The following is a 72,089-nucleotide window of genomic DNA, read 5'->3' as shown; positions in this document are numbered from 1 at the left end:
CGACTTTGATACGTCCTCGATCTTGAATGATGTATTGAGGAAGAAGATGTTTTGAATGTTATCTCCATTGCTTCCTCAATCTTGGATGAATGCGAGGAAGAAGATATGCTTGAACCTTTGCTTTGCTCTTTGCTTGAATCCTTTGCTTGGATTGACTGATTCTCTTGACAACCAAAAATACACCATTGAATTAATTGAAATCTACCCTGCCCCTGGTTGAAATCAAGGTTTATTTGAAAAAGTAGAAACAAACTCCAACTCCTGGTTCGAGGGGGTGATGAGGGATTAATATCCTTATATCTCCACTATTTAGGATTCGAAATAATGCCTGTACATCGTCGGTTCAGTCTTGATGTTGGACTTAGTTATTTGTATTCGTCATTCTCCCTTAAGTTTGTTAATAATCCTAAATTTGAGATTGAAAATAGAAGTGCGCGAATGAAGCGAATGAATTGATTCCAAAACCTGCATGGTCATCCCATTAGAATTGCTAATCCGAAGGTACAACTTTTATCCTGAGTAACACTTAGCGATCGTAGGGGTTAAAATTCTGAGCATGACAAAACCTATTGATCCTAGGGACAATATCCTTTGCAAATCCGTTGACCTTGTTTTGCTCCTTAGCTCTTATAATTGTAGAAGTAAAGGGTAACCTCAAATTTTCCTTGGGCACGTCAAACTTGTCGGGAATAAATTGTTAGGGGTGGGTTTTCGTCGTATCAGAACTTCATGAGTTTCCTTTGACTGAACCTCTTTTGCTTTTTCTAAGGATAGTATCACACCGTTTGCAACCTTCAGCGTTTGTAAATTGATATAGGAAATTTATGACCCTTTTGCCCCTTGGTGGGAGTTAACACATGTCGCCTTCTCTCCATCGTTAATATGCATCTCCGTTTGGGGTGTTGCCCCAGTTGGACTGACCCTTGCACCCTAAGTTATCGCAGAGCATCTCTGTAAGTTTTGCTATGTTCTAAGATGGACCCCTTTATGACTAGATACCCCTTGAGTGTATCTATGAGGGAACTTCTTTGTTGAACTAATCCTTGCTCGACGATAACCTTTGTTGTATTTATAATCCTGTTATGACAAGGCATGGACATGCGGCTGGCATGATGAAAGACATCCTCTTTTTTCTTTGTAAGGCCAAGCTCATTTATCGTCCTTTCTCCATAGTTTATGATCCTTTTTGGTCTTCTCCGTGGGTATCGAGAAATCGGCTAGCACGGTAAGTGTGGATGCGGGTGAAGATGCAAATGTAAATGTATAAATGCATGAAGATGCGAATGCATGCGTATGCAAAAGACTCCTTTTTTTTTGCGTACACTATGACTCCTTATATGCAATGCAGACGTGTGACATATAATCCTAGGGATAGTCTTAGAGGTGACATTAGACCCTAGTGAAATCCTTGCAAGATAGATGTTAGGACACGCCAGAGGAAATCCCTTAGATTTAGGAGTACGCATAAGGTGGAAGCTGGTGATCGTTCAAGACAGTCACCAAATCTCATGGCCATCGAGAGGCTGTTCGACGTGTACCAATGAAGTTGTCCCTCGTGGGAAGGTTCTCTATGCGGAACACAACCTATCTAAGGACGATATCGGATGAAGAGGAATCCCTACAGGCTAGGGATGAAAGATGGACAGATGGAAATCCAAACCCTACAAGTTAAAGGGTGTGCGGGAATAAGCACAGGATGACCGTTCAAGACAGTCACTGGATCTCATGGCCATCGTAAGGCCAATCGACGTATGCTAACGAAGATGTCCTTCGTACAAAGGATGCAATTTTAGAAATAGAATCTCTACAGGCTAGGGAATGCATAGACGTAAGCACGGGGTGACCGTTTAAGACAGTCACTAGATCTCATGGCCATCGTGAAAACCGCATCATCTTGCTTTTACTATTTCCTTCATTACATATTGGAGATAAGAAATCATGTGAAAGTAAGGTAGCATTTTTTTAAGTACAAACAATAAAGCATATCAACTGAGTATTTTTAAGACAGAAACAATGAAAATATCCCCTAAGCAGGATCATTATCTTAATGTCTGACTACTTGCCCAATATCAAAGTTTGGAAATAACTAAAAATCAGGATCGAGTGTGAGTGTGTGTAATTACTGCATATATTTTGTGTCATTTCACATATCCACCGTAGATTATCTTTACACCCATTTTGGACGGAAAGTTATAATAAGACTCGTAGGCGATGTAATTCCCCTCTGGTCTTAAATATAATTCTCACGCTTAGGTTTAACAACAATTTATATCCCAAAAAAGCAATGAAATAACACATATTCAAATAAATAAACATTTAATTGAATTGCAGTAAATAAATAAATTGCAGTGAATAAATAAGATTGCAAATAAATAAATAAATAAATAAAATTTAAATATTTATAAAAAACCATAAACCCTAAAATGGTGAATTAGCCAAACCCTAAAAATTTCGCCAAAACCCTAAAAATTAACCAAAACCTAAACCCTGTCAAAACTTATAGGAGTATAATAATTCACCATTAGTTATCCCCAGCAGAGTCGCCAGCTGTAGCAACCTGCCCTAAAAATAAAGACTTTTAGAGTCGCCACCTATTCTACCAGGGCGAATAGGAAACCCTACGAAGTTAAGAAATCTGGGTAAGATTATTATAATCAGGTCAAGGGAAGGTGTTAGGCACCCTTAACCCTTTCCTAAGGTTTGTATCTAAGGTAAAGGCTTATGGCTAAAATATTCAGGTTAATAACTAAAGAAGTGAAAAGGGTGAACGGCAAGATTCGAACCTAATGAGAATTTTGGGGAAGGGGACTCGCCTTGTTGCCAAGTGCCTACGTATCTCCTTAGGGAGAATCAGAGTCAACGTAGTTCGGGGCACAGGGTTGTACGCCTTTGAATTTGATATGATATGGTTTGAAGGCTTTTTGAATGGTCTATCGTAGTTTTGAATTTGTGATTGCAAAGGAATTTTGAGTTGCCTGATCAAAGTGATGAAAATCCGTAGTTTGAATGAGTGTTTTAAGATTTGGGTGTACAACCCTGGTTTGATGTGCTTTCGTTAGGTGCGATGATCAATAGATTTGATCATTATAATTAACGAATTAGATAATGTATTGCTGGCCATTCTGACCGATAGATTCGGTCGTCACGAGCAGCCAGTGGCGAAGCCAGAAAAATTATATAGCCTGGGCAAAAATTTAAAGACCGCAAATTCAGTGTATATGATATAAATAGTGATCAATTAAAACAAAAAAATACCCGTAATATTTGTTATCTTTGAAATGAAAAGTAAAATGGGTGGCAAAATTCAAAACGATACATTCATAAACATTTGGTGAAATTATTACCGTTCGAAGAACATCTAAAACTTCATTATAGGAAATTATTTCAAGGGAACCAAACTTATATAATCCACATTAAAAAATATGATTAATTTCCAGATACTTCTCTGATATGTATCAGACACATATCGGAGTCAAATACATGTTAGACATGGATGCTTTGACAATTTTGGAGTAACCGTTCTTCACTACTCGATAACATGCTTTTTGAACTCATGGACTCTCTAAGGATTTTCATTGGAGGTGCTCTAATATGATGGTTGGTTTTTTTTTCTTTGTGTTTAGTTGGTTTTTTTTTATTATTTACAATAAGGTTGCGTGATTTTCACTTTGTTTATGGTTTTCAAGAATTTTAAAAGTGATGAAAACCGCATCATCTTGCTTTTACTATTTCCTTCATTACATATTGGAGATAAGAAATCATGTGAAAGTAAGGTAGCATTTTTTTAAGTACAAACAATAAAGCATATCAATTGAGTATTTTTAAGACAGAAACAATGAAAATATCCCCTAAGCAGGATCATTATCTTAATGTCTGACTAACTCGCCCAATATCAAAGTTTGGAAACAACTAAAAATCAGGATCGAGTGTGAGCGTGTGTAATTACTGCATATATTTTGTGTCATTTCACTAGTCCACCGTAGATTATCTTTACTCCCATTTTGGACGGAAAGTTATAAGTTTGGATTGAAGATCAAATTCAACAAGTTTGGATTGATTGAAGACATATTTGTTTCATCCAAAAATAGTTCTTTTAAAATTGTTGCGTGAAGATTGAGGAGGAGCTTCACCTTGAAAGTTACACGAAGATAAGTCGAGACGTGTAAGACTTTTAAATCCACCAAAGTGAGCATCTAAATTGGAGTTAAAGAAATCATTGTGAGAAAGGTTGAGTGATTGTAGGTGAGAAAGATGAAAAAGGGTAGTGTTAGGATAGATTTTACCTTGAAGGCTTTCACAACCAAGATTGAGACTAATCACATGACCAGAAACAATATCACAGGTGACACCAAGCCATGAACAATAATCTGTCTCGTCTTTACGTGTTGCTGTTTTCTGAGGTTGGTCATGACAAGTATAGTTTGTATATGTTGTGAATGAGGACTTGAATTGAAGCAAGGCATAGCTACCTTCAGAATGAAATAAAAGACTATAAGACAAAGAGAAGGATGGAAAATGGAAAATCAAAAAGAAAAGGTGCAAAGAGATAAGTAACAACCTCATGGAACATACTATCTTCAGAAACATCCTCACTCTTGGTCTGCTCCACGCCCTCAGTCTCCACCAAGCTAACCTTTGACAAGCTCTTGCCCAACACTCTTACAGACCTTCTTGTGCTGTAGGCATTCTGGCGTGGCCCTTGCGTGTAGAGATCTTCGAGCTTTCCGATTCTTTCACCGGCTTCCTTTGAGTTGTAGCTCTACCAGCTGTTCAATTGAACAGCCGGGGTACCAATATCACCACCTTCCTTCGGATTCGAATTTTCACCCAATCCCTTAACCTGTAATAATGTCAAATTTCAACGATTCATCGAATAGACTTACAAACCTAAAATCAAAGAAACAAAATTAAGAGTACACTGATATTTAAATGATGACTAATAGAAACCTAAAATCAAATCAACAAAATTAAACCCTAGAAATGAATCGAATAGATATAAAGAGAGTAAATAGATGAAAAACTAATTACCCGAGGAAGAATGGCGAGAGCGTCTGCCATGGCAACGCTGGTCATATTAGCCGGAATCTTGTTCCTCTTGCAAAGAGCTTGAAGCTCCTTTCTTGGGAGACCGTGAAACTCCATGAATGAGAATTGAGAACAAAATAAAACAATATGATTTGAGGTTTTTGAAGTGATTGCAGTCTGCGACGATTTAGACAATTAAGCGAAGAATAAGGTAAATTAATGAAGAGCCCGGGCAGCTGCCCGAGGTCGCCGGGCGCTGGCGTCGCCCCTGCGAGCAGCAAATAAAGTATTTTAATTTTGTGTTTAAATTTCATGTTTTACCATCACCTCTCATAACCAATAGATTTGGTTATTACACGATAATGAATTTCAATATTTATGTTTTTTTATTTTATCTCTCGCCAATGCGACTAATAGATTTAGTCGGATCGAGGAGAGAATTAGCCAAGAACCCATTAAATCAAAATTAATATTAATAAATAAATTAATTAGATTAAATTTATTTCTCGCCAATGCGACTAATAAGTATAGTCGGATCGAGGAGAAAATTAATTGAGGGTTAATGTTTTGCCAAATGGGCAGTGGGATTGGGCAAACCCTAATACGTCTTTCTAAAAGAGTTTTTTGTGATTCTTAGCAATTAAAATTGGATTAAACTAAATTAAATCGAGTAATCGAAATAATCGGAAAATAAATCCTAAAACTTAATATAACCCTAATCCTAATTTGATTATACTAACCCTAATTGAATAATTTAATCATATTAAACAATACTAATTAACATTTAATCTAATCATTTAAATAAATAAAAGAAGTAAATAACAAAAAATGTGGAAAAACCTGGCAATAATCCTATGCAGCACGCCTGAGGTTCCATGATGTGTGCCTTCCTGCTGGTACGTCCGATCCAGGATCTGTGATGATCCAGTGGCTGAATGGAGAGGGCATATGGTGGTCTCATGTTGGCTGAGTGCACAGGATCTTGAAACAAGCAGTTCATAAAAAATAGTGTAGGAACCTGGGGATCGAACTAAACGCGCACTTTGTTTTATATGCACCATCGTTAAATAATATATGAAAAAGAGAAAGATATGAATTCAAACCAAAACCTTCGCGCCTCCACTGTTCATCATCATTGTCGTCTGGTCCTTCCCCTGCAGATTCCTACGATGCAAACAAGGCTGTATAAACATGTTACAAAACCATGAATCGACGCAAATTGACCCTCTGAACGCAACCATATCCTTGGCTTCGCCTAATTTTGTCTAATTCATGAAATCCCAATTCGAAGCTTCGAAACCCTTGCAATGGCGGATTTCGATACCTGCATCTAAAACACAATTAAACTATCCAGATAGAATCACACCATCAATACAAACACAAATATATAATTAATTCATGTCGAGAAGGCGTGTAAGCATGGAATCGAGTTCAAGAAATTTTTGCTCTTTTGTGAGCATATAATTCACGACTATGTGTAGGCTGAATAGAAGATGATGATTGGGTTAGCTTCCATAAACACCAAGGAATTGATTGGGATACTTAAAACGCCTTGAATCAACCTCCAACACTCAGAACAAAATTTGATTTTTTTTCTCTTTGCTTGAGTTTTTTTTACGGTTTTGGAGGCAGAGTCCCCTTCTTTTGGTCTGCAAGCCTTCCTTATGTATGGGAGGCCGAATTAGGTTAATAAACCTGCAAGAAATCCAATCTAATCTTGTTCTTTGATGGTAGAGGATTTGATTGAAAATTAGTTATCAAAATTTTCTAAATTGATTCAAATATGGCCTTTTTCTTCTCCAATCTCCTTGAACGAAAAATATATGATATTTATGTGATTGAATTTGATTGAAAAATAATGCCAAATCAAATCTCCCATATTTTCTCTAATTATCTTGATTTAAATTGTACTTTAAATGAATAAAAATTCATAAAAAATATAATAAAAAATCAATTAATCATGGGATTAGTTTTAGACACTCTTGGTGACCTCATAAGCAAGTTTGGATCATAAAAAAGTCAAGCCCATTTGTAAAGATATCCATTTTGAACCTTATTTCCTTCACATATTTCACCCAAAATTCACCAACTTTGACGAGGCATATCTCCCTCAATTTTTAAGATATGAGAGAGTTCTAGGACTTTTTGGAAACCTCAAGATGTCGTCTACAAGCCACTTTAGAACATATTTTTCATTTGGAGATTTTATCTTGAAGATATGCCTTTTGACAAAAAAACTGCTTTCGGTTGACCTTTGAAAAGGACCTATAATCTTTTGTACCATATCTCTCAAATGGTCCATTTCTGGCCTTGGCTTGTGAGAGGAAAAGTTGTAGAGGATTCAATTTCCTTCAAAAAAGGCTTTGAGTGAGAAATTTCTGACACTCCATGTGGAAGTTATGACCAGTCAAAGTTGAGTTGACTTTTCCTATAAAAAAACCCTTAATTTGAACCTTTTGACTTTGTTCATTTCTGAGTCTTTATTAACGGATCATGATCAACCTTTGATAAAATGATGAATATAGCTTCAAATACTTGATGCTTACCAAAAGTCAGGAGTTTTGACTGTACTTTGACCATAGTTGACTTTTAGGTCAAACTAGTCGACTGTGGGTCATCTGAGCCATTGAGTGAGCAATCTTTGGAATTGAAGCTTGACTTTTGACATGGAGATGCTTTGAGACATATGACACACCTTGAGATCCATTTGAGGCCTTAGAGATTCAAATTCTTTTGATGAAGTGCAAACCCTATTTGTGGAGATCCTAGGTTAGGAGGGGCTTTGTCTGATAAAACTATGAGCGCTCTTGGGCAATTGAGGAACCTTTGATTGAATATTAGAGGGCAAATTTTGGGGTATGACATCAAAAATTAAAAGTTTATAAATTAGGGTTTCATAGGAGAAAGTCAACTAAACTTTGACCGGCCATAACTTTCACATGGAACATCAGAAATTTCCCATCCAAAGCTCATTTTGAAGGAAATTGAATTCTCTACAATTTTGTCTCTCACAAGCCAAGGCTGAAAATGCTTTATTTGAGAGATATGGATCAAAACATTATAGGTCCTTTTTGAAAGTCAACCAAAAGCAGTTTTTTGTCAAAGCCCATATCATCAAGATGAAATCTTCAAATGAAAAAAAAGCTTCCAAAGTGGCTTGTAGAGGACATCTTGAGGTTTCCAAAAAGTCCTAGAATTCTTCCATATCTTAAAAATTGAGGGAGATATGCCTTGTCAAAGTTGGACAATTTCAAGGGGAAAAATGTGAAGGAAAAGGCTCCAAAATGTATTTCTTTGCAAATAGGCCCAATATTTTATGATCCAATCTTGCTATACAAGTCATCAAAGATATCTAATCAGAATGCCACGAATTATTGATGATTATTTGATTTTATATGAATTTTTATTCATTAAAAAAATCAATTTAATCAAATATTTTGGAAAGAAAATAGAAAAGGTTGGATTTATTTTGGTTTCAATCAAAATCAATCATCAAAATATGTGTTATTAGATGCCAAATTCGTGCAAGAGGAGAATTAAAGGCAAAAGATTGAAATTAGCCATAATTGGTAATTTTTAAATCAAATTTCCAATCAAAGATCCAAGAATTGATTCAAGGAGATTTTGTGAGTTTTTGTTGCCCTAATCTCATCACATATAAGGGCATAATCGTTCCAGATGCAAGGAGAGGACTGATAAGAGGATTGCAGTCAAGAAGAACTCATATTAAACTCAAAAGAATCCAAAAAAAAGAACAAACTCGGATTCAAGATTTCAGTGGGAATTCAAGCCAAGCATGAGATCTTAATCGATTCCTAGGAGTCTCTTGGAGGTATTGCAACGCGCAACATTGGCCAAGACGTTCAGAATTGCCGTCGCCACACCTCACGGTTTGCTAATTCTTTTCCGAGTTCAATTACATCATTATATGCATCTTAAACGAATTTCGAACGTATATTTGTGTTCATATTGATGATTGCATGATTTCTGGATAATTAATTTGATTTTGGTGATTGTTTGAAAGATTTGCCATGTTTAGGGTTTCAAATTCGTGATTTGGGACTGTGCAATTAGGGACCAAATTGACCAAAACCGACAGTCTCATCGTGTTCAGGGGGTAGATTTCATTCAATTTGGGTGTTTTATTGGAATTTATCTGGATGGTATAACGAATTTGGTTGTTACAGGGCTATGGCTACGCACATAAACTGTGGGTAGAAGTATGTTTTTTTTTTTTAGAAACATGAGGTTGAAGACGAGAGAAGCTGGGCGCGCAATTGTTGCAGTTTGAATTTTGTGATTCTTTATTTTTATATATTAATATTAAAGCGCTATATTTACATGAGACAAATGCAGCACAGATGGCCACAAGCGTGTGATGACAAGCAAACGAGCGAGGGTTCGAATCCCCTCCCAGCATATTATTTTTCCCAAATAAGCCAACTACAGATCCAGTGCGCGCTACTCACAAAAATCCATCATGCTCCCTCAACGTGAGCCATCAGATCGCACACGCCTCAGATCCAACGCTTACAAAAGGCGTAGTCCACCATGGACACTCAAGGATGCATAACACTGGATCCAAGCTAAGTTCCCTTGTATTTTATTATTTATTTATTTATTTAATTTAGTTTAACTATTTATTTTTATTACTATGTTTGTTTATTTTTACCCCAAATTCTTTTCTTTTTTCTTTGAAAATCCTTTTTATTACTTAATAAAAATTAAGTTTTTATTTTTATATTAGATAATTAAATTAAATTAGAATAGTTAGGTGATTAATTTAATTATTTAATTAGGTTAATATTTTTGTTAGTTGATTAAATTGATTATTAGGGTTAGACAATTAAATCCAAAACATATTTTTGTCGATTTAATTAATTAGGTTGAAAAACCAATAATTAATTAATCTAGTTTTTTATTTATTTTATTAACCATGGTTAACTTGTGCCCTAAATCAGGGTTTGCCAGGTTTGTCATTAGATCATTCATGCACTAAAAGTTCTTTTCTTTGTGCAAATTTTCAGGGTTACCCCAGGATTCATCAGACACGCGCCACACCAGATCGAAAAAGCTAAGTTTCTGATTTTATTTTTATTTATTCAATATCATTTTATTTTGCCTTTTTGATTAAAATAGGGTTGGCTTTAATCGCCAATGAATTTGTAGTGCACTCACCCTTTTGTTTATTCTTCCTTTGCCAATTTTCAGGGTTAACCAACCGATCAAAGCTCAAACCTTCGGTAACCCTAAACTCGTTCTTATTTTATTTTTCCGATATTATTACTTGTGTTAAACCTACTGCTTATTGGTTTATTTTATTGCTCTTTTCCCCTTCCCCATGGCTGATATTTTGTAACTGCTCCTGGGTTGTATTGTGTGGCCTTGAAGGAACTTAAAACTGTTATGCATTATAACTGCGTGGTTAGTAATTCTAGGGAGTGCAACCACGGACTGAATTTAGAATAACTAATTTACAAGATAATTATCTGAATTGGATCACGTGATTGTGCACCCACACACCTTTTATGGTAACCTCTTTTGTTGCCTGTTGCCTTTTCAGTGCAGAATAGTCAAGCCCCTCGGATACGAGGACGCCTCAGCAAATGTTGCCCTCAGTTCATTCTCATCACAAAAGATCATAAGTCCCAATGATGTTGCCTTCGGTTCGGTTATATGATCTCGTCCCTCGAGGTTGCCTACAAATGATGTGATAGCCCCTTTCGATTGCTGAGGTGTCCTCTTGGTTTCCTAACAATGACTATTCTTATCCTTCCCTTAGACTACCTGCCCTCTTCATGGCAGGGACAGTCTTATGGCGAACGATAACTGCGACGACCCTTCAACCTCCAAATAAAAGGACTTCCTACTCTCCTATGGTATGGATAGCCCTGAAAGGCTAAAAGAACCTTTTTAATAGGGGTAATTATCTCCTAATTGCTTGCTCTGGCTTAAATCTTTTTCTTACCCTTTTATCAAAAAGGCTACGCTTATTTACAAGCTAAAATCCTTATTCAAATCTTTTTCTTTTTTCACTACAAACATTTTCAAAACATATCAAAGTGAGCTAAGCAATTAAGAGCCCATGGAAAACCATGGATGCAAAGGGTGCCTTACACCTTCCCTTTGTATAAATTACCCCCCGAACTCAAAATTTCTTTAAAAAGGTTTTTTCTGTTCTTTTAGCCTTTCTTTAATTTGGATAAAATAAAAGTCGGTGGCGACTCTTGCTTACCGCGACATTTTCAATAAAGTCAGTTCACCGTATTACAGAACTAGAGACTCTGCTGGGGATGCTTTCGAATAAAAGAGGGGTTACCTTAAAAGTTTAGGATCACTTAAATGTTTTCTATTGTTTGCTTTGCTTGCTTTATTTTTCAGGGCTGTTTTGGGAATTAAATGAAGGACGAATCCTACACCCGAATTCAAGTACACCTAAGATAGGAAGTGGCATAGTCATGGAGACCTCCTTCATGTATGTGGAGGATTGGTCAATATGAGAGTTCACGCTTAAGTTAGGCCTCTATGGGTGTTTACATGCTTCTCTTGTATGAGGGAGGTTCGTGCGGATGTCTGTGGGTGAGTCGGAGCTTAAGGACCTTTAGTTACCGTTAACCCATCTTGGCTTTTAGGAACGTAGTGGAGGGACTACTCTTGATGTATGTTGAGAGCATAGTCGCTATCCGATACTACAGCTCAGATAGGTTCTTTCTCAAAGTATCATTGCATGGTATGTATGTATCATGTTCGAGGGTGCTTTAGGAGGGCTGACAATTCTGGGTAACTCGGTAGAACCCATTGCTGATATCATCCTTATCCCTAGAAGTACCTTTGGGGAAGGGTAGTCACCTAGTCATACTTCATGCAAGCCTTTAAACTTAAGGACTCTTGTATGACTTGTTTGTTATCTAACCCTTTGATTTCCTTGCAGGTTTTACTTGTAGGACTTATTTGTCCCTACTATCTTACGCTTTGCCTGATGCATTGCATTCGCATGACATCATAACATCATAACATCACATGATTAACTAACCCTTTCAAGGATCTTAGGAATTTAGGGCGCACAATTTCAAGTGCTCTTATCAAGGACTGAATCCCTATCAAGGGGCAAGAGGATTTATTTTCCTCTGGCCACATACCTTCCAATTCAGAGACTCAGTACCTAGCAAGGGGCAAGAGGATTTACTTTCCTCTGGCCATTTGTCTTCCAAATCAGGGACATGGTACCTATCAAGGGGCAAGAGGATTTATTTTCCTCTAGCCATATACTTTCAAATTCGGAGGTATCCCGAATCAGAGGCGATGACCCACTCGATACGGTGAGCTTGATTCTTAAAGAAAGACGTTCGAAGACAAAAGTCAAAATTCTTCAAACAAAGAAGCGATCAAACCATTTTCTAATGTTGCTAACTAAAATCCTAAAGATCCTTGAAAATATTGCATTTGCATTCATAACATCGCATAACAGGTTTCTTACAATAGGTCTCTCATCCTTCCTCGCTGTTTATTTCAGCATCATGAATCTCGAACAATCAGTTAAGGATCTCCAAGCTCAAAATGTTGAGTTCCAAGCCTTGATTCTGAGTTTAGCCAAGGGGCAAGAAGAGTTGAAAACCATGCTGACTAAAAAGAAGAATTAGAAGGGCAAGAAGACTCTGAGGAAAAGGCTCGGAGGTCCGATCTTGCAACTCAGGAAAGCCGAAGACTCTGGAGACAGTGACGAAGATGAGCAAGATGATGATGCTAGTATCAAAACTGATGCAAAAAGTAACCATGATTCTGCCAAGCCCTCTGAAGAAGAAGACTACTACCATGAGGATGAACAGCCTGATAACAAATACAAGTTGCTGGAAGAACGTATGAAAGCCATGGAAATTCAGAAGGTACCTGGGCTGGACTTTGAAGAGCTAGGACTTATCTCTGAAGTTGTTATCCCTCCCAAGTTCAAGACCCCTACCTTTGCCAAGTATGATGGAGTTTCCTACCCCAAGTTGCAATTGAAATCCTATGTAAGGAAGATTCAACCTCATACTACCGATAAGAAGCTAAGGATCCACTTTTTCCAAGAGAGCTTATATGGAACTCAACTCGAATGGTACTATCAACTGGAGGGTACCAACATCCATATATGGGAAGATTTGGCAACTGCTTTCTATATGCAATACCAATACAATTTTGACCTCGCGCCAACCCGCATGCAACTACAAAGCATGTCTATGGGTTCTAACGAAAGTTTCAAGGAGTATGCTCAAAAGTGGAGAGACCTGGATGGAAGAGTTCAACCTCCCTTAGCAGACAGAGAATTAGTAGATATGTTCATGAGTACACTGACTGGGCCTTTCTATAGTCATTTGCTGGTGCCCCTATTCAATCTGCTTGGACCTGAATGTACGAACGACACAAGTTCTAGACATGAGAGGTGAAAGTGGATTGAATACCCAAAAGTACCATCAAAATTTGCATTTCGTGGTAGCGCAAAGAGTGTTGAGTTATATCAAAGGTAGACCAGACAAGTTGCTAACCTTAGTTAGACTTTGAAAAGATTGCTATCCTTAGATAGACTTGAAAAGGATAGTGCTAACCGTAGTTAGACTTGAAGAAGAGGCGACACCACCGTAGCGTGACTCCGCAAGGAAGAACCATCCTTAGACGACTCAACCAAATTGCTAACCTTAGTTAGACTTTGAAAAGAAGACACAACCGTAGCGTGACTCCACAAGGAAGAACCATCCTTAGACGACTCAACCAAATTGCTAACCTTAGTTAGACTTTGAAAAGAAGACACAACCGTAGCGTGACTCCACAAGGAAGAACCATCCTTAGACGACTCAACCAAATTGCTAACCTTAGTTAGACTTTGAAAAGAAGACACAACCGTAGCGTGACTCCACACGGAAGAACCATCCTTAGACGACTCAACCAAATTGCTAACCTTAGTTAGACTTTGAAAAGAAGACACAACCGTAGCGTGACTCCACAAGGAAGAACCATCCTTAGACGACTCAACCAAATTGCTAACCTTAGTTAGACTTTGAAAAGAATTGCTAACCTTAGTTAGACTTTGAAAAAGATTGCTAACCTTAGTTAGACTTTGAAGAAGATTGCTAACCTTAGTTAGACTTTGAAGAAGATTGCTAACCTTAGTTAGACTTTGAAGAAGATTGCTAACCTTAGTTAGACTTTGAAGAAGATTGCTAACCTTAGTTAGACTTTGAAGAAGATTGCTAACCTTAGTTAGACTTTGAAGAAGATTGCTAACCTTAGTTAGGCTTTGAAAAAGATTGCTAACCTTAGTTAGACTTCAAAAAGAGACACAGCCGAAGGGTGACTCGATAAAGGATGAAACCAGCCGAAGGGGAATCCGATCCTAATTTGCTAACCTTAGTTAGACTTCAAAAAGAGACACAGCCGAAGGGTGACACGATAAAGGATGAAACCAGCCGAAGGGGAATCCGATCCTAATTTGCTAACCTTAGTTAGACTTCAAAAAGAGACACAGCCGAAGGGTGACTCGATAAAGGATGAAACCAGCCGAAGGGGAATCCGATCCTAATTTGCTAACCTCAGTTAGACTTCAAAAAGAGACACAGCCGAAGGGTGACTCGATAAAGGATGAAACCAGCCGAAGGGGAATCCGATCCTAATTTGCTAACCTCGGTTAGACTTGAACAAGGAGACGTAGCCGAAGGACGACTCCAAAAGGAAGAAACCAGCCGAAGGGGAATCTTACCAAATTGCTAACCTCAGTTAGACTTGAAAGAGAGACACAGCCGAAGGGTGACTCGAGATCTGAAAGAGTATGCCAATAATCATTGGACTTGGCTGAAGTATTGTTATTCATGAAACATAAGAACTACAAAGTCCCTTCAGGCCGAAAAGCGGGGTGTAATTCTACAAGAGTGACAATCATTCGAAATGCCACACACAAAGTATGAGTTATCTAAATGATTGAGCTCAGCAAACGGGAAATCACCAAAGAAATAATGATCTTTGTGAAGAAAGATTTCGTATCCAATCCACACTGGAGAGAGAAAGTGGGACTTCTTCTGGGAATATATTACTTTGTGCCTTCGGAGCACATAACAACTTGGCTTATGCATGTTTGAATTTTTCCATGGCGTAATGCTCCATATTCATGGAAATGCTACGCATTTTTGTAGATGTAATGTGAATGCAATGATTACTATATGCAGAGATAACGAGGGCCCTTTAGAGAATATTCCGCTGACTTGTCGATCGAACTTTGTCTCTGACCTCGGGAGAGGTAAACATCAGGGAGAATCCCCTTAGTGTTAAGAACTCTGTGGGGGTGCCAATAGACATTGGACTTTAACTTGCAGGATATACTTCTGATTATTGACTTGAAGAACTAACTTCTGACTTCTCACCACATGCCATTGCTTGGAGAATTTTCAGCTTGAGGAGATTCCCTCGATTCACCTTATTGGCGATGAGAAATATTGATGAGGAACCCTTGTTGGGAGGATTGGAACACTCCTAGGGGAAATAGACTTCTATGCTCGTGGAATGGAACAAACTCTCAGGAGAAATAAACTCCTGCACTCGGGGAGAGAATGAATTCTCAGGAGAAATAAACTCCTATGCTCGGGGAGTGACTTTTCTAGGAGAAATAAACTCCTATGCTTAGGAATGGAATTAAATCTCAGGAGAAATAAACTCCTATGCTTGGGGGGAGAGTAACTTTAGGCATCTTGCTGGGGAAAAGAATTATGATACTTCTCCTTTTTGTGATGGCCAACTGCACTTTACAAGTGAATGATGGTTCCCAAAAGATTGTGCCCCAGGCTGCCTGACTTACGAAGAGATTTGGTTTACAAAGACATTTGCCTCAAAAGGATCCTTACACCATAATTACTTGAGATAATTCTGCCTCAGCATATCCAAGCGTTTGAAATATTCTTTCTCTTGATCCACGGATCCTTGAAGAGATTTGTCGAATCTCGACGTAACTGCCCCAGATTGAGTGAATTTGAGAGATTCCTCGACGTCACTACTTCAGATTGATTGAAATCAAGAGAGAGATTCCTCGATTTGATTGACCCTGATTGGTCTAATTTGAGATGTCAAACCTCGATTTGCTTGCCCCAGATGGGATGAACTCACGAGAGAGATTCCTCGTCGTGACTGCCCCTGATTATGTACATCTTATCATGATCCTCAAGTCTACTTTCTTCGAAGTCAACCAAACTGTGGAAGCACCTTTATCATGCTCAATGGAGTCTTCAAACTCTTCCCCTCGGGGTACTTAATCGAAATGCATCTACTCCACCGAGTACTCAAACTTCTCCCCTCAGGGTAGTCAATCAAAGAAGGTATAAACTGATTATGCTCAATGGAGTCTTCAGGCAACATGCCCCTTGATATATTAGTCTCTGGAATGATTTCTTTTTACTCTACGGAGTTTTCAAGTCTCTTTTACTCTGACATGATCGATCTCTTTATGGATTCTCATCATAGAAATTTCCTTGATGTTTAAGCAAATGTTTTGTATGCAAAAGAATGTTAATTCTAAGAATGATAATTCTAATGCAAAGCCTGTGCTAGTCTTGAAGTTTAAAACTTTTTATGCAATGAGGTGGCCACCTCTTGTGATTGAAAGATAAAGTGAGCATACAATACCAACATAGACATATGTTACGCTTCATTGGGAGTCAGTTAAATGCTATCTCAATGGAGTGCGTCTTCGAAATAAACCCTACTTCAATTAGGACTTTTAAGGGTTGTAACTTGGCCTGGTTCACGGTTTTCAGAAACAAAGGATTTTTAAGGCTCAAAATTATTTGGTGCCCACCCCCTTCGTGATGTTCTCCACTCCTAAGTTCAATTAACTCAATATAAGTGCTCATCCCTCACAAGGAATTTTAAGATGGTTGAGGAATCAATGAGGTTTTTTCGGACATGGCAGTCGCTCACCTTTTATTCTTTTGATTTATTGTCACACGACTTTGTTCTTGCTTTATTTTCACCATCATTTTTTCTTTCTATTGCCATATTCTTTTCTTTATCCTTTTTCTTTTCTTTTCTTTTTTTGCAATATTTTTTTCTTTCTTGAACAAGTCGTGTGACCTCGCATTGTCTTTGATTCGTTGGAAGTGATTGCGACTGCCTCATTCCATGATTAATGAAGAATTACCATTGTGGCATCATCATCTTTTGTCCTCTTGGTAGGTGAAGGATAACCATTACGGTTTTGACTTTCCTCAACCTTTTGAAGGATAACCATTGTTGTATCCTTAGATGCGTATCATTTGTGAGTTTTGAACACTTGATCGAGTTAAATGAACATTACCCTGCCCCAGGGTTAAATTTAAGGGTTTTTTCTGAACAGAAAAGAAACTCCTACTTCAAGGCTCAAAGGGGTTAACGAGGGTCTATCTCCCTTATATCTCCGGTGTTTGGGGATTTGAAACAATGCCTGTACATCATCAGCAGGGTTTTATTCAAAAACACATAATTAGGTATTTTGCATTTTTTCATCATTCTCCCTCTGCTCGTTGCCTAAGCAAGAGATTAGTAAAAGTTGGTATCGTAATGCCAAAACACACTTTTTTTAGTGAAAACGAATGGATTACTTCAAGACAAACATAAACAATGCATTATGATTTTCATTCAGAAATTAACAAATTTTTACATGCTAGAAATGCTTAAACAAACAATGAAACGTTACAAATGAGAATGCAATAAAGAACTAAATGAATGCCCTTGTTGAGGAGACTTGACTCCGTCTGGACTTATTGCTCTTGAATGCTTTTTTCAGTTTTGATACCCCATTGAGACTTCAACTTGTGCATAGGACCTCTTGGAGTGGATTGTGGTTATTCCGAAATCAACGAGGACTTGAATTCTGCCTTTGAATGTCCTACCACCTTCAGTTGAATGGCTAGGTGCCCCAGCATGGTAGCCACTTAACATTATCATATGTTTCTTCCACACACTTTAGATTACTTCCCAAAAGAAGATTCCAACGAAGGCGTACAAGAGTGGTGAATTTTTGCCTTACTTTAGGGATTCGAGCAGTGCAAATGATGCAATACTCAAGATAGACAACGTCTTGCTTATCCCTCGATCGGGAGCCCCAAATATAGATGCTAGAACAGTAACCACCATCATGACTGAAAGAATATTGCATTATCATCAAACTCAAGAGAACTATCTGTGGTGACGAAGACCCAAAACACCAACTGAAATGCCAACAATCAGGGATATAACTGAGCACAAGGTATTGAAATTACATCGGTTCATTTCTCATATTCTTTCTTTCTTTATTGACGGCCAAAGGCCACTGAGAAGAAAATTCCGGGAAGAGATGACACATGATATTAAGCAAAAGCTTGAGAATGAGAAATGCCTCTACAAAACACTCTTGATTATCACATGGCAACATATTCTGAAGAATTCATAAGAATTTGTAGTGCTTTAAGGGATTCGAGCAATGCAAATGGTGCAATGCTCAAGATAAGAATACGTCTTGCTTATCCCTCGGTCGGGAGCCCCAAGCATCTTCCACATATGTATAAGAGATGAATACCACTTTTGCTTGCATGTCCAAACTATCCAGAGAGAAAATAAATGACCTTTGCAGCTATTGACATCAAGCACTAGGCACAATCCAACGATGTCTATATCAATGGAGTCATAATATTCTATGGCTTTCAACCTTGTCTTCAAGAGGTGGAGTCTTTTTGTTATTTTCAATACTCGGAAACTTGAAGACTTCAATGATGTGAACTCTCCTTACCAAGAATAGGAATCTCAACATTATTTCAAACAATTTTGATTCATAAGACAGTCTCATGAGTGAGATTAACATTTGCATCTAGCCTTTGAATAATCTCTCTCAACTCTTCTTGTCTAAGAGAAAAGGCTTGCATAACCTCCATACACTGATTCATGTTAATCCTCATTTCTGTCCTCATCTCATTTAAGTCCTCATGGAGTTGTTCCATCATTAACTTTTGAGCACGTAGCGGTGAGAAGTCAATTTGTTGTTGAAGTCAGAATTTGAATGGAAAGGGCCCTCATAAGCTTCTGAGAGAACTATGAAATGCATGATAATGAATGCATGTTTCATTTATGGAGAATCCTAAAGTCTTTTCACACTTTTGTTTCTTTTTTATTCTTTTTTTTTTTTGCATATAGTATCTTTTCTTTTTTTCTTTTCCATCTTTTCTGTTTTTCTACTTTTTTCTTTTCCTCTCTCTTTTCCCTTTTTTTTTTTTAAAATCAGACTTTAGGATCCCCCACAAATGAAGTGGATAAAGTAATGATGTTATGCAATGCAAAAGCATGGGATCAAGGGTCCACATAATCTGAATAACCATTGTACGATATTCTGAATAACTGATATAGGTCAGATGTCACGAGATCAAAGGTCCGACGCCTTTTTGAATACCAAGAGAACCAATAGTCACCAACATAACCTGAGTCACCAACGGTACCTGTCATGTATATCCCTCCCCACTCACAGGTGAATCTAGGTCAGGGTAGGTCAAAGTGGCAACCAGCGTTATCAGTCCTCCTGAGGTACCAATGTTGTTGCATCTACATGCCAACAATGATACCCCATTTGGACCTCGACTGGGCGTGGGTCTCATGATCGCACTAGACAAGACCTGACATCTCATCGGCGTCATGACTATCCACTCTATCCTAGGTATCCTATGTGTCACTCTGACCTGGGTATTGGGCCTTTTACCTCATAGAACATCCCACCCAACCTGCAAAACAGAACAGAAGACCCCAAGGAACACAGAATATAATCCATATGCATGATGTGCAAACAGAAATAAATATGATATGCAAGCAGAAAAATAAACATGCAAACATATATACAAGGTATAGATATAAAAACAAATAATCACCCAGTAAATAAACAAACAAACGCAGGCTAGGATCGACTCGCTAAGCATGGACCAGCACTGGTCTATCACATCCCCAGCAGAGTCGCCAGCTGTCGCTACCGCGAAAAATGGAATCAGAGTCGCCACTAATATATTTATCCCATCGAGGGAAAGGAATATCAGAAACCTAACTCAGAATAAGAACAAGGTTTTTCGACCAGAGAACAGGGCACGGGAGTCGGTTACGCAAGGGGAAGGTGTTAGCACCCCTCACGCCCATCGTACTCGATGGTATCCACCTATGTTTGTTTCTATCTAAAGGGTGTATCTATGTCTAAAACCTAAATGCGAATGCATGCAAAAGAAATACGGGGAAAAGAAGGAATTATTTACAAGTGTGTTCGCTTAGGCCCCGCGACCCAATGCCTACGTATCCTTTTCAGGAATCAGAACGACCGTAGTTCGGCTCCATAGTTTCCATTTGTTTTGTGTTTTTTAGTTGAACAGCGGTTAAGGTCACAATCCACGATGCTCGACCTTTGGAGACTTATACGCCTATTTTGGAAAGGACTTAACTTGTTCTTAGGTGCCTAACAAGGCAAAAGAAAATGAACTTTGGTTTGTGTCTTTTATTGTAATTCCATGATGACAAAACCCACTACAAGGCTTCGCATCGCTTCCTTACTTTGTTTTAAATCTGACCATTTATTAAGCATTTTGAGTATTTTTGGTTGGTGTTTTTTTTAAGGGAATTTATTTGTGATTCAGATCATACCAAGAAAAAGTCTTTTGAATATTTAGAGAATGCACATCGAGGTCTACACCACAATCGTTTCTCTAAATATTGGTTAAGAAATACCTTTTTTGAATATTTAGAGAATGCACATCGAGGCCTACGCCACAATCGTTTCTCTAAATAGCGGTTAAGAAATACACCGAGGCCTACGCCTCAATCATTTCTCTTCCGTTAAGTAGGAAAGAACATACATCGAGGCCTACGCCCCAATCATTTCTTTCCTACCACAAAAACAAAACGGTATGATCCTTATCGGTGATTATTAAGTTTTTTTAATGTTGAAAAAGAAAAAAGAAATGAAAGAGGGGCACTAACCTATTCTCTAATCTAATGTTATACACTAAATCCTATTTATCATCTAAGGGAAGTATATAAAGGATATCGACAAAATAGGCCAAAATTGTGGCAAAGAAACAAGTAACAAAATCACACAACAATTATATGAAAATAACATGGAAATGGTACGAAAGAAATAAAAGAAGTGATCCAAAAATTAGTACTAAAATTAGTCTAAAAAATATTACTATTTTTATGGCGTTTTTTTATGAAGGAGAAATCAATTAAAAGTCGAAATTAAACTAGACTAAAATCTCATTAAGAAGCTAATATTTTTTATTGCATTTTTATATGTCAACTATTACCTAAAAAGTCTAACAAAAATTATGATTATAACTAATGTTATTACCCAAACATCTAATGAGAAAATTATGATTTTTATATGCTTTTTATTATCTAAAAATCTAGTAAAAAAAAACTAAGTAAGGAGGCCTAAAATCTATCAACTAAGTGTGAGTCAGGGGGGTGTTAAACTGAAATTATGGTTGTGCAGTTAACAAGGCGCAGGGCCTAGAATGTTATGGCCCAAAGCTTGTTTTTTGTTCAGAATTTGTATTCACATCCCAGATTTTTGCACAAAAAATGTAGCATGGGCTTAAGGGGAGATGTGTTAACAGCAATTCGTGGCCCTGGGTGTTGAGCCAAATTTATTTTGATTCAACCCAAACTTCTCATCAGATTCTTAGTTAAGTATCTCCTAATCAGATTTATTATATCCTTAATAATCTATTTAGGCCAAACAATATCAGATTTAATTTAATTAATACAGATTAAATGCAATTAATAATTATAGGAATTAAAAGGGATTAGGGTTACTTGAGTTGTGACCATTCGTATTCACGTGAAAGGCTCTCTCTTCCCGTCTTCACGCACAACTAACGGCGCCAGAGAACTTTCTTCTCCGATTGCACTACCGGCCGCTGCGAAGCCCATAACGCCGCCACGAATTGGTTCAGCCTCACTTCCTCTGACCACACTTCGACTTCCTCCTTAGTAGTTCTTTCTTCTTTTTCACAATGAAACGGCGCGGCGGCCGGAGCACTCGCGCCTCAGCGACGATGGTGCAACGGCGGAGGACTTATCCTCTCTGTTTTGGTACTCCCGTCTCCATCTTTGATCTCGGTTCTCATACTCTCTCTGCCTTCGATTCACTCTCATATCTCCGATTCGATATCCGCCGTGGATGCCTTCCTGCCACCACGAACTCTCCCTCTCTGTTCTCTCGATCTCCTCTCCGATTCCGTTCTCAAATCTTGCTCTCACCTCTCCGATTCCATAACTCAAACTCCGGTCTCAATCTCGTCTCTCTCTAATTCGACATGGCTCCGACGACCTTTCAAGCTCGTTGGAGATGACGAGGAAATCCGATAAATTCCTCAAGAACTCAGGTGAGATTCACTGTTCATTCCTCTGCTCGTTTTCTTCTATCTTTTGATTTGTCTTCGTTTGCATTTTTGTTGGTGCAGTGTTGCTGAAACGAATCGATTATTGAGGTAGAGTGATCTTTGAAGATGAGGAATCAAGAAGCGATTATGGAGATGATGAAGAATTGGCTTTTTGGATTTTCTGCAGGTTGAATATTGGTGATTGAATGAATGAAGATAGATGAAGATTGGGGAAGAAGATTGAAATATTGGTGATGAAGGAGATTCAAGGTTGAACCATGGAGATTCTGAGATGAAGAAGATTGAATGGGAATTGAGAGTGAAGGATGAATGGAAGTGAAGAGTTCTGTTTATATAGAGTTTCAGGTTTGGTTTTCCTTTCTCATTCTCTTATGGTTCAGTTTCTGTTAGAGATTCTGTTAGAGTTCGTGATGAGTCAATGGAGGAAGGTTGGTGGTTTTCAGAGAGAGAGAATTGAAGATTCAAAGAGCATTCTTTTGATGAGAGAGCTTGATTCAGAGAGGATAAAGATAAAGTTGTTACAGGTGAATTCCCTCATCCTTGTTCTGTTACGATTTTCTTTGATATTCTCTTGCAAATCCTTCTTCTGCTGATTCTGTTATGTGAATTTGTTTTTTTTCTTTTTCAGGTGATTGAATGTAGATGATGAAGGTGATGAGTGGTGTTTGATTGTGATGAAGTTAGGGAGGTTCAGAGATGAAGAGAGAGTGGTGAGAAGTGGTAGATTGAAGATGTGAAAAATGGCCTCCGATTGAATGGAGGAGGAGCAGAATATATAGGTGAGTCTCTTCTTGGCTTTTCTTCTGAAATTCTGTTGTGGAGTGTAACTGATCTGAAAATTAGTTAGGATAGGTGGTTAGGCTGTAACTGAATCGGTTATGGGTTGGTTTAGTTAGTTAGGGTTAGTTACGGTAGTTTGTTAGAGAATGGTTTGAAAACTGAGTCAGTTATGGGGCTTAGAAGTTGGTTATTGAAGTTAGTTTAGAGCTGTTTTTGAGAAGATTGTATTGGAATTTGGATATGGTACGGTTATTGGGTTGCAGGATCTCAAAGCATGTTAGCTTGTATAGTGAACTGTATGGGTAAATGTGAATGATCGTTAGAAATTGGATTTTTGAATTGTTTCTGTTCTAATTGTTCAAGTTTCTAACAGATACTGGAATATTGTTTTCTTTCCTTTTTTGAATTTATGTATGAAATTTTGTTGGAACCATCCCTGGATATTTAGGCTTGCCACTGAGTTTGCATTAAGTCTTGATCCACTTTGTAACAACTGAAACTGTTTAATTCGCCTTTGATATCAATGTCGCATCGTATTATGCACAGACTATGAATTGTATGAAGAACTGTTGTTATCTGATGACTTGATCTCAAATGAATTGTGTTGTAATTTTGGGTTTGTTGGTCTGAATTCAGCAGGTGGTTCAGCTACGGTGTTTGATTCAATCATTCCTTCAACGAGAACCTTGAAGCCGGTGTTCACTTGGATCACATCTTCACGAAGAAACCATCATTGCTTGGTCATAGAGAACACTTGAAACAAGGAGTAATTAGGATGGGGTTTGGGATAGGAACAATAGGTTCTTCACGTTTTCTCTTGTTATAATTTTCCATATACAGCAGTAGTGGTGATGTAACGGGAACCTTGCATAAGCTCTTTCAGTATTGGAATCATCCATGTAATTTTTCCTTTTTTTTTTTTGTGTAAGAATGTAATAAATGCAAAAGTGCTTGCTTTGAGGATTTTTTTTTGAATGAATTTTTTGAATACAATTTTGGGATATTTGAATTATGAGTGAATGTATGAAGTTGAACCATGTTGACTTGAATGACATTTCCTTAGTATTTTGAATGAACATATGCATCTTGAGATCATGTCTTACGACTTTGAATCATGGTGAACTTGGACTTGATGAATGAAGTCGGTGAAAAACTCTGAATGATATTTCAATTCTCAATTGATCCTAAATTAAATCTCCAATACAATTCACGTTGTATTGCAACAAGCACACAATTGGGAGAAATGATAATTCCTTGATCATAGACAATTCACAACCTCATTTCTTGCACCATGTGTCTTAGCTTGAACCAACTGTCTTGAAAGCAATTTGAATAGTGGAATCAATCATATCATCAAATCAAATTCATCCTCACATCATTGTGAATCTAATTCAACCTCAATTCCTTAATTCAAACCAAACTACCAACAAATTGAACATATAGTGGTGCCTTGAATACAACGCTCTCTTTAAGCTCATAATTTTGTATCATGGTTCGTTCTCTTTGCAATCCACTCCACAAACCCCTTGACTCAATGATTACAAATGAAATATCCTGAGGAATCCTTTGGATGAAGACAAGACTTGAAGCATAGGAGACCATCTTAGCATGAAATCTAGTGAACCTTAGTGGAATTAACAAATTCAGACGCCGCGCCTAAAAACCATTATCCTCTTGGCCTTGATGAATCTTCATAGAGGAAAACCCCTGTGACTTCAGGAGAAAGAAATCCAAAATGAATGACCGTATAAAAACCCTGGCTTCCAAGATCCTTGATTCAATGCAAAGTTATTGATTAATGATGCATGATGTGTTAGATGACTTAAGTGAGAGATGCATATGAATGTAAAGCTTAAACCACTTAGAAATAAATATGTGGGCAAATTTTGGGGTGCAACAGCTGGGAAGTTCATCATCTGGATTCACTGAACTTATACTGACTGGGGAACGTGTCGAGAGTGGCATCCGAAGTGGTAAGATTCAAGTGGCTCCATCCTCAGGTGCTATAAGGTAGCATTTCAACGGGAAGTCAGAGACCAATGCTGTGTATGGGCAGAAAAGGAGAAACCATGACCAATCTATTGGGGCAGTTATGATCTCCACACCGACGCCTCGACAAGGTCGTCAAAACAAACAAGACACACCCAAGCGTCAATTCACAAAGATCAGTATGTCGCTAGCTCAAGCCTTACAACATATGCTAAAGGCAAATTTGGTTACCCTGAGGGATTCTCCTAAGAATCCTAACACCTCTGCTCCTAGCTACAAACCCAATGCGAGATGCGCATATCATTCTAATAGTCCTGGATATGACAAAGAGAATTGTTGGCCGTTGAAGAATAAGATCCAAGATATGATTGACGCAGGTGAAATTGAGTTCGACCCTCCTGCAACCCCTAACGTGATCACTGCTCCCATGCCTAATCACAACAAGACTGGTGATGCTGTTGATGGCTAGAAGGATGTCTTTCGAATCATTAGGTTTACTTTTATTTGCAAATTTTCTTTTCTGTTTGTTTAAATATTCGACTTATGATAGACATTATCTATTTCAATAATCATCATTAGTGCATTGCATATGTTTGTCTTGAATAAATTACTTCGCTTCCACTCATTTAAATCGTGTCTTTACCTTTTATTTATGTTGTGATATTCAACTCCTACTAAGTTGTAAGTCTTTTGAGGGAGGATGACGAAAACGATACTGCAACTTCATACAGTGTGCTTTTGAATAGACTATGCTGACGATGTACAGGCATTGTTTCAATTCCTAAACAGTGGAGATATAAGGATGTTAATCCCTAGTCAACCCCTTTGAGCCTAAGGAGTAGAAGTTTTCATTCTTGAACAATTTAAAGCCTTTGATCATAACCTGGGGCAGGGTATTTACTCAGTTAACTCAGTGATGCCAGTACGCTTTTACATAAATAATGATGGTTTCCCATAATCATTAAGACAGACAGTCAACATCTATCAAAAGAAAAAGCTATTAAGTCAAAACCTATGAAGGAGACTTATCAAAAATTGAAACATCCCGCTGACAGTAATCTCAAAATAAACAGTTCAGGCAAAAGTTAGGGATAACAAAGTCAAAAAGGAGGTTGCTAAAAATCTTCGACAAAAGAAAACATTTCAAAAGAGGTCACTATAAATCCTCGACGAAAAGAAAGTGTCACAACAAAGGATGACTACCTGTCCAAATTAAACCTCTGATACTTTAACTATCATCAAATATCAATGTTACAACTTCAAGCTTTGCTAAGGCTTAAACGCAGAGTTAACTGAGCATAGCATCGAAGAACATCACGAAGATTGGGATGAGTATAATTAAATTTTTGAGCCATTATCCTTTGTTTCTTAAACCGTGAACCAAGCCACGTTACAACCCTTGAAAGTCCTAACTGAAGCATGGTTAGTTCGAAAGCATACTGTCACCAAAAGGGTATCGTGACTCCTTAAGATTTGCCATAAATGTTGAGTTGATATCCTGTTTTTACAAACATCACATTTTTATAAACATCACGCTTTTACATCTCCTGCTTTAATGTTTTTCAAAAACTCAAGACAGACATATGCGTTGCATCTCATGAATTCATTATTAAACATATTCTGCTACATAATCTCGAATGTTAGCATCAGGAAGAATTTGCACATGGTACAACTAATGACTTAAAGTTATCCCGACAGACAAAATCACTTCAGAAGCTATGTATCTTATGTATACAAGGGGCATGACATGGTTTATCCAATCAACCTGGGGCAGTCAGGTCAAGATTTCGAGAATCTCTCAAAGAATGCCAATCAATCTGGGGCAATCAAGTCAAAATTCCAAGAATCTCTCAAGAATGCCAAACAATCAGGGGCATGCACCCAAGTGGGTCTGAAGCTACTTCCCGATCAATTAGGGGCATCATACTAAGTACTAGGGGCATGTCGCCTATAGTACACATCTCATAAGGTCCTCGCGAGGCGAATCTCTTCAAATTCTCTACTAGCAGGGGCAAAGTTGGGCAAAGCCTGTTTGACACTTCAACCAACACTCGTTGGTGTGTCCCAATCAATGCAAGTCCAGAAAGGACAGTTAATATAATACTGGGGGCAACACATCCATGCCTTCCCACAAAGCCGATTTAACAGGATCATATCCCCACAGAATAATCATTAAGAAGATACCTTTAAATGTTCTCGTCCCAACAAAAACTCAGTTCCTCAACGGAGTTTTACATCTTCGACACTGCCGATTCCCTGACTCTTTTCTCTTCTCCAAACAAGGTTATTCATCTCTCTTATCCCCAATCAGGGTACATCAAGATAAATCATTCAAATGACTCTCATCCCCAAGCAGAAGCCAAAAATCCCCAACTAAGTATCCTCGAGTTTTGTATTCTCAACAACAGTCAAGGATTTATTTTCCCCGCCAGACGCTGCTACAATCTTCTATCATTATTAACAAACATTTTGCATTCATACATCATATGCCTCATGGCACACACTTAACATATACACGCCTTATGGCATATACATACAATCTCATTAATTTCAAAAAAAAAACATCACAATACATGCATCACGACATCGCATAAAATTAATACTGCTTTTTTCAGTCTATTCCTACAAACCAAATGAATAGTATCTTCTAGATATAATGCAGAGATAATCAAGTCAACGATTTAATTCTGACACTCATTCAAGACAAAGATTTAGTTCTGACACTTAATTTTGGATATCTTCCAAAGATAGTTCAGAGATAATCAAGAACAAGATTTAATTCTGACACTTAGTTCCGAGTATTCTCCAGAGATAGTTCAGATATGATCAAGACAGAGATTTAATTCTGATACTTAGTTTCGGGTATTCTCTAGAGATAGTTCGGAAATGATCAAGACCAAGATTTAATTCTGATACTTAGTTCCGGGTATTCTCCAGAGATAGTTTAGAGATAATTAAGACCAAGATTTAATTTTGATACTTAGTTTCGGGTATTCTCCAGAGATAGTTCAGAGATGATCAAGACAGAGATTTAATTCTGATACTTAGTTCCGGGTATTCTCCAGAGATAGTTCATAAATGATCAAGACCAAGATTTAATTCTAATACTTAGTTCCGGGTATTCTCCAGAGATAGTTTAGAGATAATTAAGACCAAGATTTAATTCTGATACTTAGTTTCGGGTATTCTCCAGAGATGGTTCAGAGATAATTAAGACAGAGATTTAATTTTGATACTTATTTCCGGGTATGCTTCAAAGATAGTTCAAAGATAATCAAGACAATGATTTAGTTCTGACACTTAGTTTCGGGTATTCTCCATGAATAGCTCAGAGATAATCAAGAGACTTAGATCTAATTCAGTTACTACGAACGGTGCTGACACGATCGACCTTCAAAGATCTAATTCTATCATCACGAACGGTGTAGACATGATCATCTTCCCAAGATCTAATTCAGTTACTACGAACGGTGCTGACACGATCGACCTTCAAAGATCTAATTCTATCATCACGAACGGTGTAGACACGATCATCTTCCCAAGATCTAATTCAGGTACTACGAACGGTGCTGACACGACCGACCTTCAAAGATCTAATTCTATCATCACAAACGGTGTAGACACGATCATCCTTTCCAAAGTCTAAATCAGCTACTACGAACGGGGCTGACACAACTAACATTCAACAACTACTTCTTAACACTTCAAATTCAGATATAGTCTAACGTACGATTCATTCTGACTTTCAAACTTATCAAGATAGATGGAATCTTAAAGCCCACTTCATGTCCCAAATACTGGATGGTGTAACACCCTATTTTTATTAGATTTAATTAATTAGGATTATTTGATAATTGATAATTGTTTATGTGTTTTATTTAATTATTGTTTGCGCGATAATTATTTAATTGGGTGGCAATATGTTATTTAGCTAATTAATAAATGGTAGAATTTTATTTGAAATTAGTTAAATGGGCTTAGTTGAGTGAGAAAGAGTATTAGGTGGGTTAAGCCCAATGAGATAATGAGAGTTAGAAGAGAATTTTATGAGTTAACCTAAATTAGATAGAAAGATAGAAAGAAAAGTAGAGAAGAGAAAAGAGGCAAAAGAGTAGAAGAGAGAAGAGGAGAGGATTGTAGATTTCTTGAAGTTAGAAGGAGAAATTCAAGAGGTAAGGGTTTGAATACAAATTCTTGTAGAATCTATGATTGGGTAATGTTGTATGTGTTAAAACATGGGATTTCACTTTGAGTATTTTCATAATCCATGAGATTTGTGTTGTTTGATGTTGTTTATGCTTGGAATGGGTAGAAATAACATGTAATTCATGATTCTTTACTTGATTCTATGGGTGGGTTTTGATTTATAACATGTTGGATGAAAAGAATGTAAAAACCTAACTTTGGGATTTGGGTGAAATTCATGGATTTGCATAATTAATGAAACTTTGATGAATCTAAGGATACATATGGGTTATGTGTATGTTATGTATGTGAAATTCGTGTGCAAATGATGAACTGAACTGTGAATTGAGTGATGAAATGAAAAAGAGGGAACTGTGCTGAGTTTACACAGAAAATTCACTTCTGCGCTGTGTTCGCGACGCGAACGGAAGGTGGCGGCGCGAACTGAATGAATTCTGAAATGATTTGGTTCTACCTTGTACTTCGCGGCGCGCACATGTGGATGCGGCGCGAACTGAATGCATTTTTGAAATACATTGTTTCTGTCTGTTACTTTGCGGCGCGACCAAGGGTTGGCGGCGTGAGCTATATTCAAAAATATTTTCTTGTTTGTTTAAGACTTGACTTGCATACCTACTACTTCTATATGTTCAATACGTGTTATTAATTGATTAAATGACATGTGTGAGGTGTAATTGAATGTATTATGTAATGGAATGCTAAATGATAATTGTGTTGAGATTGGATTGAATTGCCTGTTGTGTAATGTTGTGCAAGGTTGGAAAGATGTGATTGTGTAGTTTAAGAGATAGAGAGATCGTCTTAAATGCATGAGTCTTGTTTTGTTGCACACGTACACAAGCATGAGTCTTTGAAAGTGGCAATGTTGGGTAATCTCGCGAAGGTTATTTACTTGTCCCAAACCTAACGAGTATGGGGTTTGAAAGCTTAACGAGTATGGGGCTTTGAGGTGGTTATCTAGTCTAGAGAGAATGACAATCGGCATGACCGGAAATGATAACGGAGGGATCCACATGCATATCGCATAGAGTCACACTTGAGTCGCACGTGTCGGTGTGAAATGTTGTTATGTGTGATTATGTGGTATGAATGTGTGGATGCGAATTTGATTGATATGCATGTATGTGGAATGATGAATCATTTTATATGAATTAGAGAATGTGATGAGGATGAGATATATGTGATTAATACATATTTGATGTGAAATGTGAAATATATATGTATGAGTGATATATGAGTATATATGTAAATTGTCAATATATGAGGTTGTGAATTAATTGTGATGATTAATTGTGTTGAACATGTTAACTTTATATTGGAGATAAATACATGTTTTGAGAAAAGTGAAGGATTGTGAAATGTATGCTTACTTATGTTGCATTTCCCATTATTATATTTTCTATTTAGAATTTGAATTCTCACCCTTCTGTTTGAATGTTACCCTTGGTTGGTAACGTGCAGGTTCAGAAGAGTAGTTGCTTGATTCGTGACTTAGCCGGAGAGCTCCGAGGTTTCGTTTTGGATTAGGTAGCGAGTCATATGCTCTAATCATGTAACACTTGGGGGGATTTTATTTAGACTTATGCTTATGTTTAGATATTGCTATTTCCTATGTTTTGTTGGATATTCGGATGTATTTGTTTGAGATCCCGGATATGTCGTTTGAGGCTATGTGGCCAAGATTGTGGATTTAAATGTTAATTCGAAATTGGTAGATGAATATAGTATGGGATATATTCATTGAAATTTTAATAGCAATTCAATTGTTTTTCCGCAAGCGTTTATGCATAATGTATGAAAGCATGAGATTTACATTGTGTTACAAATATGATCTTTGCATATTAAGAATGTTGGATGTTTTGTTTTAGGTTTTCATTGTGATTGAAAATAACATGTGACTCCCTTTTCCTTATGCATGATTACTCTGTGTGATTGAATGATATATTTGGGGTCAGAAAAGGGGTGTTACAGATGGCATCTCTAAGCCCATCCCCGATGGTACAAATTTCTAGGTACTCTGGTGTTCAATCCTCTTCCACCTTCAGATACCGACTGGCATACAAGCCACTCTATATCTTCAGGTTTAAGAAGATTAAACAGGGGCAGCTGTCATACCCCAAAATTTGCCCATCTCATTTCTCCTTTCAAGCTCATACAAAAAGCTCAAGACTCAAAGACACACTCTCCTAAACAATGGCTCAAGGAACTAGGGTATTGACTTCTCTAAAGAAAAATCAGTGAATCAAAGTCTCCAAAGGACTTCATATGGCCTATGATGTTTCAAACTATCTCCATGATAAAATTCAGGTTTTAATTCCAAGGATTGACCGCTCAAGTGCTCAGAAAGTCAACAGTCGACTAGTTTGACCTAAAAGTCAACTGTGGTCAAAGTACAGTCAAAATTCCTAATTTTTGTCAACAATCTTATTTTGAAGTATCATTCATCATTTGATAAAGGATTGATCATGATTCATCAAAGAAAAGATCAGAAATCAACAAATTCAAAAGTTTCTAAATTAGGGTTTCATAGGAGAAAGTCAACTGAACTTTGACCAGCCATAACTTTCACATGGAACATCAGAAATTTTCCATCCAAAGCTCATATGGAAGGAAATTGAATTCTATACAATTTTGTCTCTCACAAGCCAAGGCTGAAAATGCTTTATTTGAGAGATATGGATCAAAACATTATAGGTCCTTTTTGAAAGTCAACCAAAAGCATTTTTTTTGTCAAAGCCCATATCATCAAGATGAAATCTTCAAATGAAAAAAAGCTTCCAAAGTGGCTTGTAGAGGACATCTTGAGGTTTCCAAAAAGTCCTAGAACTCTTCCATATCTTAAAAATTGAGGGAGATATGCCTTGTCAAAGTTGGACAATTTCAAGGGGAAAAATGTGAAGGAAAAGGCTCCAAAATGGATTTCTTTGCAAAGAGGCCCAATATTTTATGATCCAATCTTGCTATACAAGTCATCAAAGATATCCAATCAGGATGCCACGAATTATTGATGATTATTTGATTTTATATTAATTTTTATTCATTAAAAAAATCAATTTAATCAAATATTTTGGAAAGAAAATAGAAAAGGTTGGATTTATTTTGGTTTCAATCAAAATCAATCACCAAAATATGTGTTATTAGATGCCAAATTCGTGCAAGAGGAGAATTAAAGACAAAAGATTGAAATTAGCCATAATTGGTAATTTTGAAATCAAATTTCCAATCAAAGATCCAAGGATTGATTCAAGGAGATTTTGTGAGTTTTTGTTGCCCTAATCTCATCACATATAAGGGCATAATCGTTCCAGATGCAAGGAGAGGATTGATATGAGGATTGCAGTCAAGAAGAACTCATACTAAACTCAAAAAAATCCAAAAAAAGAACACACTCGGATTCAAGATTTCAGTGGGAATTCAAGCCAAGCACAAGATCTTTATCGATTCCTAGGAGTCTCCTGGAGGTATTGCAACGCGCAACATTGGCCAAGACGTTCAGAATTGCCGTCGCCACACCTCACAGTATGCTAATTCTTTTCCGAGTTCAATTACATCATTATATGCATCTTAAACGAATTTCGAGCGTATATTTGTGTTCATATTGATGATTGCATGATTTCTAGATAATTAATTTGATTTTGGTGATTGTTTGAAAGATTTGCCATGTTTAGGGTTTCAAATTCGTGATTTGGGACTGTGCAATTAGGGACCAAATTGACCAAAACCGACAGTCTCATCGTGTTCAGGGGGTAGATTTCATTCAATTTGGGTGTTTTATTGGAATTTATCTGGATGGTATAACGAATTTGGTTGTTACAGGGCTATGGCTACGCACATAAACTGTGGGTAGAAGTCTGTTTTTTTTTTTCCAGAAACATGAGGTTGAAGACGAGAGAAGCTGGGCGCGCAATTGCTGCAGTTTGAATTTTGTGAATCTTTGTTTTTATATATTAATATTAAAGCGTTATATTTACATGAGACAAATGCATCACAGATGGCCACAGGCGTGTGATGACAAGCAAACGAGCGAGGGTTCGAATGCCCTCCCAGCATATTATTTTTCCCAAATAAGCCAACTACAGATCCAGTGCGCGCTACTCACAAAAATCCATCATGCTCCCTTAACGTGAGCCATCAGATCGCACACGCCTCAGATCCAACGCTTACAAAAGGCGTAGTCCACCATGGACACTCAAGGATGCATAACACTGGATCCAAGCTAAGTTCCCTTGTATTTTACTTTTTATTTATTTATTTAATTTAGTTTAACTATTTATTTTTATTACTACATTTGTTTATTTTTACCCCAAATTCTTTTCTTTTTTCTTTGAAAATCCGTTTTATTATTTAATAAAAATTAAGTTTTTATTTTTATATTAGATAATTAACTTAAATTAGAATAGTTAGGTGATTAATTTAATTATTTAATTAGGTTAATATTTTTGTTAATTGATTAAATTGATTATTAGGGTTAGAAAATTAAATCGAAAACATATTTTTGTCGATTTAATTAATTTGGTTGAAAAACCAATAATTAATTAATCTAGTTTTTTAATTTTTTTATTAACCATGGTTAACTTATGCACTAAATCAGGGTTTGCGAGGTTTGTCATTAGATCATTCATGCACTAAAAATTCTTTTCTTTGTGCAAATTTTCAGGGTTAGCCCAGGATTCTTCAGACACGCGCCACACCAGATCGAAAAAGCTAAGTTTCTCATTTTATTTGTATTTATTCAATATCATTTTATTTTGCCTTTTTGATTAAAATAGGGTTAGCTTTAATCGCCAATGAATTTGTAGTGCACTCACCCTTTTGTTTATTCTTCCTTTGCCAATTTTCAGGGTTAACCAACTGATCAAAGCTCAAACCTTCGGTAACCCTAAACTCGTTCTTAATTTATTTTTCCGATATTATTGCTTGTGTTAAACCTACCGCTTGTTAGTTTATTTTATTGCTCTCTCCCCCTTCCCCATGGCTGATATTTTGTAACTGCTCCTGGGTTGTATTGTGTGGCCTTGAAGGCACTTAAAATTGTTATGCATTATAACTGCGTGGTTAGTTATTTTAGGGAGTGCAACCTCGAACTGAATTTAGAATAACTAATTTACAAGATAATTATCTGAATTGAATCACGTGATTGTGCACCCACACACCTTTTATGGTAACCTCTTTTGTTGCCTGTTGCCTGTTGCCTGTTGCCTTGTTACCTTTTCAGTGCAGAATAGTCAAGTCCCTCGGATACGAGGACGCCTGAGCAAATGTTGCCCTCAGTTAATTCTCATCACAAAAGATCATAAGTCCCAATGATGTTGTCTTCGGTTCAGTTATATGATCTCGTCCCTCGAGGTTGCCTACAAATGATGTGATAGCCCCTTTCGATTGCTGAGGTGTCCTCTTGGTTGCCTAATAATGACTATTCTTATCCTTCCCTTAGACTACCTTCCCTCTTCATGGCAGGGACAGTCTTATGGCAAACGATAACTGCGAAGATCCTTCAACCTCCAAATAAAAGGACTTCCTACCCTCCTATGGTATGGATAGCCCTGAAAGGCTAAAAGAACCTTTTTAATAGGGGTAATTATCTCCTAATTGCTTGCTCTGGCTTAAATTTTTTCTTACCCTTTTATCAAAAAGGCTACGCTTATTTACAAGCTAAAATCCTTAATCAAATCTTTTTCTTTATTCACTGCAAACATTTTCAAAACATATCAAAGTGAGCTAAGCAATTAAGAGCCCATGGAAAACCATGGATGCAAAGGGTGCCTTACACCTTCCCTTTATATAAATTACCCCCCGAACTCAAAATTTCTTTAAAAAGGTTTTTTCTGTTCTTTTAGCCTTTCTTTAATTTGGATAAAATAAAAGTCGGTGGCGACTCTTGCTTACCGCGACATTTTCAATAAAGTCAGTTCACCGTATTACAGTCTCGTTTATGAAAAGAGTTTTTAAAAAGAAAAGCCCATAAAGCAAAGAGTTTGAATGAAATCGAGGTTGTTTTTTAAAGGGATGTTTAGTGAACATTTTGAGCATAGGTGTGCACCTAGCGCGTTGTTCACCCAAGGTATTCAATAGGAGCGAGCCCAATTGTCATTTGTTATCCACGTTGGTAAAAGAGGGTATTGACGGACTTTTAGTAAAGGATTGAGCATAGGTGTTCACCTAGCGCGTCTTCACCCAAGGTATTCAACAAGAGCAAGCCCCATTGTCACTTGTTGTCCTAATTGACGAAAATGATATTTGCGGATGTTTAGCAAAGTGTTTGAGCATAGGTGTTCATCTAGCGCGTCCTTTACCCAAGGTATTCAACAGGAGCGAGTCCCATTGTCACTTGTTGTCCAAGTTTAATTAATGTATTTTAGTTCAAAAGATCAAGGTATTCAAGAGGTGTTCACTTCTTGTCACTTGTTCTCTTGATTTGATTAATGTATTTTGACTCAAAAGATCAAGGTATTCAAGAGGTGTTCACTTCTTGTCACTTGTTCTCTTGATTTGATTAATGTATTTTAACTCAAAAGATCAAGGTATTCAAGAGGTGTTCACTTCTTGTCACTTGATCACTTCGATTTGATTAATGCATTTTAACTCAAAAGATCAAGGTATTCAAGAGGTGTTCACTTCTTGTCACTTGATCACTTCGATTTGACTAAGAAAGGTTTTAAAAAAAAGGTGTTAATCCAAAAGAATCGAGGTATTCAAGAGGTGTACACTTCTTGTCACTCGATCTTTCGGTATGGTTTAAAGAAAATTTTAAAAAAAGAAAATCGACGGTGGACCGAGAAATTATTTGAAACGACTTGGCATTGGACCAAGGTTTATTTATTTTTTGGATTGAAATTAATCTAATATTTATTGGTATTTTTAATAAAATCTAACAAACTTACATAATAAAATATTTTTTGTGTTTTTAATATAGAAATTTAAACTAACATATTTTTGGAGTTTTCAGTATAAAAGAAAAAATTTAATTAAAATAAAATCTAACTTATTTTTGTATTTTTAATATTAAAAACAAATACTTAAGGGAAACTATATAAAACTAAATAATCAGATAAAATGGGCTAGAAACAGTAAGTAAAAAGTGTGTGCGAATATTAAATTTGCTGGCCCATTGGATGTTGGCTCAAGAAATTATTTCTGAACTGAAATCAGCCTTATGAGGATGGTTTAACGCTGAAAGAGGGTGGTGGAACAACATGAAAACGTGATTGGGCTTGATTCAGCCCAAAGTAATACAAACAAAACTCTAGTGGGGATGTAGTTCGCAAATAGGGTGTGAAAGAAGAAAACTTCGCTGGGCTTAACTAACACGAAGCCCAAGATCCTACTAGAACAAAGTAAACCCTAATACTCAATGAAACCATCCGCCCCCAATTACCCTTTTTGTATCACGATTCTCTGCCTCTCTCAGAAATCTCACGGTTCTGTTTCTATGTTTTTCACACAAACTAAATCAATATTCCTCTGTTCTCACTCAAACGAATCAACTCTTCTCTCCTCAAACCACAACAGTCAATCACGAAAAACAAAAAAAAAACATATAGTAGCTAAACACAATGTTCCATAAGCAACATATTCAACAATTACTAAGCATGAAGAAAAAAAAAAGATTGAAGTTACCGTTGGAAGTATGATCGTCACGATTCTGACTTCCGTCACGGTTGCACGAGCGATGCCGTTGATGATGTGGTTCAAAAATGAAAGAGGCTTCGAATCGCGGTGCTGGGTTGAAGGTGTTGCTTGTTCCAACTTGCTGTAGATCCAAGGTGAGCGCAGGATGCACCTGTTGATCTTTGAAGGATCGCTGTGAGCAAGTTGCAGTTGTGTTGATCGAAGATTATGTCACTGTTGTGCTTTGACGATGCGTCGATGTTGTGTTGAATCGGAAGAGACATGATTTACGGTACTGCACAGAAACTAATTACTCTTGATGTTCAGTGTTTGTTGTTTGTTGAAGACGTGAAGCAGAGTGAGGGTTGTGAGGTTTGAAGTGTGAGATGTTTGGGTTAGAACAGGGTGAGGGACTGAAGGTGTTGTCGATGAGTGATGGTTTGTTTTTTTTGTGAGTGATTTCTTGGCAGAGTTTTGAGGGGTTCTGTATGTGATTATTGAATGAAGGTTTTGAGTTGAGGGGAGGGTGAGGTATGTGTTAAGTGAGTAGTGAGGGTGAATATGATGGCTGAAGAATGGTGAGATTTGAGTATGTGATGAAGGGCTACTGTTTGTGTGCAGGTTTGGACATGAATAAAAAATGGAGAAAGTTCTCAACCATTTTTTAACAGAGCTTCCTTGCAATTTTCTCCCCCCCCCCCCCCCCCACGTTTTCTTTGTGTCTCCCCCCTTGATGAATGAAAGATGAGAGGTTTAAATAGGGAGGTGATTAGGGTTTGGATGAGAATTTGAGATGAAAATTGGGAGAGCATTTGAACAATTGTAGTTGCTGATTTATGTTCTTTCTCTTATGCAGGTTTTGTGTATCCATTTGAGTATAAGGTTTTGGGCTGCATTTGCAGCAAGTTGGTGGTGCAAGAAGACAAGTTTGGACAGCAAGGTGGACCAGTAAGAATTTTGTTGTTTTGTGCAGATTTCAAAGAGATGATGGTGATGGGGAAAACGTGAAGGACCATACTCTATGCTTTTGTTTTTTCTTTAGACTTGTACTATATACAATATAATTTATTTTAAAGAAATGTATATTCTAAATTTCTATTATACTATTTGGACTAAATAATATCTATTTAATAATCAAAAATATAATAGTCTAATTATCAAATAAGGTCTTTATTTAATCAAATAATAAAAAGACAAATAGAATAATGGATGCAAAAACAAAATGAAGCAAATTCCTAATTAATCAAGAGAAAATGTCAACCTGTTCTCTTACAAAAAAAATCGAAAAAATGTTCATAAGATAAAAAATGCAATAGAATGTCAAATGGAATAAGAAAAAACTTTAATCAGATGAAGATGCTATGATATCACTAGAATAAAAAATGCAGTTAAAACTTGTGCTTGAAAGTTAACATGTGACTGATGCAATGGGAGGGGCAAAATCAGGGTACTACAGACACATAATGATTTCAGCTTTCGCCTTGTGACATCGAACTAAAAAACTGACAAGACTTTCACCAGGCCTTGGGTAAGTCTTCAGCAACTAGTTTTCTTGCCTCCAGTGTCCCTGCATTTTGCTTTGTTGGGCCCTTTCGTAATTAGCCTGGACCATTCGACTCAACATAATTGAACATCTTGGATACATCAGCATTCGCCCAACATTCTTCTCGTGGAACCTCTAGAGATACTCCTTCAAACTTTCATTTGCCCTTGGATTTCCATAGTGTCCTTTTTCCTTCTCCTTCGCCAGGCATTTTTCCAGTTCTTCAATCTCAGATAAAGGTTGTCCAACATTCACCATGTTGACTCCCGCTGGGGGAACTTCAGAAATCCTTATTTTCTGTAGCTTCAACCTGAGGTTTTCAGTGGCCTCACTAGTTTTCTCCATAAGACCATCAGTAGTCTTTGACTCAAACGAACCTTAAACTTCAGTATTGAAGATCATTTTGTTACTTAGGCTCTCAGTAGCCTGCTTTCCTGCCGAAACCATCTCTCACTCCGTGATATCAGCCTCAGACACATCCACCATGTTAATATCGATAGGTTCAGCATAGTTGGTGTTAGCGACATCGAGGGGGTCAGCATCAACCTTCATGTTGTTTTTTCCTTTGTCAGCGAACTTCAAACGACCATCCTTGATAGCATTTTGAATTAAATCCCTGAAAAGAAAACATTGTGAGGTTTTATGGCCCAAAAACCCATGATATTTACAAAAACCTCGTTTCTTCCGTTGCTCCAACGGAGGAATTTTAGAATTAGGAGGTACTATCATATGGCCATCTTTTACTAATAAATCGAAAATTTTGTCACACTTGGTGACGTCGAAAGTGTATGTTTTCTTTGGGAATTTGTCACTTTTGTCAGGTTCGACAGGGTTTTTTCCATTAGAGGGGGTGAGCAATTTACAAGAATATGGAGGTGCCTCTTTTAATTAAGCCAAATCTATTACGACTTCGTCAAAGCCATATGAATCATCTAAGGTTTCGACTTCGACGTCTTCAGCCTCAACATAGGCTACTCTCTCTTTCTTGTAATTCTTATTTGCCCTGGCCTTTTCAGCTTTCAGTCGTTCGACGTGTCGAACTCTATCTGCCAACTGTGCCATATCTCTCAAATATTGAGTATCTAACTTCTTTCGAATTAAATAGTCCAAACTGCCTGCAGCCATTTCGACCAATTCATGGTCTGGAACGACTGTGAAACATCTTGATTTTAATAAACGGAACCTATTCAAATAGTTATACATAGGTTATGTGAATTTCCTCTTAATGCTAGTCATTTCTTTCAAACTGATCTTGGTTTGTCCCATGTAAAACTGTTCATGGAACATTCTCTCAAGATGAGCCCAAGTATCTATGGAATTTGGAGGTAAGGTGGTGAACCACGTAAAAGCATTTTTTTGTTAATGAACTAGGGAAATATTTAATCCTTAAGTTCTCACTATTTGCTAAGTCACCTGCCTCTGTTAAATATCGGGCTATGTGTTCCACAATTGACTCACTAGTATCCCCTAAAAATTTCGTAAACTTGGGTACTTTGGTACCTCTAGGTAATTCGGTTTGCAAAATATAGTCTGCTGCAGGGGAAGTGTAGTTTGGACGTCGAAGTCCAGTATTAAGGCCATTATTAGCCATAATCCTTTCGATCAGGGTTGTTAAGTTATTTTCTATCGCCATATTGTCTCTTCTAACCCTGTGTATTACTTCATCTGCATTTTGCTCCCTATTAACCGTGACTACCCTAGGCTGTTCTCCAGGAACTTCCTGTTGAATAGTATTGGTTCTTCGGTTTTGATTTTCTAGATATATCACCTGATTTCTCTCAGCAGGTCTTTGCCTAGATGGTCGAACTGGATCTAGGACAGGTTCCAAGATTGGTTCGTCTGCCTAAATGGCAGCCTGGTTGTTTCTTCGTCTGGTAGACGTTTGAGGGGCCCCAAACAAATCTACTATGCCCCCCATTTGTGTGGATATTCGTTGATATGTCTCCACATTATCCTAGTTAGTCCTGGTAATATTTGTTATTAAGGGAGAAAAAATCGAACCCATTTCTCGAGCAAGTACACCCACTACGTCATGGTTGCTTGCATCCATCTCTTGCCTAAATGCTGCTTGGTTATTTGTGGTTAACGTAGGCATTTGGCCTGATGGGCCTGGATTTTGTACACTTCGACCGACTGAACCTACATTTGGCGAAAAGGTTGCCATACTAGGTTGTGTGCATGTAGGTCCAATTCCTTGCATTCCGGTCATATAGGATGCTGGCATTCCATAAGATTGTGAGTTCCAAGGCCTCCAACCTTCGAATCTTGTTGGTCTTGGGGTAAATGGTGGTGGCTGATTTGCAAAATTTGTCGAAAAATGTGGGATTTCTATTGTGCTTGTAAGGGGTGGTACCGTAGTCGAACTAAGTACTGGTATCGTCCCTGTTGACATCGATGTGGATTCGGGCATGGACTGGGAACTATTTACGGCCGTGGACCCTGTTGATGTGGGTATCGCTTGTGTTTCCGGCATGGAGGTCGAAACATTTGTTGTACTTGCGACTACTGTTCCTGATCCTTTCATACAAGGTTCTAATGTGTTTCACACCTAATAGTTAAAACAAAAACTTTAAATGACAACTTTTGACACTGTCCCACTGGGCATGCCAATTTGTTTACGGTGATTTCCGGTAAACAACCGCTAGTCTTCCAAATTATGAATATACTTTGGTTACTCGCAGGATCGACTAGATTGATCCTAGGACATGTGTCGAAAAGTCATCTTTTAAGATGATTTGGTTCATATTCTCTTGGTTTTTATTATTCTATAATGGGATGGTGTAAATTTATGAATAACTTGCTAAATAAACTAAGTAAATGTATGACGAAACATAAATTGGTTAGACAATAAACATAAATAAACTTCGACGAGAATGTAAAGGGAATGTAAATTCCTAGAATATAAAAACTTAACGAAAAAGTAAAGGAATGTAAAAGATACTTCGTTTCTATAATAGAAATACAAACATATGTAAGATGTTGGTGTTACACGTACATTTCTCAGCGAAAACTCTTTCTCTTAACACTTGATACTTGAGTGATTTGTGAGTAATTTGTACAAAATGAATACCCTGGATCCTGATACTAAGACCCTTATTTATACTAATTCGACCCTAACGGTCCTACACTAACGGAATGCCACGTTGCCCACATGCATGCACTTTGAATCCCTAGGGCGCCATCTGTCCTTGTTGATTTAAACATACCATTTCGAAATTCAAAACTTCCCGCTCGAACCTTATTTGATATGTGGCAACATGTTCTTCGTGAGAATGCATCAAAATACTTTAAGTTTCAGCACCCTTGTATATCGAAGACCACTCAAGGCCTCGAAGACCACCTATCTTGATTCAGCCTCGATTTTAGGAATCTTCATCACAAACAACATTCTCAAAAATAGACATCCAAAGCCATTCTCTCTTCAAAAACTTAAATCTTCGAAGAATATATATAGCGGTCGAAATCTCCAGCTAACAGGAGCAGAATAAACATATTTGCAAGAATTAAAACTATAGGGTGTAGCTATTGGTTTTGCCTTAGGTTTAGGAGGAGGTTTTTCCTTATGCACAAAACCATTAGAAACAAAATGAGAAGGTGGCACATTTGGGTTATCTTATTTTTCAAAATAAGATTCTTCATATAAATCATAACCAATGCCTTTGGTCTCGTTTCTACTAACGTCATAGATCATCGAAGCCCTAATGCTTCTACATAGGCTTTTGGGTAGAAATTTTTGGAAAGAGTTTTCATACTTCTTTATGACATCATCAGTACTCTCAGAAGCTTCTAGAGAAATTTCCTTAAGAAAAAAGTTTTCTTCATTTAGGATGGAGAATTCTTCCTTAAGCTCACTGTGTTCTTCAGAAACAGATTCATGGACCTTTTTCAGTTCCTTGAATTTGATCTGAATTTCCTGATGTTTTTCCAGAATTGAGATTATGCTTCTAATTAGATCTTCGCGACAGATCCTCCAATGCTGGCTATCAGTGCCACATTAGCCTGCTCTTCTTCGGAGTCATCTTTTGAAGAGTCGGAAGCATACCATGTTTTCATAAGCCCTTTCTTCTTGCTTTTGAAGAACTTCTTCTTTGGATTCTCCTTCTAGAGATTTAGGCATTCGCCCTTGTAATGGTCTGGCTCTTTGCACTCGTGGCAAGTAACATCTTTGTTTCTACCAGAATTTTTTAGTCCAGAAGTAGACTCAAAGCGACCACTTGTCCTTATTGCTCCTCTGAACTTATTGCCTTGCTTCCTCTTCCAGAGTTTGTTGACCTTTTTGGAAAGAAACAATAGCTCATCTTCATCTTCATCACAATCTTCTTCTGATTCTTCCTCCTCTTCAGCTTGAAGAGCTTTAGTCGTCTCAGACTTTCTGGCACACTTTAGAGCAACTGATTTACCTCTCTTTTGAGGTTCATCTTGTTCCAGCTCTATTTCATGACTTCTTGTTGGCAAGCTTCTGATAATCTTCTTCACGTGATTTGAAGTATAATGCCCTTTGTTCAGAACCTTTAGTCCTACAACTAGAGTTTGAAACCTTGAGAACATGTTCTCAATAATTTCATCATATTCCATCTCGAAGGCTTCATATTTTTGAATCAAGGCAAGCACCTTGGTTTCCTTTACTTGAGCATTACCCTTATGAGTCATTTTTAAAGAATCAAATATGGACTTACCAGAGTCTCTATTTGTTATCTTTTCATACCTAGTATAAGAAATCGCATTCAATAGAATGGTTATAGCTTTATGATGATTCTTATACTCTTTCTTTTGTTGGCAAATCATTCTTCTTCTTTAAATATTGTTTCCACTTGCATCAACAAGATGTTTGAAGTCATCAACTACCATATCCCATGGATCAACATCATAGCCTAGAAAGAAACTTTCTATTATGTCATTCCAGTAATCAAATCCTGATCCATCAAAGGTTGGAGGTTTAGCATTGTAATGATCTCTTTCATTGATAAATGGTGGTCGTGGTGGTGGAATGGCCATTGTGTTTTGTTGGAAAATTCTTGATATTTATCTAACACTGTTAAGTGTTTGATAAACAGTCAATACCGGAACTGAAGCTCTGATACCAATTGAAGGTGCGATAAACACAAAAAGAAGGGGGTTTGAATTGGGTTTCAAGGTATAAAATAAAATTCTTTCCAAGTCTAGAACAAAGAACACAAGAACAAAAATAAATGACACAATTGTTTTTATCCTGGTTCACTGTTAACTAAGTTAATCCAGTCCACCTGCTAAGGTGATTTTGCCTTCTCAACAAGGACTTAATCCACTATAGCCAAACTGACTAATACATTTGCGATTTTAATATATAATTTATCAATTTTTTATGCGCACCTAAAATATACTTTCGATTTTGAGCAATATTTTAAAAATTTCACGTGGTGCGCTAGAAAGGTGAAATAAGAATTCCCCGTAATATATTCATGCAAACTAGATTAATCCTAAGTACTCCCTCCGTCTCATAATAAGTGTCTCATTTGTATTTTTTTCTTGTCTCAAATTAATTGTCCATTTACAATTTCAATGCATCAATCATTATTACGTTTCCACTATTATACCCCTATTTATTAACTTTCACGTTATTCAACTACTATTAATAGGAATATTCTAGTAAATGATATTAACTTTTTTACTAAAACCAACACATCTAATATTTTTTTAAAAACCGCGCATTGTTCAAATAAGACATTTATTATGAGACGGGGGAGTATAGTAAATAAAGTGAAAAATTTTACAAAAAAAGAAAAACCGATCAAATCCCGGTGAAAAGAAAGAGAGAGAAAAAAACGCATAGTTGAATTGAGTTGAAGCTGAAAGTTAAACTCTGTTGTCGGAACACATTGTTGCGAAATTCGTCATCACCAAGTCGGAACAACCAGAAGAACACCTCACGTATCTTTCACTTCTTGTTTTGATCTTCATTCCCAATGCAAACTCCCGACGACATCCGCAACCTCCCAATCGACATCACCTTTTCCCGTCTCGGAGGTTTCATTCATCTTCATTTTCCGTTTTCAATTTCATTTTCAATTTTTCAATTTTGCTTTCTGATTTCGTATTCTTTATCATCTTTCAAGAATGGTTGGTCGATCGCAAGAGAGTACCTTCCGATTGGAGGAAGCGCGTCGCCGCAATCAGGGCTCGAATTTCCAACGAATTTTCATCCCTCCCTAAGGATTCTCATCCCCTTTTTCAAACCCTAGACCCTGAAGGTTAGTTTTTTCCTCTTTTTCACAATCAAATTTGATGGGGTTTTATGTAGAGTTGTGAAAAATAAGTATTTGGATAAACAGTAGTGTGTTAATTATTTGTAACAATAGCAGAGAGAATGCTGTTAAACTGTATTCCATCAAGTGTTAAAGTTGTTTTCTTTAAGGGATTCTGATCTATGTAGCACTGAAACGTCTGAAAAAAGGTCAGTAGGAGTAACTGTTTTTGTCCAAAATCGACATTGACACTTGTGATTACGTTTAATCTAGTCAATTTTACAAATTATTACTGGTGCCAACGTGGCAGTGGCAGTGTCGGTGTTGTGTTTTTGTTGTCCGTGCTTCATAGATTCTGAGAGCTTATTGATTATAAGAAATTTTGTTGGGTTAACTTGATTGCATAAGATAGGATTAAAAGTGGGATTGCTTTAAGTTTTTCAGGGATTGGTTATGTAGAGGCCAGACAGATATATGATATTCTTTTGAAGTCTAATACGGAAAGCAGGAATATATTTGGTCGCCTATCTGGTGCTGCGGTAAGATACTCATACCCCTTCTTAGTGATTCTGAAATTATGATTGATTATCATCATCATCATCATCATCGGCATCGTTATTATTTGGGTAGGGTGCATGGGAAGCAATTGTGCGATCTTTTGAGAAAGACCATGTTTTCCTTGGTGAGGCTGCTCTTATTATCACTCAAAATGTGAATTATGAAATGTAAGCAATGTGATCTTTTTGGTTTTCGTTATACATTCTGAAAAATATGACGTACTTGAGAGAGAGAGAGAGAGAGATCTGTTTCTTTTAATTTTATTAAAGTTTCTCACTGTGCTTTTTGTTTCTGTTATGAAGTCCTTATCAGAGGAAACAGGTGCAGAAGATTCAGCAGCAGCTGGCAGAACTTGATCGCAAGGAGACTGATATAAAAAGGAGTGCTGCACTCTCGGCAGCCAAATATGTTGAAGCTTGTCAGGAGCTTGGCCTACAGGTTTGGATTGTACAATGCAATTATTTTCTTTTAAATGGAGTTTGTGGTTGATTATGTTGTTTTGCAGGGGAAAAATGTCAGATTAGAACTTTTGGAGACAGCAAAATCACTTCCAACTACATTTAGCAGGATATTGGATGTTGTGAACAGTGACAACCTTTCACAGGCAATAGAATATTATTGCAATTTTGTTAGTGACGCTCACACTGAAAGAGATGTAAGTCAGAACTGTAAATATTGTTCAATTTATTGTTTTCATTTATGTCTAAGGATGTAAGTCAGAACTGTAGATTTTGCTTAGTTTATTGTTTTCATTTATGTCTAATGCATCATTCCTGCAACTCTCTTGAATTATCGCAATAGAAGGGTGGGCTTAGAGTTGACATGTTTTTTGAATACATTAATTAGGATTAGTATAATGATTGCAGAGATCTTCGGAAGCTGTACTCCAAAACTTGAGGAACATGCGTGAAAATCCTCCATCTTTAAATATTGCTGTTGACTCCGAGGTTGTTAATATTGTTGGTTTTCACTCAAGTGACAAGGAGACAAATCCTGCAGTAGGCATTGTGGAAGTTGCTGCTCCTGACATTGACTGGGATATTTCAGTGGAAAGTTCACAAATTGATTGGGATATCGGAACCGTAGAAGAAACCGAGGATTCCGGAAATGGCATGGGTCCATTTGAAATCATCAATGCCTCTGAGGCCATACAGACTTCTTCATCAACTGAGGATGTTGAGTCTGATCCAACAATTTCAAATGAAGAACTAGGCGCACATGCAGATATATGCTGGGATATTAGTGTTGAGTCTGCTCACGTTGATGTGATTGACAATGCGAATGCATCAAATGCCATACTGGACAATCAGACTTCTCTTCCAGATGCCTTGTCTCAGTTGACAGAGAGCAAGGAAGGAAGGAGCCAGCTTTTAGACACGGAGTACAGAAATAAGATTCTCGATGATCTATATGAGGTATATAATAGTTTTGCTTACCTCATACTCTGTCAAGCTCTTGGTTTCGCTCACATAATTTCAAATATTACCCATGGACAGACAGAAAGAAACATAATTCTTGAAGTTTTTGTTACCCATGTACAGACAGAAAGAAACAAAATTCTTGAACTTTTTGTTAAATCCATTTTGTTCTCTCTCTTGCTGATAAACAGATGCCTGCTCTCGATAAACTTATGAGTTAGATCCAATTTTTGTTATGTCCAGAATTTTTTGTATTGAATTTCTATGTCATCAGGTGAAATCCTTCTTAAATCAACGGTTAGCTGAGTTGAAGAACGAGGAAACTTTGTCGCTACAAAATCAAGTACAGGCGGTTTCTCCTTTTGTACTACAGCAGTATGCTGCTGATGCTATAGACACGATGCAAAGTGATATTTCTTTGGCAATTTCATTGCTGACAAATAGGAAGACAAGGGATTTGATTATGATTCTCAACTCCAAAAGGTATTACTTGATATTTTGTAACTAAGATTCCGTGCTTATAAGAAGCACATTAACTGAGAAGAATTCAGCTGTCAGACTTTATATATATTCTGTGTTTACAGACTATTTTGTGTCCAAATTTCAGATTTTTAGACAGACTAGTGAACTCTTTGGAGGAAAAGAAACATCATGAAGTCAAGTTGAAAGAGGGGCTGAAGGATTTGGCTACTAAGCGCATGGAACTACAAAATTCATTATCTTCATTGTGGCCAAAACAAGTGAGTTCTACTTGCGTTGCGTTTGCTTGTTTAATTTTAGTGGACAGCATTCAAGTGTTCTACTAATTTCATGTATCATTGTCTGATTTAAGTTGATGGAAAAATCCTAGCTTATCTTCCTGCCCTTCTTTGTTCCATTGATTTAAGACCCCCACCCCTTCCTTTTGTCTATTGCTCTTATTCTTAATTCTCTGCTACAAAACAGAGAAAAAGCTCTGTTTCATTCTATATGCATCTGTTGACATCTAATTGGAACATGCTATTTCCCCCCTTGCCCCCTTCACAGGCTTCTGTTTTTATACAAGAGACATACTAAATTTTGAGTGAATTGTAGGATGCTGCTGTGGCAAAAACAAAGGAGCTGAAAAAACTCTGTGAGAACACACTTTCATCCATGTTTGATGGAAGGCCGGTTAATATAATTGGAGAGATCAATACCATTCTGACCAGTGGTCTTGGAGCATGAAGATCTGGTTGAAGAAGTGAAGCTTCCTATGAAAATGGAGCTTTCAAGTGGATAATGACTAAAGTTTTAGTAACAGAATAGTGGGCTTTATGGTGTAAAGCCCTTTTCCTGCTTTTTGTTGTTCTTATTTTCACATTTCATGGTTTATTTTTTTGTTGACGTAGACATAACTTTTAGAATGCAAATGATCCATACTTATAATTCTTACCCGACTTGTTATAAATGAAGCAACTTGTGGTAATTTGTCATTAGAAACCGCGTCCTTATTGATCTTACATATCTTAGAAAAAGAGTAGTACGTTCTTTGAATATCTAAAATTTGGCATCATTCAAATAATATTTTTCTAAATAAAATACTAAAAGCATTCAAATAGTACTACGACGATAATGAGTTTAAAATATGATGTATCCGGTGAGTAACGTCCAAAAATGCTTCTTGATAAACTATGTTAGGTAACCTTAGTATTTCTCATGTTATTGGGAAATGAAACAAGACACTTAAAGTGAAGAGTGTCGTTACTTGTTATTCAGTATACAATACAAATTAGTGGGATATTTGTGCGTTCGCACGGGTACTGGTGTGTTGATACAAATTAGTGGGATATCTGTGCGTTCGCACGGGTACTGGTGTGTTAAACTAAATAGTTATCTAAAGTTAGTTAAATTATTTGTCATTATATCTGTATATGAAATATTGAAGTTAGAAATATAGTTATCTAAAGTTATATGAAATATTGAAGTTAGAAATATAGTTATCTAAAGTTAGTTAAATTATTTGTCATTATATCTGTATATGAAATATTGAAGTTAGAAATAGTAGAAATATAATATTTAAATAAAAAAGTGTATCTAGCTAAATAATAATTAGAATAACATATAATGTAATAGTATGTCCATTTGTTTAAAAGAATGAAATAGAAATAAAAATAATCTTTAACTTATGCATTTTATAAAAAAAATGGTAATTATAAATGAATATAAAAAATAGTAATACATATTAAATTTTTAAAATGACTAAAAATAAATAAATTATTCAGACTACAATTGAAACTGCATTTGAATATTATAAATAGGTTGATTTAAAAAAAAAAGAGAGAGACTCCATCTATCAATTGAAGTTATTTCAAAAGCTAAAAAGAAGTTTGACAATGTACATATGATAAAACAAATAATGTAGATAAAGATAATATAATATTTTAATAAAACATTTAGTTAAAGATAATATAATATTTTAATAAAATATTTATATAAAATAAAAGAAGGTAGAAATTTGTAACGTTAATTTAATTAAATGGTGTATTTTGTTAACCGAAAATATGTGGTAACTAATGAACGCAAGTATTGAAACTTGTAAATTATTCAAGTGCCACCAGATACTTTTCCCCACCAATTCAACTCATACTTCGCCGGCATCGAAAAAAGGTGTCGATTCATTTGCTCAACCATGGCAAAGAAAACCTTGCGCGAAGAACTTCAAGGCCCGGCCATGGAAGATCAATCTTCACGGTAAGTTTTATGCTATTATCTACCGTGTTGGTTTTTAAGCATTTCTTCTGTTCTTCCGACATCCCTTGTGTCGAGAAAGATTTAGGTTAAGTATATTTTGTGCATGGACCTATGTCATCCTTTAATAAGTAAAATGTCGACAGTTTAACGCGATTTATGTATTCGGGGGTATCAGAATCGTGGGTTGTTTTGAAGAAGTATGTATGTTTTAGGATGCATTTGAAGTAGATTTAAATGTTGATAACTTATTTAGCCCTTATGCATCCGAGTGTTTGAAGTTAGAAGAAATAATTAGGGTTTATTTGAAATTTTGTGGTTGCATGCCACCTCCCCATGGTGTTAGGTTTTTATCTATCAGGATGCCGTTCTCATGTGACGGGTTTTCTTATTGCAGACCGGATGGTCCTTCGCACGAAATAAAAAACAATTGCAAACACACACGTAGTGCAACTCTTAAAATGATGTTGGAGGAGTTAGCAAGTATTAAGAAAGAAAGCATAGAGGCCATGGACGAAATAGAGGTATCAAAGGTTAAAATAGTTTATGGGATTGAGAAATCCTTACCGTCAGGTAGGGGTGGGAATAGGCTGGGCCGAGCTAGGCTTTGCCAAGCCTGAGCCTGGCCTGCTATAATATTCAAAGCCTAAGCCTGGCCTGTAGCCTATCATAGGCTTATTTTTTGGCCTGAGCCTGGCCTTTTTGAAGCCTGATTGGCCTATTAGCCTACTTAAAAGCCTATTCATTTGAACATTTGTAAATAAGTCATTCAACTCGTCTTTATATAGACTAACAAATTAAAAGATCAATGAGATTAAATGTTTGTTTGCATTAGTTTATTTGAGTTTACCTAGTAGCATAAATTTTGTGATATTATTTGTTTGAGAGAACTTATCGAAACAACTAATTATGACATTGTTCATAAGATTCTTTTCATCTTATTTTCATAATTTCTTCTAAATAACTAAAATTTATTTTTATATTTTTAATTCAAAGTAAAAAATATAATATAATAATAATAAAATTATTCATATGTATTTAAATAGGCCGGCCTCTTAGGCTTAAAAGGCTTTTTATGTGGCCTAGCCTTTTTAGCTAAATAGGCTTATAAAAAAGCCTAGGCCTTTTCTATTTATCTAAAAAGCCTGGCCTGACCTAGGCCTATGTAGGCTGGGTCGTAGGCCCCTGTTAGTTGGCCTGGCCTATTCCCACCCCTACCGTCAAGAAATGCAACAGGTGTTATCATTGGTGAAGAATCTGTAGGACGTATTGCGAAAGATATCGTGAAAGGACATTCTCAACTCAATCTTGATGGTGCTGCAAGAAAAAGCTATCATGCATCTGTTTACATATCATCTTTTCAATCAGCTGCAAGCAGCAGATAATTCTGATTTGCTTTTTAGCAAAATGAACATGTAATTTTACATAAAAACATCGTTGAATATACTGCAAGTATGATAGTAAGATTTCTTTATTTGTTTGCTCTCTGTGAAGGAGTAAAAAACATAATAAGGACTTGGTAAAACGCAAGGGAAAGGCTGTAGGATTGGCAAACGGTGATTTATCTGAAATGAAAACGGAGAAAGCCAATGGGAAAGGTCCTTGTTATGGCATTGCTGCTGGAGTTGGACGGGAAACGCGTCATGAAATTGTTTACATATTAAGTGACACCGAAAGGTACGTCTCTTGTTAACCGGTGCAGATATGGGGATGTTATAATGTTAGAATGATGAATATTTGTGGCTTTTTCCCGATTTATTTCATGTTTTCTAGTTGAAGTTTCTTGTAATGATTGTAGAGTTTATAAGCAACATTTAAAATTTTGAGAGTTATTAATTCTTACAACAATCTGTTTGGTTTAGGGTTTATACTGTTTTTGGGTGCATTGACAAAGTTTCCAAGTAGGTTAATGTTAATGTTTTTTATTTGTTTAAGCAATAGTGGTGCCCAGACTGGAGAGGGAAGTTCGAGAAAAAGTGGTCTGCATGAGGTTACCAGGTTTGTCATGAATGACAGGTAATCCTTGGAGAAAGGAAAGAATAAAGTAGTGCAGAGAGAAGATGGGTTGAATGTTAAGACAAAAGGTGTTGTTATTGCTGAGGAAAGGAAAGGGAAATTGAAGAGAGTAGGTGGTTGCGAAGGTCATGTTGGATGCAGCGAGAAACAGAAGGATAAGACTGTTGGTTCTTGGAGCTTATTGTTGTTTTGTTATAAAGTCAGGGTGTATACTCCTATCATCGTCAATCAGGACGAAGAGTATTGGATTCGATAAGTCTTATATGAAAATAAGATCTGCAAAAATATGTTGGTATGAACCGTGATTACTTGATTATTTTTAACAGGAGAAGTCAGATTGTTATTTTAAAGAAGCTGATATTGTTTGATAACGTTTACAGAATTTTCCAGTCAATGTGATCGACAGTTGCCTTCGACAAAGAATTCCAAACATTGTTCTATATGATTGTGACAGAGGAGAACCCTATTATTGTGAGATTAAGAAGAGGCGCAAGAAAAAGGAAAATTTTTTGTATGGAGGGTGGTTTGATTATGCAAGGGAAGCCAATTTGAAGGAAGATGACAAACTGCATTTTGTCATCCGCTATCCACCAGTGGAGGAAAGTATGGTTTATGTGGAGCGTCGGGCTGCAACTCCAGGAGGGCAGTGAAGATTATTCGTGTTGTATTTTTTTTAGCCATTAGAGTACCTAATAGTTGCAACTGTGTTGTAACTTTGTCTCAGAACAATGATCATTTTCTTTCCAAACAATTGAGGATTTTATTGTGAATTTAAGTTGAATTTTTGGTTTTATTATGTTAGATGTGCAGACAATTGTAGTGGGTTTATTCATGTTTTATAAGTAACTTATTATGTTATAACAAATTCTGCTGTTTATTAATGGTATTATTCTTGTTTATTAAGATATAGTAATGACTTCATATTTGTAAGTGTTTTATGTCTGTTCTTTGGTATGTGTTTTACATACACATGCAAGAAACCAAATACCAAAGCCATTGACAAAGCTTATGTGTTTGACAGGAATTATGAAGTCACAAGTGTTTTTTGTTGTTGTGAATTTCATGTAAAATGAAAGAATTAGTTGAATGAAAGATGACAAAAATAGACCGTTAAATTAATAAAAGTAAATCACATAAAATCTTTGACAAAAAATATTTTGTATAGAAACGTTAATTGTCACAAACAAAAATGTAGTAAAGGAGTCAAAATTTTAAGTTGTAGTTGAATATGTAAAATGGTGGTTAAAAATTTCCTAAAATTTATATAATATATATAAGAATAGTGGTTTATATTGGATAGAAATATTGTGGAACATTTTATAAGTATTTATTAAAAGTGTAAAATAAAGTAAGTTTTATAAGAATGAAGTAGTAAAAAACTTAAAGAAAAGATATAAGGCCTAGTAATGAAAGAATAAAATCGGTCCATTTATGAACCCAGGCCCAAATAGATTTGAAACACTGATTAAACATAGATGGTATAAAAACTTAACATGCAATTAGGCTTTATTTTGGCACATAAATGCTTACACTTGAAAAGCTGCTTGTGGAAGAACAAAGAAAACGATAATGGCTGATATCGTAAGGGGGTTCAGTTTTTGCATGAAATATTTTGCTATGATATTTGTAATTTTTCTTCTTTTAATATTTTCCTAATATTTTTAGTTTGGTTTTTGCAGATTAAGGGGAGAAGTCGAAGACGATTCAACTCCGGTAGAAAGAAACTAAGGACTTAACAATGATTTGGACCGGGTAGATGCTGGCGTAAATGAAGAAGAGGAAGATGCTATCTTTGAAGGCAGTGTTGAGGTGGAAGTGCGTGGCGATGAAGTCATTAATGTTGAGAATCCATAGTATGCTGGATACGGAAATACGGAAGCAGACAATGAAGACAGGTAACTTCGGGAAGCCAAATATATATATATATATATATATATATATATATATATATATATATATATATATATATATATATATATATATAGGGAGCATATCAAGTAAGAGTATTTTTAAGTGAGAGATGAGAGAAAGAAATATTAACCATTGGATTCATCAAGAGAGATAAATTAATAGCCTCATTAATCTATTAACATTCTTTCTCTTAATAAATCTAATGGTTGAAATTTCTTCCTCTCATCTCTCATTTAAAAATGCTCTCACTTGATATATATATATATATATATATATATATATATATATATATATATATATATATATATATATATATATATATAGTTTTGTTATTGCAAAATGTATTAAACAGTTAATTTGATTAGAGTTTGATTTGTGTGAAAGCTCTATTTGATAATATAGTAAAGAGTTACGTAATATTTGAGTCTCTTGTCGTATATAATATGGATGCATTTGTTGATTTGAATGTAGCTCAGAAGATGATAGTTGTGTTGAGGAGGTTACAGATGAGGATTCAATAGTTTGTCCAATATACGTTGTTTGGAAAATGAAGATAACTTCAAAGATGATTAATAGGAAAAAACTTCTGGTAAGTCTTTAATTAGGGAGATTGTAAAGTATACATAGCATGATAGGGCAGCTGAATTAAATGTGCTGAAAGTAGTAATTGTTTATTGCAGAAAATTCCTCAAGAAGTTGTTGCAAAGTGTTTCCTAACTGGCCATAGGAGGATAAAGTTTTCTGATGCAGATAGTGGGGTGTCTTCTTTTTGCCAGCTTCACTATGTAAAAAGAAAGGACGTGGTTGAAAGGTTTGTTGGTCGTGGCTGGTTTGATTATGTTAGTGTTCTGGACTGGCCCAATTATCTCAATTGGACCATTCCACTCTTTGATCCAAGGCGTCCTGGCCCAAGGCATCCGGGAAAACACTAGACGCATCCGAGCACGCTGTAGCCTCGTGCTCGCTAACGACAAGCTCGCGTGCCACCCAGTCCAGCGCCTCGCAAAGAGGAGCCTTTTCCGCATGGGACAATCCTATAAATAGCACTCTAATCCTTGAGGGCAAGGTAATCTTTTCTTACCCAAGTTCTCTCACTTTGTTGTACCTTGTTATTCAAACACTTACTTTGGCATCAGAGTGCCTTGCAGGTATAACCACATTTTTTCCCCTTCAACCGTTCCGGATTTCAAGCCTTCACTGTTGCTGGCCATCTGATCTGCTCAGTAAGATCAATGGCGCCGTCTGTGGGAACCTTAGCTCCCCTGTTTCCTTTTCTTGCACTTCTTGATCCATTCTTGTCCTCTGCAAGAATTTAGAAACCAAAGCTATAATTCAACCATCACCTATGGCTAGCAACAACGAAGACTCCTATTCTCTGGATGCTATAACAATCAACAAGAACGACATCTCTGTCGTCATTCCCCCATCAAGAAATACCGTTCCACATCCTCGGGACGACCTCACAGCATCTCCGTCCCCGAAGGGTTTCCACGACGATACCGTCCATCACCTCGGAGATACCAGCGGCAAAGACAGCCACGAAGAGGTTCTGGGAAACCCTTTCTCTTCCAAGGGTCCAACTCCCCAAGACCAAACTATGGCCGCCGTTCTGGCTGCCCTTGCGCAGACGAACGCCCTTATCCAACAACAGAACGACAGGATCGGGGCACTCGAGCAGAAGCGCCGCTCAAAGACTCCCCCCGGTCGCAAAACTCGCCCCCATCACGAGGCAGTCCTCAAGAAACGCCCTCGTTCCCCTTCCCCTAAGGAAAAACGCGGGTCTTATTTCCAAGAAAGGGTCTGGCGACCACCGTTCCCGGCACCGTTCGCAATCTCCTCGACCAAAAAGAAGATCCAAGTCACCTACCGCAAGGCATGATGACAACCGTAGGCGACGTAGGCGAAGCCGCAATCGGTCCACCACGCCTTCCGCCAGCGACGAGGAGGAGGAGTGCCGGGGCCCTCTGTCCCACGCAATCTTGGAGGCGCCCCTACCGACCAGCCTTGAGAAGCCACCGCCACTAGGCACGTACGACGGGACAACTGACCCAGACGAACACATCGAGAACATCGACGCCCTCCTGGATTACAGAGGGGTGCCGGGCGCAATCAAGTGCCGGTTATTTCCGACCATTTTATGCAAAGGAGCCATGACGTGGTACAAGAGTCTACCCGATGAATCCATCACGTCATGGAAGGTGCTCGGAAAGCTTTTCTCCAGGAACTTCACGGCCTCTCGCAGACACCCCAAGTCAGAAGCCTCCCTAGAAGCCATCATTCACGAGAAAGACGAATCCCTCCGAGCCTACATAGAGAGGTTCAACAAAGAGGCCGTGCAAGTGTCCACGACTGCCCACATGAAGAAGTTCTTGCTCGAACGAGGTCTCCGACCATGTTCAGATTTCGCCAAAGCCGTTGGGATCGAGACGCCCGCCATTTTGAACGAATTCTTCCTCAAAGCCCAAGCATACATACAATACGAGGAAAACGAAGCTGCTCACGCAGTCCGTACCTTCAAGCAGGAAGAAAATACTAAAGGTGCCCGTCAAGAAGATTCTCGCCAGGGATCCGACAAGAAGAAAGAAGATAAAGCTTGGGATCATAAGGACTACAAAGCCCCAGCGGGAAAATTCTGGGAGTACACCCCGCTGAACGCATCCAAGGAGCGCATCTTGAACGAATGCGCGAACGCCGAATTTCAAACAGGCAAAGTCCATTTCCCAAAGTCCATGCCTGCACGGCCAAATGTCGACAAATAAAAGTTCTGCCGTTTCCACAAAGGCCACGGGCATAACATCGAAGACTGCATCCACCTAAAGGACGTGATAGAAATATTAATCCGAGAAGGACACCTGACGTAGTATGCAAAAAAGCACGAGGCCACCAAGGAAGCCAAACCGGTCGTCGAGGAGAAACCAGCAGAAGATACACCCGCCATGCAAGTGGCCATGAGTATCACCAGGCCGGAGGACTTTTACCTCCCCGACTGGGCTAGGGTATCGTCCACCCCTCTCCTCACAGCCCATGGGAATTCTTCCCTTCCGCCATGGTCATCTCCGGAGGAGGATTCCGCAAACTCACCATCGGATCCGTAAAACGGAAGTTCGACGAGCTAATTCAGCAAATTCGAGCAAAGCATCTACTCTTGACCTTGCCTTGGGCGGCTCATCCCCCATATCGTTCTACAGGGAAGAACTGCCGGGCGGAGCACCCAACACAACCATTCCCCTCATTATCCGGGCTCGAATGGCCAACTTTGACGTACACTGCATTTTGATCAATCAAGGGAGCTCGGTGGATATTATGTACTCCCATCTATTCAAAACATTGCAACTGAACGACAGCCACCTCACCCCCTACGTAGGCTCAGACCTACAAGGTTTCAATGGCACTGTGACGAAACCATGGGGATTCTTTGAGCTTATCGTTTCGGTTGGATCGGCAAAAAGCGCGAGAGCTGTCAAAGTCCAGTTCCTAGTCATTGTTTGCCCCTCGATCTACCAATGCATCTTGGGACGCCCGACGCTGGCCGAACTGATCGTCGTCCCCTTAACCGTGCATCTCAAACTCAAATACTACACAGCCAAAGGACAAGTCGCAACGCTCCACGGAGACATCAAAGCGGCCAGAAGGTGTTTCGAAGCCTCCGCCAAGGGCCTTAGCTCGATAAAAGCGGTTGTTCAGGCGGGTGCCGAGCCCAACAAATCTATGTCCCGCATCGACACCATCGACCTGGACAGCCGCTTCCGTAAACAATCCGAGGGGAAAACAGACGTGAAGACATTAGAAGAGGGTCTCCGACCAATCCCCAACGGGGATTTAGAGCTGATAACCCTCGATGATGACCCGACCAGAGGTGTCAAGATTGGGACAGACCTGCCCGAACTGGCCAGAAGGCAACTCCAGGCCTGCCTCAAGGAGAATGCCGACCTGTTCGCCTGGAGCGCAGCTGAGATGCCCGGCCTCGACCCGGAAGTAGCATGTCACCACTTGACGATCAATCCCGCATGCAAGGTCGTCGCCTAGAGGAGAAGAAAGCAGTATCCGGAGAAAACGGCTGCGGCCGAACTAGCTGTTAGGGACCTCTTAGAGGCTAAATTCACATCGGAAGCCAAGTACACTACTTGGCTCTCGAATGTTGTACTTGTAAAGAAATCTAATGGAAAATGGCGCATGTGCATTGACTATACCGATGTTAACAGGGCTTGCCCAAAAGACGCTTATCGTCTACCTAGCATAGATAAATTAGTTGATAATTCCGCGAGTTTTAAATTACTATCGTTTATGGACGCATATTCTGGGTACAACCAAATACCCATGTCTAAAACGGACAAAAAATACACGGGTTTCATGACTGAATCAGGCAACTATTACTATAACGTAATTCCCTTCGGCCTGAAAAACGCCAAAGCAACATACCAGCGAATGATGAACAAAGTGTTCCGGGCGGAAATCGGCGATATGCTCGAAGTCTATATGGACGATATGATCGTCCAATCCCAAGAGGAAACCGATCACTCCGTCCACCTCAAAAAAAGTCTTCGAGTAAGCCCGGAAGTGCAAAATGCGGTTTAATCCCAAAAAATGCACTTTCGGAGTCCGAGCGGGCAAATTCCTCGGCTTCTACCTAACAGAAAGAGGGATCGAAGCAAATTCGGACAAGTGCAGGGCCTTTTCAGATTTCCCAACACCGAACTCGAAGAAATCTATCCAATCCCTAAATGGCATGCTCACGTCGCTATCCAGGTTCGTAGCCAAATCAGCGCAGCATGCCCTCCCACTCTTCAAACTCCTGGGTAAGGAAACCTATTTCGAATGGACAGACGAATGCGAGCGCGCCCTCTCCCATATCAAGCAAGCCCTATGATGCCCACCTGTCCTCTCGAGGCCTGAGAACGGAGAAATCCTCTACCTCTACCTCGTCGTTGCCACCGAGGCTGTCAGCGCGACCCTCATCAGAGAAACCCCAGAGGGCCATAAGCCCGTCTATTTCACGAGCAAAGCGCTCTAAGGCCTCGAGGTTAGATACCAGCAGATCGAGAAAGTCGCACTCGCACTAATCACCGCGGCTATAAGACTGAGACACTATTTTTTAGCACACACCATAGTCGTGCGCATCGAACAACCCATAAAGCAGTTACTCGGATGCCCCGACATGGCTGGAAGGATGCTCCACTGGTCACTAAAACTCTCAGAATTCGACATAAAGTATGAAGGAAGAAAAGCCCTTAAAGCACAGGTCCTAGCGGACTTCGTAGCCAAAATGGCCTTCCCCGAAACAACGACCTGCAACGCTCGGAGATAGACTGTTAGAACAAGATTTGTTCTGATCAATATTCTTAGTTTTGATGATAACAAGGATATGAATTTTGTGTGAGATAATGTGGTACTCTAATACATTGCAAATTCCCTTTCAGGAAATATATAAAGAGTATGCACAAATCAGCGCTCAGAAGCTTTGTCTCAGAAGGTTCAGCATGCAACATCAGAACATGGTCTGGCAAGACATCAGAAGATGGTCAAGGCAGAATCAGAACATGGGTCTATGGAAGCATCGGAAGAACTTGAGATCAGAAGCAGAAGCACTGAAGTTCTCATGGTATCACGCTCAGAAGCATTTCAAGGTCAGAAGACAAGAAGATGCTATGCACCAAGCTGTTTGACTCTAATGATATTCAAACGTTGTATACACAAACATCAGATTAGAAGAAAGTACAGGTGGCAGGCTACGCTGACTGACAAAAGGAACGTTGGAAGCTATTAAAGGCAACGTCAGTAGACACAGCGTGAACAAGGCTCGAGGTAGTTGACAAAAGCGTGAAACATTAAATGCAATGCTGTACGGAATACGCAAAGCATTAAATGCTCCCAACGGTCATCTTCTCAAGTGCCTATAAATATGAAGTTCTGATGAGAAGCAAGGTTACCAATTCTTGACGATTTCTGTGAATATTAACTTGCTGAAACGCTGTTCAACTCAAAGCTCAGAAACTTCATCTTCATCAAAGCTCACTACATTGCTGTTGTAATATATTAGTGAGATTAAGCTTAAACGTTAAGAGAAATATCATTGTTGTGATTATAGCTTTTCAGAAGCATTTGTAATACTCTTAGAATTGATTACATTAATTTGTAAGTAACTAGAGTGATCAAGTGTTGATCAGGATACTCTAGGAAGTCTTAGCTTGTGTCTAAGCAGTTGTAATTAGAGTGATCACGTGGTGGTCATGATACTCTAAGAAAGTCTTAGCTTATGTCTAAGCATTTGTTCCTAGAGTGATCAGGTTGTGATCAGGATATTCTAGAAGACTTAGTCGTGGGCTAAGTGGAAAACCATTGTAATATGTTGCGATTAGTGGATTAAATCCTCAGATGAGGTAAATCACTCCGTGGGGTGGACTGGAGTAGTTTAGTTAACAACGAACCAGGATAAAAATAACTGTGCAAATTGTTTTTATCGTTCAAGTTTTTAAGACTACACTTATTCAAACCCCCCCCCCCTTTCTAAGTGTTTTTCTATCCTTCAATTGGCATCAGAGCGCCGGTTCTAAGGTGCAAGCACTTAACCGTGTTTAGAAAAGATTCAGGAAGAGAAAAACGCTTCAGTAAAAGATGGTTGGTGAAATTCCAACAAATACATCTGCATCTACATCTGGCTCTGCTGAGCAATACAACGGTAACAATACTTATACTAGACCACCAGTATTTGATGGTGAAAACTTTGAATACTGGAAAGATAAACTGGAAAGTTACTTTCTTGGTCTATATGGTGAATTATGGGATCTTCTGATGGATGGTTACAAACATCCAGTGAAAGCCAGTGGCGTAAGGCTTACAAGGCAAGAAATGGATGATGATCAGAAGAAGCTTTTCAAGAATCATCATAAATGTAGGACTGTTTTGCTGAATGCTATCTTTCATGCTGAGTATGAGAAGATATCTAACAGGGAAACTGCCCATGATATATATGAGTCATTGAAAATGACCCATGAGGGAAATGCTCAAGTCAAGGAGACTAAAGCTCTTGCTCTAATCCAGAAATATGAAGCCTTCAAGATGGAGGATGATGAAGATATTGAGAAGATGTTCTCAAGATTTCAAACTCTAGCTGCTGAAGCCGAAGGGGCCTCAAAAGGAGGTTGGAAGAAATCAAAAAAGGATGGGTCGAGGAACTGCACAACGACCTCTGGGCCTATCGCACCACCCCACATTCTACTACCGAGGAGACTCCCTTTCGGCTTACGTACGGAACAGAAGCCGTGATCCCCGTCGAGGTACACGTACCCACCAGGCGTGTCGAGGAATCCCTCGAGAGAGAGGGCAACCTTGAGGCCGTTAGGGAAGAGAAATCCGAACAGGAGCCGCTCTGCGTGAGGCTTCGCTCAAACAGAAAATTGCCCTACGACATGACGCAAAGGTCATCAGACGAGAATTCGAAATAGACAGTTTAGTACTTAAAAGAAACCACAAAGATTCCCGCGAGGGCAAACTGGCCACAAACTGGGAAGGCCCCTGTTGCGTCTAAGCAAAGACCGAAAACAGGGAATACTACTTAGAAAACTTAAAAGGAAAAAAACTCGCTCGACCTTGGAACGCTGAAAAACTCAAGCAGTATTACAGCTAAACACAGGTGCGGCCCGGGTACACGCCGAGCACCTCATAATGAAACAAAACGACAGAAGTCCGCTCTCTTAATGGAGCAGACTCCTTATCCTTCAGGGGGCACGAATACCGAGCATCCCTGTCGTAAGCAAATACCATGACGGCAGAACACCCCGCTCGCGAGGGGACCGTTCATGCCATGAGACTCAGAACTCAATACAACGAGGCCTAAGACTCAATCTCGCCAGGCACTTGCCCCCGGCCATCGACCATAGTTCCACACACTTGGCGATCAATACATCTGAATCGAGCAAACCTCCTAACTAATGAAAATACGAGAAAAAACTAGAAACAACTACAGTACTTTATTCATCATCCACGAAAGTTACAAAATACACGCATTAAACAAATGAAAAACACATCATTCTACCCGACGCGCAAACTCCTCCGAGTGAAGGTACTGATACCAGTCCTCATCCCACTCCGTCTCAGAACCGTCAGCATTGGTCACAACCCTCACACCTGAAAACTGAGCCTGCGCGTCCAGACTGAGAGCCCCCTGAGAGCGGGAAGCAGACCCGACAGAGACCTTCTTCTTCTTCTCCTTCACCTCCTTGACTCCACGAGAACATGAGGTTGTGAAAATCTTCTTCCCCTTTGCGCCACCCATTCCTGCGTAAAAATGAAGAAGGAGAGGCCCATAAGACCTCCTTTTATAGGAAAAAGGAAAGGGAACAGAAGCGTTTTGGAAACAGACAAAGCATTAAAAGGCATAACCCTTGGAAACCGGGGACACGCCACCCAAGGAGTCAAAACGCGTGCGAACAAACTTCGAGAAACGAATATAGCAAACAAAAACGTTAAAAATAATGTACGTTCAAATTAAAATTGAGCAGGCAGCCCAAAAATGTGCCCGACTAACGACCATTAAGGCCGAGCCGGTGAAATCCTTACAAACCAAAAACGGGGGGCATCCCCCCCGGTACATCACAACAAAATATCAAATGGCACGCAGGCCAAAAACTTAACACAATAAAACTTCAGACACCTTCTTCCATTTGGGTCTCCTCGGTCTCCTGGGTTGCTGGCTCTTCCCTGAAATTTGGAGAGACGATCTGGTCACCTTCCACACGATGATAAGGCCCGGTTCCCTCGGTCACCAAATCCACCCCAGGGTTCTTCAATTTAAGCTGGGCCACAGTGGAGTTGTAGGTGTCCTCGGCGACAGCAACACAGTCGCCTCCCAGGACTCGTATGTATTGAATCAAATCCGCTCGGGTCAAGAGGGTTTTCTCCTCCTTTGTCTCATCCTCAGCAGGAGCCTGAGATCGACAAAGAGAAGCCTCCTTCACCGAAGACGACAACATCACTCCATACAAAGTCCGGTAGAGCAAAGAATACTGCCCCGACACCTCAGTCAAAGCATCTTCCTTAACGCCCAGCCGAGCCCCCACGGCCGCCAGTTCCTCACCATGTTCCTTCAGCTCCTGATCCCGCTCCTCTAGGGCAGATGCCTTGCTCCTGACATCCTCCTCAAGCCTCCTCACGGCCTCCACAGACAAGGGCGCCGAACGGGCATACAGAGCAGCCAACTCGAGGACCTAACCACATCAGCAGCATTCTGCACCAAGAATCGCTGACGAACAGACGGATCCAGGCCCTCAATATGAAGAGACTCTGCCCGGGGGATAGTCAGAGAGGGCCCTCCTTTGAAAAACCGGGGCTGGAGAAAACAGGAAGGCAGTGTAAAGACATCACCAGCCTCCTCCTAAGTCAGATCCATTGCTTCAACCCTCTGCCGCTTATGACGGACCAAAGCGTCCGGATCTAGTTGCTGACGAAGATGAGAAGGATGAACCACCGCGGGCCTCAATGATTCCCCTTGATCGGAAGCCCATAGCGGAGATCCAACAACTGCGGGAGAAGAGGAGGAAGTGCCCGAACCAGTCGCCGGAGATCTCTGCACGGCAGCTAACCGAGGACCAACATTCTTTTTGACAACCGCTTTAGCTTTGCTCACATGTTTGAGCATCCTATCGAGGCGTGCCCGATCCATTGATTCTTAAAAAAAGGAAACAAACACGCAAGAGTCAGCCCGTCATAAACCATTATTATAAAGAGGGATTCAGACACAAAACAAAAAAGAAAAACAAAAGGGAAAGGGGGCAGATACCCAGATAAGCCACAACACCCTCATCAGTCCCACTGGCCAACAGTTCCTTTATACTAATAACACCCGGCTCCATAATGGGATCCCCGTTATCATCGACCACAGGCCTCCCCGATCGATCCAGCTTCGCGACCAGTGGGAGACCCTGCACAAATTTCTGGAGGATGGCATAATCAGCCCGAGCATCCTCGTCCAGATCCGATACCTTGGTAATGTACTGGTCGGTTCCATACACAAAATGGTCCCGCGACCAAAAGAACCTGAACTTCTGCCTCCGAGTAGTAACGGGCTCTCCTATGTCGTTAAGGACCGGGCGACCGTGCACATCCAAGGTTGGCACCCGGGCGAAGACACTGTCGCGGGCCTCCCGAGACTAGGGACGAATGAGATAGAAGTGCGGCTTATAATTTTTCAAAGAGTCCGAATAAGACTTGAAGATCTTCTAGGACTGTTTCAGGGACACCCACCCGAAACGACCATCAACTACCTTCCGTTGCGCACAGAAGATATAGAAGAACAATGGAATAGTCGTCGCTATCTTCAGATATGAGCAGGTTAGCTCAAATGCTCGGACGAACGCGATCGCGTTTGGATGGAGTTGCACGGGAGCCACCTCCAGGTGGTTAAAAATGGCCATCTGAAACTCCGTAAAAGGCACACGAAAGCTCATCTCCCTGAAGACCACCTCATACATCGGGATCAAATCAGGGGCATAGACATCACAAATACGGTCCTCCTCTGCAGGGATAAGCACGGACCACCCATTCTTGGTCGCATCCCCTGCAGGATCCACATAACCCCCAATCTCTAGGAAAATATCCGAACTATCCTCTACAAAAAAGCTCTCGATATCGAGCGCCTCCGGCAACACCCAAGACTCTAGAGGCACCCCCCGCTGAGCCGGGGGAGTCGCAGACGATGAGCCCGATGTAGAAGGGCATCCTGGATCGGCCATACTCACCTGAAAAACAGGGGAGAATAATGAAATTGACAGTACAATCAAATCCACCCTTCCACCACCGTTCAGAGTGAAAGGACGCCAACAATCCGGGGATGAAGCGACCCCCGACCATATCCTTCCCGAGGAAACGGCCGCCGAGCAGAAGGTGACTCGCGCCAAATGGAATATTGAACATCCATGTTGCGTCAGGGTAGTACACTTTCAAAAGAAAACCCAAAAACGCACTAAAGGGTGATCAAAACCCCCAATAGCAATCAGCAAATCAGAAACTAAAGTCGAAACTAACAGCCTAGTCATTCACAACCGTCAGCGGCGGAGAAGCTAACCATCTCCACCGTCTACCACCAACAAACCTTCTAACTCTCTCCCAAAATCGTTCTAAAAACCCTATCCTAACCACATGCATACAATTTCTAAACAATCCAAACACAGAAAACTGGAAACGAAGGGAAAAAGCGAACTTACAAGTAAGATTCTGGAGGAGAGAACGAATGTTGGCGATGAAGCGTTGCGGAGGAGCACACGATCGGCGACGGGGGGAGAGATAGCAAAGAGAACGAATTTGAAAAGTTTGGGGAAAATGACAACCCCTGGTATTTATAAGCGTCTAAGGACGTCACGTGCGCCGCACGCGACCTCTGGAAACGAAATGGTCATCATCAACCCTAGTAGCCTACGGGTAGGACAACCATCATCACGCATTAAATGCGACACGTCCCCCAACTGAAAACTCTGAAGCGACACGCCTCCAAGCTCCCGACCTGACCTTTCTTCTCCCCCTAACTCCGGGCTGCTTCCCTCGGAGGCATCGGATCCGGATCCCCGACAGAACTCTTCTGACCAGCGTCCTCGAAGTCGTCCCTCCCACGAGCGGAAGAAACGACTTAGGGGGATCCTGTTCTGGACCGGCCCAATTATCTCAATTGGGCCATTCCACTCTTTGTTCCAAGGCGTCCTGGCCCAAGGCATCCGGGCAAACACTAGACGCATCCGAGCACGCTGTAGCCTCGTGCTCGGTAACGACCAGCTCGCGTGCCACCTAGTCCAGCGCCTCGCAAAGAGGAGACTTTTCCGCATGGGACAATCCTATAAATAGCCCTCTAATACTTGAGGGCAAGGTAATCTTTTTCTTACCCAAGTTCTCTCACTTTGTTGTACATTGTTGTTCAAACACTTACTTTGGCATCGGAGTGCCTTGCAGGTACAACCACCTTTTTCCCCTTCAACCGTTCCGGATTTCAAGCCTTCACCGTTACTGGCCATCTAATCTGCTCGGTAAGATCAGTTAGGAACAGCGAGATAAAAGGTGGGCAGAGGGTTGCGTTTATTGTTCGTGTTCCTCCCGCAGATGAAATAACTGTGAAAATGTTGAATTGATAAGTGGAGGTGTGTTGTTGTAAGATAGGTTAATGGTCAATTAAATTATGGAAGTTGTTTAATAAAGTTGTTTTGGTCTAGCAAAATCATCTTGTGGCAGAAGAAAAAATTTGAGAGGTGTGTTGTGATGGGAATATTTGTGCATGTTATTTAAGTATGTTAATGTATTGGTATTTATGAGTAAAGACAATAAGTTGGTAGTTGGTGTTTGTTTGGTATGTATTGAAGTGGATGTTTTGTAATATAATTTGGCACATTAAATGTTTTAATCTGAGTTATTTGATTCTGTAAATATATTTGAGATGTTTGTTTTATTCAAATTATGATATTGTTGTGATTGGGCATTCATTTTTAAAAACATGTTAACTTTAATTAAAGGAGATAAAATATTTGAGGTGTATAAATATATGGAATTCCAACGTTAGGAATTGTTGTTCACAAAATTTATAAATATCAGCAAACGTGGCAAATAAATCAATTGGTTAGAATTTAATATATAATGTAATAAATGTGTTAAAAAATAGATTGTGCATAATAAATTTTGATATATATATTTACCATTAGTTATAAAAAGAGAATTATTAATGTTGCATAACATAATAGGGTCAAATTATGATAACTGTATGGAGTCCAATTATTAATTATGACCCAAGTATGTACATCACTCAAAAAAATATACATTGTAATATTTGGTTGTACAAAATACTATTAAATATATATACAACAGTTAGTTATTTTATTTGGATTGATTTTAAAGTGGTTCTATAATGTAAAAATAACTTTATAAAAAACTATTTTATATAATTACGAAATTTTTTATATTAAGAGTTATTCTTAATTTAATTGGTTATTAAGAAAAAAGAATATAGATTCAATAGGACCGATAATAGTCATGAGAAAGTTTTATTTTTATTAATCAAAATTGGTGTTTTTTCTGTTTGGGCGGCATATTTACAATTGTTGTTATTATTCATTTTTAGAATTAATTGCAATATATAATTAATGAAAATAAATAATTATACGTGTAGTATATAGAAATGGAAGGAGGATAATAATATGTTAGACAAATTGATGGGAGTAGGAACTGAACAGTGGAATAAACGTGTGGTTACTGTCAAATAGAAGTGTACTATTTGTGACTTACTCTTCCATTCAGAAAACGCAATAGTCTCGAAACAAAAGAAAAAACCTAACCCATTTTCTTGCAAGATGGAAGAGCATGCTGCTATTGTTACCACCGCGAACATCGAAGCTGGAAATCAGTAAGTTAATGTTATATTAACATGATACTCCATTTAAAATGTATTGAAGGTTTTATTTGTTTATTTGTTATTGTTGCATTTGCGATAGGTTATGTTTTGATGACTTTTTGCCCTGAACATTTTTTATTTCCTAAACAATGCATGCGTTAAAGCATCGATTAAAAGTTAAATCTAATTCTTCATTTCATATTTGTTGTGCAGTGGCAACGAAGGCAGCAATGATGACTACATTTTGCATTTGAATGCTTACCGGGATGAGCTGTATTAGGAAGATCCTAAAGTCCCACATTGGCTAGAGATAGAGCTTTCAAAGAATATATATAGAGGGACACTCCTCACCTTACTAACCGGTTTTGTAAGGATGAGTTAGGTCAAACTCTAATATGGTATCAGAGCCTATCGATCGGACCATGGGCCGCCCACCATTAATATCCACGCACCAAGCCCAAAAAGAGTGCTGGGCGTGAGGGGGTGTATTAGGAAGATCCTAAAGTCCCACATTGGCTAGAGATAGAGCTTTCAAAGAATATATATAGAGGGACACTCCTCACCTTACTAACCGGTTTTGTAAGGATGAGTTAGGTCAAACTCTAATAAGCTGGAGCGTCAGGAGGCGCGAGCTCTGAAAAAAGGAAAAGTGAAACTTAGCAACGGTCGTCACTTTGTGTTTGAACATGAAGAAATTCCCGCTCTTCTGCCGATTGTCAAAGGAACAACGTATGGGAGTAAACAACAAAGATGTAGGCATGCAAAGGAACTCTGTTCCAGAATACATTGAAATCTCTTCTGAGAGTGAAAGGTAACTTCTTGAAATATCATTTTAACTACGGATAGTAAAAATGTTAGAACAAAATTAAACTGGCGGATTGTTATTATTTGCTTTTGTGTTAGGCATGTTGTTGTTGATATTTTGCGTTGAAACCTATTTGGTTTCTTGAAGAATGCATGCATTTAAAAGCATTAGTATAACATAAATCTAATCAATTCATAAAGTGAAAAGTAACTTCATCAAATATCGTCTTTAGGTAACGTTAGTAAAAAATTTAGAAGAAAAGAAACTTTTCACTGTTATATTGTAAGCTGTTTTATTTTTTTGTTTAAGGGCACCGACACCAGTTTATGAGGAGCTATATGAAGAAAAATGGAATAAAGTGGCAACTGATCCAAGAGTTCTTGGAAAAAATCTGATGGTATGTAATGGTTTAAGAAAACTTGCATTAAACCATATTTTTGTATGTATGATTGGATATGTTAAGTTTAATTAGACATATGGTTTGATGTGCAGCAAATACCGTATCAAGTGATCCGACAATGCTTTGAGTCTCCACAAAATTCTATAGTGCTATACGACATTGACAAAGAAAAATCATACAACTGTGTTTTGAAAAAGAGGGATGGAGAGGTGGAGACTTTTCTTTGCACTGGATGGTATGATTTCGTGAAGGACAGAATGCCAAAGAAAGGAGATGTTTTGGAATTTTGTATCAGATACCCTCCTGTGGATGAGATTCTTGTACATTTGAATCGGGAAAATGGTGAAAGATGAACGTATTGTGTTTGTGTATGCACTGTTCTGGTTGAATCAGTGTTTTTTGTAAGGATTTTAGGAGGACTACATCCTTTACCAATGTTGTAACATGTTCAAAACATTGGCATCTTTTGTTGTTGGTAGTATGTTTGTTAAAAGTAGAATTATGATAGTTTAGGGTAGGGGTGTGCAAAAATATGGTTAATTGAACCATATTCTTAATCTGAATTGCATTGAACCACAAAAAACTTGAACCATATAAATGGTTAATGAACTGGACCATATATTATAAACAATCCAGTTAACCAAATTTAAGTTAAAAACCAGTTTAAACTGTTTAAGTAATTGTTTTTAAGAACATAAAAAAATATACTTTTTAATTAAAAAATCTGATTTATTTTTTTAAAAACATTAAATTTAAAAATAATGCTACTATATTTCAATTTCTTGTACACCAATATGGTAAAATATGACAAATATGATACCAAAAATATATAGATAATTAATTTTTATTACATTTAAAACTGTACGATATCAATTATCTAATTGAATTAACGATAATTAGATCCAGCAATCAAGAAAATACATTAAATATTCATACAAAATCTAAATCTAGTATCACCACCAAGGAGATGTTAAGAAGGAAACCTTTATCAACACATAAACTACTCCACATACGGTACGTGTTGCTGGCAAAATCGTAAAAAAACACTTCACGAACTGGAACAAATGCAAAACGTAATTGAAACCAAGCTTGTATATTATAACTCACAAACAAATTTCATGTGATACATAAAATATAAAGAAAATATTAATTGCAGTTGTAATTAATTAATTCTACATATAATTTATATACTGCATTTGAAGAACACCATATTCCACTGGATATCAGATCTATTGTGATTTTAAAAATCAATTTTGTTACTTGTAAGTAAAACACAATAATAAATCATTATATATATATATATATATATATATATATATATATATATATATATATATATATATATATATATATATATATATATATATATATATATATATATATATATATATATATATATATATATATATATATATATATATATATATATATATATATATATATATATATATATATAACAATTTTGAAATAATTTATAAAATAAATCCTCAATCAGAAACAATTTTTTTTTAGTTTTTTACTACAAATTGATTTTAAACTAGTTTATAACTATAAACTGATTATAAACTGGTTTATAAATATAAACTGGTTCTGAACTAATTTAAAACTGAATTGAAACTGTTTTACCAGTTAATTGGTTTTTTATTAAAATGGTTTTCAAAAACTGAACTGAACCATTAATTTGGTTCAGTTCAGTGCAGTTCATGAACCACGAACACCCCTAGTTTAGGGCACTTATTTCATTTTATGTTTTTTTTTTTGTGTAAGCAAAAGATATATTAATAAGAGAACTAAGGGTTCTCAACCTTGTTACACGGGAACGGAACTAGTCCGACAAAAAAAAACGAAATTACATACCAATTACAATCACGACATAAAAGACAAAGGGTCTTTGCAAAAATCGTAAAAATTATAATTGGATTGAGTAATGTCGCCAAAGGAAGACCACCTCCAACAAAGAATCTTGATATTCCACACTATATTGTTAATATTTCATCCCTCATTCCTAAAACAAACGCCATTCCTTGTCAACCAAATAATCCAACAAGTGGCTAACCAAAACACCCCCAATTTTCCGACTTTAATTCCTTTATCCCTACCCTTGGAATTCCATTCCATAAAAAACGGAATGTTAACCTCATCCTTCCAATTCGAGTAATCCACCCACACACCAATTTCTTTCCAAACAACCTTAATTACATCACACTTAAAGAACAAGTGGTCCTTGTCTTCCACGTGCGTGTCGCAAGAAAAACAATTAAAATTAGAAGGAGTTAAATTAATACCTCTATACAATAAAAGGTCTTTTGTAGGTAGCCTATTCACAAAAAGCCTCCAAGCAAAAGCTTTGATCTTGAAAGGGATTTCCATCTTCCAAATGATTTCTAAAGCCTCGTCATGCCTATTAATGGGACCGTAAGGCATCCGCAAAGAAACAAAATTTTCGTAGCACGAAGCTACCGAAAAAGACTTTTCCGGACTAAGAACCCACCAAACCGAGTCATTAGCATCTTGCCACCCTTTGAAATTCTCCAACCGGGTCCTCAAAACCGCCAATTTATCTACCAAACCCAACTCCTCCACTTCTCGGTCCGAAATACCCAAATCCCCCCACTTCCACTCCCCATCACTCCACCCCCCCATAGCCGCAACGGAAACTTTTTTCAAGGAAGAAATCTCAAAAAGTTCCGGAAAATCCTCCCTCAAGGAAAGAGACTCAATCCAACAAACTTCCCAAAAAGGAGTGGAAAAGCCATTTCCCACCTTAAAACAACAATTGGAAACAAAAGGATCGGAAGAAGACGGATAGAAAAAAGAATTAAAAGAACCGACCTTTATTAAGTCCCGCCACCATAAGGATGAAGAAGAAAAATTGGAAGACGCTCCACCGCATAAAACATGCATATTAATGTCTCCATAACGAGCCTTTAACACCTCACTCCACAATGCCCTCCCTCCTTTAGCTATCCTCCATCTCCATTTGTTCAAGAGAGCCAAATTAAAGTCTTTGATATCTTTGATGGCTAATCCGCCCTTAATGTAAGGCAAAGTCACAACTTTCCAACTAACCCAATGGATGTTTCTCTTCTCCGACACCCCTCCCCATAAAAAATTACTTTGAAGCTTGGTGAATTCTTTAATCACTTTTGCCGGCATCTTGTAAAATGACATAGTGAAAATGGCTAACGAACTTAAAATGGACTTCAAAAGAGTTATCCTACCCCCGAAACTTAAAAAGCGATTCCTCCACCCATGTAAACGCTTTCTCATTTTGTCAAGAAGAGGTTGCCAAGTAGAAACTTTCCTCGGATTAGATCCAATGGGAATGCCAAGAAACACAAAATTACACTCTTCTATCTTACACGCAAGGTATAACGAGGCGGTCTCCAAGAAAATAGGCGTAACATTAAAACCAATCAATTTGCTTTTATGGAAATTAATTCCAAGCCCCGACACTAGCTCAAAAGCCCTTAAAACAATCTTTAACGCCTTCACATGTTTCCAAGAACCTTGACCCACCAATAACGTATCATCCGCAAATTGTAGAATGTCAACGTCACACCTTCTTCTAATCGAAAGGTTCTCGTATTCACCAATTTCGACCGATCTCCGAACCAACCTAGAAAGAGCCTCCGCAACCAAAACAAAAAGAAAAGGCGATAAAGGATCCCCTTGTCTTAATCCTCTCCTCACCGAAAACTCCTTTGTTGGACTCCCATTAACCACCACCGACATATCGCTCCTAAAAACCAACAAATCCATCCACTTCCGCCACTTTTCTCCAAACCCCATTTTCACCAACAAAAAGCGTAAAAACTCCCATGAGACTTTGTCGTATGCTTTCTCAAAATCAACTTTAAATAGAAGACAAGAAATACCTTCCTTCCTAGCATAGTCCACCACCTCATTAGCCACTAACACTCCATCGAGCAATTGTCTACCCGGAACAAAAGCGCTTTGACAATGAGAAACAATCGAATTCAACACCAATTTCAATCTCCCCGCCAAAACTTTCGCCATAATTTTGTACATGCATCCCACCAAGCAAATCGGTCTATAATCATCCAATGACAAAGGATTGGGAGATTTAGGAATTAAAGCTAAAAACGAAGAAGTGACCGCTTTAGATAACTCACCTCCC

At 38.2% G+C, this 72,089-nt stretch overlaps 3 protein-coding genes across 3 annotated transcripts; all 3 read left to right on the top strand.

The window, feature by feature from the left end:
* The first annotated feature begins 44,342 nt into the window (after positions 1-44,342).
* On the top strand, positions 44,343-48,208 carry LOC131644771 (CDK5RAP3-like protein). Its single transcript, XM_058915361.1, has 10 exons — positions 44,343-44,553; positions 44,643-44,777; positions 45,216-45,310; positions 45,402-45,496; positions 45,632-45,767; positions 45,835-45,984; positions 46,196-46,744; positions 47,022-47,230; positions 47,355-47,487; positions 47,822-48,208. The coding sequence occupies exons 1-10, from the start codon at positions 44,493-44,495 to the stop codon at positions 47,951-47,953; spliced, it is 1,695 nt and encodes a 564-aa protein (XP_058771344.1). The 5' UTR covers positions 44,343-44,492; the 3' UTR covers positions 47,954-48,208.
* A 7,325-nt stretch (positions 48,209-55,533) lies between these two features.
* Positions 55,534-56,142, top strand: LOC131662215 (uncharacterized). Its single transcript, XM_058931937.1, has one exon. It carries the CDS (start codon positions 55,534-55,536, stop codon positions 56,140-56,142), a length of 609 nt encoding a protein of 202 aa, XP_058787920.1.
* Positions 56,143-56,407: 265 nt separating this feature from the next.
* Positions 56,408-57,958, top strand: LOC131662207 (uncharacterized). Its single transcript, XM_058931926.1, has 2 exons — positions 56,408-57,358; positions 57,410-57,958. The coding sequence occupies exons 1-2, from the start codon at positions 56,408-56,410 to the stop codon at positions 57,956-57,958; spliced, it is 1,500 nt and encodes a 499-aa protein (XP_058787909.1).
* The last annotated feature ends 14,131 nt before the right edge of the window (positions 57,959-72,089 follow it).

The sequence above is a fragment of the Vicia villosa genome, linkage group LG1 (assembly GCF_029867415.1).
Source record: "Vicia villosa cultivar HV-30 ecotype Madison, WI linkage group LG1, Vvil1.0, whole genome shotgun sequence".
Classification (NCBI taxonomy): domain Eukaryota; kingdom Viridiplantae; phylum Streptophyta; class Magnoliopsida; order Fabales; family Fabaceae; genus Vicia; species Vicia villosa.
Note: the sequence above shows the minus strand (reverse complement) of the source record. Positions and strands in the feature narration are given on the sequence as shown.

Bases quoted from the DNA above. Each gene is read 5' to 3' on its own strand.
- LOC131662207 (XM_058931926.1), top strand. From the start codon at position 56,408: ATGGGAATTCTTCCCTTCCGCCATGGTCATCTCCGGAGGAGGATTCCG. The intron at 57,359-57,409 runs GTAGCATGTCAC...GTCGTCGCCTAG, and splicing joins TGCCCGGCCTCGACCCGGAA to AGGAGAAGAAAGCAGTATCC.
- LOC131644771 (XM_058915361.1), top strand. From the start codon at position 44,493: ATGCAAACTCCCGACGACATCCGCAACCTCCCAATCGACATCACCTTT. The intron at 45,768-45,834 runs GTTTGGATTGTA...GTTGTTTTGCAG, and splicing joins GTCAGGAGCTTGGCCTACAG to GGGAAAAATGTCAGATTAGA. The intron at 45,985-46,195 runs GTAAGTCAGAAC...TAATGATTGCAG, and splicing joins ACGCTCACACTGAAAGAGAT to AGATCTTCGGAAGCTGTACT.
- LOC131662215 (XM_058931937.1), top strand. From the start codon at position 55,534: ATGACGTGGTACAAGAGTCTACCCGATGAATCCATCACGTCATGGAAG.